The sequence below is a fragment of the Carlito syrichta genome, unplaced genomic scaffold, assembly GCF_000164805.1.
Source record: "Carlito syrichta isolate Samal-C Ts95f unplaced genomic scaffold, Tarsius_syrichta-2.0.1 Scaffold294881, whole genome shotgun sequence".
NCBI lineage: Eukaryota > Metazoa > Chordata > Mammalia > Primates > Tarsiidae > Carlito > Carlito syrichta.
The window spans coordinates 227,088-299,176 of record NW_007238977.1 but is presented as its reverse complement, the minus strand read 5'-3'; the positions used below and the strand labels follow the sequence as shown (position 1 = coordinate 299,176).

General features: G+C 35.9%; 2 protein-coding genes across 2 annotated transcripts in view; both read right to left on the bottom strand.

The window, feature by feature from the left end:
* Nucleotides 1-2,758, bottom strand: part of LOC103256726 (transmembrane protease serine 11A-like) — a 47,715-nt gene extending 44,957 nt beyond the window's left edge. Inside the window, exons 1-2 of the mRNA XM_021710619.1 lie at nt 2,673-2,758; nt 1-34 (exon numbers count right to left, since the gene is read on the bottom strand). The exon at nt 1-34 is cut by the window's left edge and continues 88 nt beyond it. Coding sequence (XP_021566294.1) covers nt 1-34; nt 2,673-2,758 — 120 coding nt within the window. The remainder of the gene's footprint in view (nt 35-2,672) is intronic.
* Nucleotides 2,759-26,100: 23,342 nt separating this feature from the next.
* Nucleotides 26,101-40,089, bottom strand: LOC103256724 (transmembrane protease serine 11G-like; the record flags this gene model as incomplete). The annotated part of the gene is made up of 9 exons (XM_021710620.1): nt 26,101-26,262; nt 28,548-28,690; nt 30,213-30,472; nt 31,367-31,538; nt 32,240-32,278; nt 35,253-35,413; nt 36,009-36,076; nt 39,282-39,400; nt 39,966-40,089. Coding segments are annotated over 9 exons (1,248 nt in total), but the record flags the coding sequence as incomplete, so codon positions are not given.
* Between the last annotated feature and the right edge of the window lie 32,000 nt (nt 40,090-72,089).

Genomic DNA, 72,089 nt, shown 5'->3' with positions numbered 1-72,089 from the left:
CAGATCTCTGCTTTGGGTACCAGATCCCACTGCTCTGCAAAAAGAAAGTCTCTACCAGTTACTCTCACATTGTAACAAGTAATGATAACAGGCTTTCTGGTTCTTCTTGGAAGAGTTCAAGTTGTTCTAGCCTGCCTTGCCCAGCAAGAAGTCATTTGTCTTTAATTTTGGTCAAGGTCATCTTGACCTGAGGGAAAGTTTTAAAAAGGTCCAGATCTGGGAATCATAATATTACTACTGCTTTCTATTTCTAGAGATATTTGGTAGCCTTTCTGTGAGGATCAGGCCTGACTTCTCTCGGCAGTGGGGTCCAAGGTAGCACATGTGCTTGAAAAAGAACAATTCCTCCTTTCTATAACACTTTGTTATCTCTTTAATATGTGTGTCCTCTGAGAGTTCACAAAATGGCTTAATATCTATTATCTCATTTACTTTTTATCTCTTGTTCCTGAATTTTTATTATGAAAATTTTCGGACCCATAGAAAACTAAAAAGGATAATATAATTGAACACCTATATATACAACACATCATTTAAATCAATTGTTAACATTTTTATTCTATTTGGTTCATTCATTTTTTTGTTCCTGTATTTTATGTGAAATAAGACACTGTGACTTTTCACCAAATCAGGATTAAAAACAATTAGGATATTTCCAACATAACTACAATGCATGTTAACAATCTTAAAAAATTCATAATACTTCTCCAATATCTTCTAATACCTAGCCCATTTTCAAATTATCTCTATTGCCTTCACTATATTTGCAGATGGTTTATACAGAACAGAACATAATCAGTAACCATGTAGTACACTTGGTTGCTATGTCCTTTAAGTCTTTTTTGATCTAAAAGAGTCCAGCTTCCTTTTTAGTTTCTAATAACACTGACTGTTGAAGAGACCCAGCCAATTGTCCTTTAAACTGTTCTACCTTCTGGATTTGTCTAAATTCTTTCTTGTGTCATTTAACTTGTTCTTCTTTCTCCCTCTTTTCCTGTAAGCTAGATTTCCTTTAAATCTAAATCCTTAATTAGATATTGGTTAAATTCATTTGGCAAGAGTATGTCAGTGTGGTGCTATGTATTTTATATTGCATCATATCAAGGAAAGAAAAAATTTCCACAGTTTTGGAGAAAAAAATAACCCTGCTTTTCTTCTAGCACCATATGGTTAACAATAGTGCTTGTCACTATTGTCGAATTAAGTATTTGTGTGTATGTATGTTCATCTGCAGGCAACTGAAACTTCTCTATGGGCTGGACTAAGCACCTAACAGATGCCTGGTACAGAGTAAGAATTTTATGAATGTATGAGAGTTGGGCAGACATTATATCAATCTTACATAAGAGAGGCTGACAGAGAGAGGATACCTGATTTGTTAGCATCAAGTGGTTTAGAAGGGCCCAGGTCATCTAAATCTAGTGCTTGTTTTCTACAACTTGCTATTGTAGTGAATTTTATTTATCCATTTTCAGAGTTTACCTTTTTCTGTGTGCATATTATTGATAATCCAAATTCATTCGAAGCAGGGAATAATTCTCATACTTTCTTTTCGGTATATATTGCAATGTTTTATGCTAATTATACTTTTAATAAATATTGGTTGATTTGCAAGAAATTTTTCTCTTGAATATAAAACTATTTTTATATATAAATGCCAGGATAAAAGGTAAAAACTATGTACCTAAGTAGTAAAAAAGATAATAGTTTTCACATAAGTCATACATTTAGCCAACAGAACTATGGAACTTGAGAGACTTGAATTCTGTTGGGTAAATATTGGTGATGTGTGCATTGACTGATTAAAAAGAATCTAGAAATCTAGCTATGAAAGAGCATCATTTTCTCTTATGGACAAGACTAGCACACTCAAATATAACAAAAGAGAAGCCCCATGGAATTACCCAACCTCTTAAATGGTTTAAGACTTAAATTCAGAAGTGAAGTGACCTTAGAGACTGTTTAGTATAATTGAATCACTTTCCATATGAGGAGAATGAGGTTCAGAGATTATTGATTCCTCCAATATAGTAGAACCTAGTAGCTATCTCAAACTCAGATCTTCTAACTTTTAGAAAACAAATTTATTCTCAGTGCCTCTCCATTGATTGCATTTGAATTCTTGATTATAATTTATGTATTCATCTTACTCAGTCACTCATATTTCTCTAGTTGTTCAACCCTTCATTTTCTCAGAGAATCTTAGTATGTCTCCAAGTCATTCTAAAACACAAAAGAATCAAAGGAAAAGGTTAGAACTCGAGGAAACTTACAAGCTTTAAATCTATCTTCCCATCGGAGCAGTTCCTCGGAGTAAGATAAATGGAGAAAGTAGATGACAGAATCACATCCTCCACCACCAAGATATGCATAAACTCACACTTTTAGAAACTGAGCCGTGGGATCATGGCAGAAGAGCTGTTCAACACCCACTGACACAGTGCTCAAGCACTGTGGCAGTAATAGCTTGAAATCCCACAGAGGGAGCTATGAGCATCTGGAGGGAAGTGGTGACCAACAGACTGGGGTGATAGCTGTCAGTTAGACTGTTTCTCCTTTTGAGGAAAGTTTTGGATAATACAGAAGGTGTACAATGCCAAATCACAAAAACTGCCATAGTCACAGGTTAAACCACAGCGACTTAATCCCATATGAATACATTTCCAACTTACTGCCAGCTTTTATGAAGATAAATAGGCAATACATAAAAGCAAAATATATCATCGCCTTTCCATTCTGGAGAGGTTGTGTCAGCCATCTGCAAAATATCACTTCAGATTTGAAAAGACATACACCCAGTAAAGTCTTTTGGAATCTAGCCTTTTTGAAAGTAGAGGTGCACTATTTGCACTGGCATTTTTTTCCTGCTTTACTTGCACACGTAGAACAAACACAGGTGTGTTAATTTTCTATTATTGTGTAAAAAATTACCACACATTTAGCAGTTACAAGCTCACTCAGGTATTAGGCAGAATTAAGTTTCTTGAAGTTGAACAGAAGTCTCTGTTTTCTTGCTGGCTGTGAGTCAGAGGCTTCACTCAGATCCCACATGCCATTGTTCCTTGCCAGGTGGCCGGTCCATCTTCAAAGCCAGAAATGGAGAGCCTCCTGTACATAAAATCTCTCTTACACTTTGAATCACTCTCCTTCATTTCTTTAAAGGTGTCACCTGATTAAGGTAGACCCACCAAGGATAAAGTCAGCTAATTTGGGACCTTTATTATACCTGTAAACTATCATAGCTGCCTTAGATTAGAGTTTGATTAAATTATTGGGTGAAGGCATATGTACACCAGAGGGTGGGAATCTTGGGAGCTATCTTAGAATTCTACCTACCACAACTGAAGATATTATGACTTTCATGAAAATGAACAGAAACCGATAGCCTTCAAAGAGAGCATGAAAGAAAGATTTAAATCTTCTTTAATTTTTGTAGGAACAACGGTGGGGAACTATTTCGTGAAAATGGAATTCTATGTTAAGCATAGAATTAAAAGAAAACCAAGGGATATTTTATTCAAGCAATGATTTTGGAAATACAAAGTGAACTCTTGGAAGTTAAAATGGGAAGAAAGTGAAAAGTAAGCCTGATCATGTCCTAATAGGATCCTGGCATTCTTTTAATGAAAGGCAAGTGTAGATGATACTTATTCAGAGTGACACAATCTATAATCTCCATGAAATCAATTTATCATATCCACTACCCCTTCATTAAGCTTGATTGTTTGGTATTTAGAAGGACATATTCATGGCATGCTTTTCCTAAAGATGACAATAAAAACATGCTGGTAATTCAGATGATTCTGTGACTTTTGTTTCTGTAGTCTTGCAGACTGAAAGACAGGCACATGGAGGAACACAGAGAGCTGTGTGGACTGTTACTGATCAGAGTCAGGATATGCAATTCCTCAGTAACAGAGCTCTAAGCTGGTGACTTCTATATGGGTGTGTTCAAAGTTGGCTTGAATCAAGCTGAAGACATTATGGACGCTCCTACTTCACAAGGATCTTTCTATTTTTAGGTAAGTCTTCCCTGAAGGCAGCTACTTTGGCTGCTCCAAAGTCAACAATATGGCTTTTATTGTTTTATCTAGAGGCTCCAAATCTTTTGTCTTTCAGGGCTGTTTTTCTGTTTTCATGTAGATATGTGTTACCATTATACAGATGTAGATGCATGTGACTATTACACAAATGGCAATTTATAGACCGTTTATGTTCTCATAAGTCTTCATAAAGAAGTTCGGAATACACTATCTGAGTTGAAAAAGGAATTATTGGTCAGCTTTTCAGGCCAAACTACAAGTCTACTTAACTCCTAAAGTAACCCGAACAAAGGTGCTAAGGCATTGAATTCCATCGAGATATTTCACCCAAAAAGTTTTGCTTCCTTTTTCCTAGTCTAGGGCCCATCCCTGAAAGTGAGTTCTTACAGAACCAAATGCTAATTCTCCTTTCACCAAAAAAAAAAAAAAAAAAAAGAGAGAGAGAGATTCCCTTTGAGCTGCTGTACTCAAGTCATTTGCTACAAGGAAAATAACTTTTTGTAGTGACTTACACTCTGATATGTGAACATCTGTTTGAGTACTCTATTAGAATGACCAAAAAGATACTATTCAGGAAATGCTGACTTAGGAGTAGTTGATATTTTATCACATTTCATCCTCCAAACACTCCTGTCAGTAGAATTATTTGCTGTCATTTTATAAGCGAATAACTTGCTTTGAGAGAACAATAACTTGCTTAATTCATGCAGCCACCATGCAGAGTTAGACCTAACTTTGCCTACTACGACTTAGAAGCCTATTTTCTCTGTGATATCAAATTACCTTTTGAGAGATTTTCTTTTCCTTTTTTGGAACAGTCTTTCTACTAACTCAGACGAAAAAAGTGTGGAATTTCAAGCAGCTTAAAAAAGTAAGTGAAAGGTTTTATGAAATGAGGGTAGAGGTGGGTTTTTTTTCCAGGTTTTAAAACTTTATTTGCATATTAAAAAAATTGTGCATTCCAATAATTAAAATCATTTGAACAAAAAAATGGCATCTGATTAAACTGCATTTTACAGCCTGTAGGACACCTTGGGCCACTTGACTGACTCTAGATTTCACTGTCGTCCCACCCCTCTTCTTCCGTCACCAACACGCAAACTCTTTTCCTTCCCTGCCAGCCAGACGGAAAATGGGAGAGGCAGGCGCGGCCTTCGTTGTCAGTAGTTCTTTGATGTGAAAAGGGGTAGCACAGTCATTTAAACTTGATCCAACCTCTTTGCATCTTACAAAGTTAAACAGCTAAAAGAAGTAAAATAAGAAGGCAATGCTTGTGGAATGTACAGTGCACACTGGCGGCGCTGGCCTCATTACGATTCGCCCGCTTGCTTCTCCTGTTCGATCGTTTCTTTGGAAGGCAGTGGGTGTTTCTCTTGCGTTTCTGTCTTCTTCAATTTCGACTTACCGAATTTCTCGATCTCAGCCATATCGGGTCTGTCAGACGGGGTCTCGGAGGGAGCAGAGAGAGGCTTTCCAGCGAGGGAAATCTGGTCTGCACAGTGGCCAACGCCGAGTGCCGGTACAGGTGCTTTTACTGAGCGGCAGCTCCACCAGTCTTTACTGTAGTTACATATCGAATTTGATTTTGCTTTCACATCTTCTACCCTTTCCACTGGCTTCAACTTCTCACATACTTTTAAAAAGTAGTCTTCCTTTACTTCCCATCCCCGGAGAAGCTCCCATAAAAGTGATAGGTATAATGTGGAGAGAAGGAGTCCTATGAGGCAGGTGTGTACAGGGAAAAGTAATGAACATATTTGAAGGTGTCTGTCAACTTTGAAGGCTTTTATTTAATTTCACACTTCTTTTCTGTGCTGCCAAATATTCTCTCTATATTTTAGTTCTTAATATGTTATGCATACCCACGTCTTCTTCCTCTAAAGTATGAGAACTTGAATATAGGTAGTGGGCAAATGATATATATATAGCACTGGGGCATTTCTCAAGCAGAGTTTCCAAGTGGTGGGAAAAAGAGAGGTTTCTATTATTCAAATAGGTTGGGAAAAATTGTTTACATAAAATTACTTCTGGAAGCCTTAGAGCCTTTAATTTTCAAATGAGATTATATATTATGACATCTTTTCTGTCTTAGGTTTTTTTTTTGGCTTTTTGTTTTTTTAAATAAATACTGGTCACTGATATAACCCCCGGTGCCTACTATACCACCAAGCTCTAAGAAACTTGAAAACTGTTGAAATGAAATGAAAGTGTCCCAAATATGCTTTTTACCACCGTCTCTACTGATTTTTTCCTGAAATTTTTCTCTTCCACAAAACAGTTTTAAAAATGTGATCCTAGATGCATTCTCACTGGTGTGGTGCTCCATGGAATACTTCATTGTCTGGTAGGTTAAAAGAAGAACAAGAAATAAAGCGAACTTCTATTTCTTCTCAGATGGGGGTGGAGGTGAGGCGGAACAGAGGAGTTGCAAAACTGAGTGAAATACCACTGAAATTCTAGACCAAAGGTAATTTTTTGTGTAAAATGATGGAGACTCAGGCTGAACTGAGGTCAGAGGACTCAGAGAAGGAAAATCAGAAACCCAGAAAAGACTTCACTTCCTCACTGACGTGAGGGAAATGCCTTCAGCCTGGTCCCAGGAACAGAAATTGGGCAAACTGGTAAAACAAAACAAACAATAAACTAACCAATTAAAAAGCATAACTGGGAAGGCCGAGGCTAGAATAGGAGAACATGAACTGAAAGAGACTGAGATCACCTTTCCTGGATTCTTGATGGAGGTATTTCATTCCCATGGAGGGATACTCCCATCCCCCCACGCTTCCAGACAGACACACAGCTGCTCATTGTTTTATCACATCTGGCCTGCTGAGCTGGAATGACTCCAAGTTCTTGTAACCCTCTATTTCCTATAACATCTACCCAACCCTAATCAGTGAAATTAATTTCAAGTTCTTATCCTGTCTAGATTTCTCTGCCTGCATTCAATAAAAGGGTCTTTAACTGTATCCTGTGCTATGACTGGCATTTACCTCCCTCTCACCTTGAGACATCAGCAAAATACCGAGTTCTATCATGTCAGTTCATAGTTGCAAAACCTTTCTTAAATAGTTTCGAAATTAGACTTTGGATTGGTGATAGAGCATAGTTGCATGTTTGTTTAAACTAATGTGGCACAAGTGAACTAACTTCTAATTGGGAGTGGTAGAGCATTCATAATTAAATCCCAATCTCTGGAGTCAGACTTTTAGGGCACAAGTCCTAGCCCTGCCACTTGCTAGCTCTGTGATGTGAGGCAGGGTATTTGGTCCTTCTGTGTCTTACCTCTTCCTCTTATAAAATGAAAATAAGATTAATACCTACCTCATAGGATTTGTGTGAAGATTTAATGCATTAATACATGTTAAGTACCTGCACGTGGTAAATAAATATAAATGCAGGCCAGGCGCGGTGGCCCAAGTCTGTAATCCCAGCACTTTGGGAGGCTGAGGTGAGAGGATTGCCTGAGCCCGCAGTTTGTGACCAGCCTGGGCAACATGGTAAGACCTTGTCTCTACAGTAAATAAAAAATTAGCCTGGCGTGGTAGCACGCGCCTGTCATTCCAACTACTTGGAAAGCCGAGACGGAAGGATTGCCGGAGCCCAGCAGGTCAATGCTGAGGTGGCCGTGAGCTTGCCACTGCTCTCCAGCCTGGGCGACAAAGTAAGACTCCAACTAAAATAATAATAATAATAAATAAATAAATAAATGCAAGATATTGTCATTCTTTTTGTGATTATATTTGCATTTTTTTAAGAGTCAGAGTCTCACTGTCGCCCAGGCTGGAGTGCAGTGGCATGCTCACAGTCATCTCAGCCTTGACCTGCTGGGCTCCGGCGATCCTTCTGCCTCAGCCTTCCAAGTAGCTGGAACTACAGGCACGTGCCACCAAACCTGGCTAACATACTTGTTACAAATCAGCCATGCTGAGAAAACGAGCATGTTAGTAAGATCCATGTTGTAAGTAATTTTGATACCAGTGGCATTTTGAATTTTAAGCTCATCTTGGAGCTGCCCCACAAGAGAGAGTTTAGACAAGGTATCAGGAAATACACATATTTTTAATGTGACATTAATGAACAAAAGCATATTCCACTGTGGCCCAAAATGACACGGTAAAATGAAGAGGTTGCTTAACAAGTACAATATTAATACAGGATTAAGGGGCTGAGCCATAAAACAAAACTTATTATAGATTGTTGCACTTTACTAGAAAAGATGGGTGGTGCCTAACGTTATACAGTGTGTGTGTGTGTGTGTGTGTGTGTGTGTGTGTGTGTGTGTTTAACATGTTTTGGCACAAAGTGCAGCATTACCTATTAAGTATGTAAGTATGTAGCAGATTGGAGGTTAAGGCCCAGGTTGAAATGATGTGCCCATATGCAGAATAAATTGTATTCAAATGCCTGTGGCAGAGCCTTGTATAACATACATCTGTTCTAACAAACTACGTTGTAAGAATTTGCCAGCTGTTAAAATATTTGTTATTACTTCTTTATTTGTCCATCTGTCAATACAGTCAACTGTCCATCCATCTGTGCATGCACTCACTCACTTTTGTTTTCCCCAGTCTTTAGGTGAGCCTCTATATGTTTTAGTCTTCATGCTGTGCTTACAGAGGCAGGGATGACTAAGATATGGTTTCTACTCTTGTGCAACTTGTGATACAAGCTTTAATGCTTTAATACTTTTGTCTCAATATGGTTGTGAGATGGAAAATAATGAGTTGTTGTAAACATATTTTCTGTGAATATTTAAGATAGCACAAATAACAGCTTCCTGTTAAGTTAACAAAAATGAGAGTTAAAGAGTTTAAAAATACTCGAATTCTTCACATGTCAGGAATAAGCTTCCATGGGCACCTTGATGTTACAAATATTGAACCACCTTTAAGGGTCAGCAGACTTTGGTGTTTGCTGTGACTCTAACATATATTGAGAAGTTTGTCGACTCTCCTTGAATTTCAGTTTTCTCACCTGTGAAGTGTTGATAATAAATAAGAGCTGGATGTAGTGGCTCATGCCTGTAATCCCTGAACTTTGGAAGGCCGAGGCAGGAGGACTGCTTGAGCCCAGGAATTTGAGACTAGTCTGGTCAACACAGTAAACCTCATCTCTTTAAAAAAAAAAATAGCTGGGTGTAGTGGCACATGCCTGTAGTTCCAGCTACTCAAAAGACTGAAGAAGGAGGATCATTTGAGCCCAGGAGTTTGAGGTTGCAGTGAGCCATGATTGTGCCACTGCACTGAAGGCTGGTCAAAAGAGTAAGATATTCAGTCCAAAACAAAACAAATGAAAGCAAAACAAAACAAAAAACAGACATAAAAAAACTCCAGAGATGTGAAGTTATGAAGCGAGTAAATAAAAGGCTCTAGCATGTATCAAGTCCTACTCTGGGACAGGAGTGGTCAGATAGGTGGTCTCATGTGTGATCACATCTTGGTAGGGTAGGCTTTATCATTATCATTTTACTATTGAAGAAACTGGGATCCAGAGAGAAAAATCTAACACCAGTCACAGAGCTAAGAGAAGGGAAGGCCTAAGTCTAACTCAAAACCATCTGTCCTGTTTATAATCAGACCACTCTGATAATGATGTAAAAGCTTTCAGCATCATATATTCAAATGTTGCTTATATTACTTTTGTAGCCTCAGTGAGTCAATTTCCCAAGACATTTCAGAAGGACATCTATGAATGTGTTGGCAATAGGAAAGTGTGGATAGCTTAAGTTTAATATCCAGTAACTCTGTAATCTGGGGCAACTTTCTTTTCCTACAAAATGGAGTAATTATAGGGCCTAACTCATATGAGAATTAAAAAGAATAAATAAATGAGGCAATGCATGCAAAATGATTCATATTGAGAAAATATATAATAAATGGTAACTGTTATTACATTGTGCATACATCAGTACTCACTATGGAATTATATAGTTACCTGATCATAAATTTTTACAATCTTGTTTTCTAAGTACTTTATACATATTTATGTCATTCTCCCTCTTTCATCTACCACATATTATTCCCTATGTACCAGACAGTTGGAAAAGAAGGAAAATGAAACCAAGAAAAGGATGTGATAAGTTAGCCTTCAAATCAAATGACATGAACACATATTCCAATTCATTGACAATATATAGAACCCCACAGAGTGAATAGCACCATGAACGTTTTACTCAAATTTTAACTTAAAAAACAAAAAGTTATTTTTCTCTTATAAATTTTAAAAGAAGAAAAAGAGAGATATTGTATTAGTTAAACTCAGGCTCTGATTCCATTGTTCAGATTCAAATCCCAGCTCTTCCACTCATTAACTTGTGATGCCGGGCTAGTTACTTTCTTCATCTGTAAAGTGAAAAGTCATAGAATTTTGGGGAATTAAATGAGTTAATATAACATAACATATCTACGGCACATAGTAAGCACTATGTAAGTCATATTTAATTGACAATTTATACCAAGTTTAGTCATCAGTAACTAACATGGAGGCTTTCTTTTGTTTTGGGTTTTAACTTTGAAGTTATAGTTGTGGAATATATTAGGGAATGGTACTGCTGAATTTTAAACATTGATTGAAACAATTATCTGAATTAAAATTAAAATACAAAACTTGAATGCTTGCAAAGGATCAGCCCAGGACTGACTACCTTTCTCTCTAAAGGTGATAATAAAAAGGAGGAATCTAATTTTTGCTTTTATTAAACAATACCTAAAATAAAGAGCTGGGGGGAGATAGAGATACCAGACTTCTGGAAACAGGATAACAATGTCAGATGAAGTCATTTTTGGCATTTTATCTTTAAAAAGAAGGTAATTGAGGTTTTCAAGTGAGGAATCACTCAATTAACACATGTATAGAAAAAAGTAGAGATGTGGATATTCATAAAGGCAAGTGCTAACAGATTCACACCAAAACAAAAACGACTCCTGCTGTATAGAGAGATTGTCACAAAATCCATAGAGAAGAGATCTGAGGTTCTTGATGGCAGAGACAATAAAGATATAAATCAGATGTATTTTAACAGGACTTCCACACTGTGTTTCTTGTTAAAGGAGAAGTAAGAATGGTGAGCATGACTGTAGAACATATTGTAGAGTAAGTACTGGTGAGACAGAGAGTGTTGTAGTAATTATGAAGCAGTTGCTTTGCCTCAGTTCTTAAGCCTATCTGTTGGTGTGACCTGACATCTTCTGCAAACCCTCCAATCCTGGATTAGAATTTCATGAAGTTGGCTTACAGAAACTGTAACTATTCAGTGTTTCTCGCTGTCTCCTTTCTTTATCAACATTTGTTACTGATGTCCAGAACAATGGCATTGACCACCATTATTACTCCTGCATTTTACTTCCCTTAAACATCACGGCATACCTATAAACATAAAGATGCTTATTGGAAAAAGGCACTTTTTTGTGTGCTTATTGAGAGACTGATATAAACATGTATTTTATGAGCAGGGATAGAAACTCAGCGAAGTTCACTAATATAGTGACTGATCTAGTATCCAATTCTAAGCTCTGAAATTCCCGGGGTGGTATCTTTGCCTTTTTGACAGACTGCAGTAGCTTATAAGGAAGACTGGGCTCTAAGAAGTTCAGGACTCTAAGGAATTACTGCTCTCTGCTCTGATTCTGGCATCTCACAGCTCTGTGGACCGGGAGTAGTCCCTTATCTTCTGTTTTCCTTAGATTCCTTACTTTAAAATGGACGTAAACAATATTTGTTATACTGAGTCACAAGGCTGTCCTGGCTATTAAGTTAAATAACATACATAGATATGTTTTGAAGATGGCATAAATCTAAACAACAGTGAAATATTATTATCATCATGGCAGTTTAAAATCACTGTTTTAGCTGTATATTAAGTTTGACAAGGAATCTAATTTTTCCTCTTCTAGGAAGTACTGGGTCTTCCATGATTTCCTCATTTTCCCCCTAGGAAGTACTGGGTCTTCCATGATGAATGTGTCCCTGCACTATAGACCTCTCAATTTGCACTGATCTCACAAGGACCCACCATAAGGTACAAGGAGAAACAGAGAAAGGAAAAGTGTTATGGAAGTTAAGTTTTGTCGATTGCCGAAAGGAGGCTTGTTTTAAAACAAATGAAAACTCTCTTCCCATAGAAAAATATCAGAATCAATATTTGTTATTAATTTTTCTAAAATTTTAACCATTGAACTTGGCAACATGAAATAATGCTAACAATTTTTTTTACAAAAACATTGCTTTCAAACACAGACGTGAATTAATCCAGGATCCTTTAATAATTCCAGAAATCTCATAAGATCCAATACAGAATGAATCCATTAAGAACACCTCACCAGCAGTCCTCTGACACATTGAGAACTTGGCCACTAACAGACAGTATAGTAAACAAGCCATTCACAAAACAACACTGAACTTACCGATACATCCTGGATCAGAGGAGGAATATAATCCTGTAGGTCTGTACCCACCGAACTTGACTTTCTAATCAGCTACACAACATCTCTAGATATATTAGAAGTCTACGGCTTGAAGACATAAGGAAACAAATTGCAAGTAGTTGAAATGAAACTAGTTTGACAAGTTTAAACAGAGAAGCCTCAACCCATAGAATAGCTTGAAGAAAACAGCCAGAGACAGCATAGTCCCAACAAGAAAGTCATATATATATTTTTTTGGTATTGACAAATTTTGTTACAGGAGAAGAAGCTGGTTGCAGGGATTTGAATGAGAAATATTTTAGAAATGCTCTAGGATGAAGAGTTTAAAGAAGATTATTGGTAGGTATACAAATATCTTAAAGAAACTTTCACATAAAAGCTCTCAATAAAAACAATCAGATCTACTTAAAACCTGAGCATATAATATGACTTAAGAAATATTCCTTAAATTCTTGTTGAACAACAGGTATCTCCAAGTTTTACAAGGGTATAGTGAATTTATCAGCACATAACAGCTTGTTTTTTAAAAATATCTACTTCCGAGAATATAGACTAATTAATTAATTCCAAACCAGATTTTTGCAAAATGACTTAATGTAATAAACATATATAGAAAGATATTTATCAGAATGAAGAAAACCAAAAGAATAGAAACAAATATTTCCAATTAGAAAGACAATGTGTGAATGAATACATGCTTTTTGTAATTACTGAAATCTTAGAAATAAGACTGAAGCCTTCTTTGATCGAGTCTTAATCTTGGTCCCTTTTTTTCTCCTCAGAAACAACTAGTGTTATTGGGGTCTCTCTTTCCTTAGAACATTCTCTCTCTCTCTCTCTCTCTCTCTCTCTCTCTCTCTCTCTCTCTCACACACACACACACATTTCCACAGAAAAGTAAATATGCATCTTAATTAAAAAGTATTGATATTGCATATGCTCGTATGTGATTTCTTCTTTTTTCACTTAATATTTTCAAGATCTTTCCATTTTGTAAGGCAGATTTTCTTTTTTAAAATTTTTATTTTAAAGACGTGAGGGATTTTCTTTATTTTTTTTAACAGTTGAGGAATAAAAATATTTGTTGTACCTTTGGTTATGCTCTTGGTTACACAACCAAATGATACCTCTTTACAGGGAAGCATTACTTTAAATAAAAGTTTTCTGCAGTCATTGAACTTAGGGAAAGTACATTTACATGGTCTTCTTAGACAGTACAGCAGAGAGTTTTAAGTATATAAACTCTCTAGAGTCAGAGTGCCAGGACTCAAATATCAGCAGTTTTCCATGTCTGTAAAATGGGTATAATACTAGTAATTACCTTGTAGGGTTTTTGTGAAATGTAAATTAGTTAATACTGCATATCTAAATGTTTAGAATAGTGCCTTGTGCAATGGAAGCACTTCAGAAACATTTGGTATTAGTACATTGACATAGGTTTTCATACCTAATATTTAACACAGAAAAGTTTTGTAGAGGTAATTCTGTTGACCTACATAAGAAACACACATAGTTACATTTTTTTCTTTCCCTTTCATTTTTTCCTCTCCTTTTTTCTTGGCACAGAGTTTCATGAAATAGTGAAAAGGGAATGGATTTGTAATAGAATTCTGACTCTCTGCTAGGTATGTGAATTTGAGCAGATTCATTAAGCCCTTTGAGCATAATTTTTCCCCTATGTAGAACGAGTTAATACTTTCTATGTGCAGAACTTTTGTGATAATTAAATGTGAAACTCTCTAGCACATTGCCTGGTGAAAACAACAGCTTCCGTGTGGGTGGACAGAGGCCTGGTCCACAGAGCTCCAACTTTGAAGGGAGACACATCTATCTACAAATCCTGGCTTTACCATGCAGCTGCTGCTTGGCCCTTCTGTGCCACAGCTTCCTCATCTGCAAATAGAATTAATAATAGCTTTTCAGACTATTGTGGGAATTCAATAAAACAACACATGTAAAATGCCCTCTCACAGTCTCTGTTTCAAACAACATTTGAATTGTGGACCATTTTAAGATAAAATGGTGGCTTCTCTGACCGTCATGGCAGAACATCATAAGAACTTTGCTTAGAACTTCTCTATTGGCCTGATGTCATTCGGCTCCTTAGCTTTCTGGGACTTTGGTTACAGGAGGGTAGAAGACTAAATATCTGAATATTGGCGTAAATTCCAGAATTGGAAGTGGGAGCTTGATAAACTACAGACCAACTGAAGGCAAGATGACATGGCGAACAAGAAACACACAGCGAACAAAGAAACACTTTGAAAGGGAACTAGAATCAAATTTCTGCCTTCCACTAATTACAGCTTTAATTTACTAAACTTTCTGAACTTAATGTTCTTTCTCTAAGAATAGTAATATATGTACAAATTAAATAAGAGTACCTGAAAGGCATTATGCTGAAAGAAGCCAGACTCAAATGTTTACATATTGCATAATTCCACTTATGTGACATTCTAAAAAGGCAAAGCTGCAGGAAAAAAACAAGATTAGAGGCTGCTGGAGTTTGGTGATGGCAAAGAGGGGTTTTCTTCAACAAAATTTTTAGGGTGATGAAAATGTTCTATATTTTGTGGTATTGGTTATAAGGCTGAACGTACATCAAAACTCACAGCACAACTCGCTAAAAGGGGTGTTACTTTATAAATTATACCTCAATATAAGTATATACTATATATATTAAATATAGAAAAACAATTAAATGAAATCATAATTGCTGCAAATAAACAGTATGTATCAAAGGCCAGCCAGCTCCATCCAGGCTTTACATGCATTGTCTTATTTAATACTTCATAACAACCCTTTGGAAGAGGAATTAACCTAATTTTACAAAAATGGAAACAGGCTCACAGATATAATACCATTTCTCTAATCTCATATCTGTACATGATAGAGGTGGTTGTTTCTCTCCAGGTCTCACTGAATCCAAAGGTACTTCTCTTTATCAATTATAATTACTATATGAATGATGCTTGATACAAAGCTAGCTCTCAAAAAATAATCATTCTCCCCCCCATCACTAGCTGACTACTAGTCAAAGGTGGGCAATATCAGCTCTTGGATACTATTTTAGTTATCTTTCATGTTGTGCCACCTTAAACAACTACAATGTCCCAATCTAATTTCTCAGATGTGATGGAAACAAAGATATAAACTATTATAACTGTCAACAATCACATTTTTAGAATGAATGTAATTATTTTTTATTTCACTGAAGACATCTGTTTGGATAGATCTTAACAATTCATGATATCTATAAATTACATGAAGTTGTTTATGCCCAAATCTGTTCATATAGTAGAAATTTACTGCTGAAAATTATCCTTAAAATGTTTAAATTGTCAATGTAATTTAAATAGACATGATTTTTCTTTGCTATTGTCTCATAACAGATATCCTCCTAGAACAACAAATTATATTTGTTAATTTTTTGAGGGAAGAGATGCCACAATGGAACCATGTTTTCCAGCTGGGTTTTATTCTGAAGCTAAATACATACAACAAATCACATCAAAGCAGTTCTGGTCGCAGCAGGCAGGGTGTCCCTGGAATCTCATTAACTCAGTATCTCTGTGTCTCCTGAGATATGGTCCCAGTGAAAGCTACTATCCTAGAAGTTTCAGGAAGAGCCAGTATTCCCTGTTCATACAAAAGAAAGGCTATATCTTAGATAATGATCTAAGAGTATCATAGGCATAGCTGTCATAGTGTCTACACTTTTAATGAAGTGGAACAAAAATTAGTAATGTGTTAATGTGCTTATTACAGTAAAATTGCCTGTTAGTGCAGTTAGTTTCAAGCACTTGTTATAAATATGAGAATTTATTTAAATAGAAAGATTAATTTTAAAACCTCTCTCTACTGTCTGCAGCTCTGAGAGATAAAATCATGTTGGTTATTTTGCATAGAATACTAGAGTAATTCTTTACAGCTTACTCTAATAACCTTGAGAAATTTATTCAAACTGAGAAAACTTCTTTGCTTCTTTCAACAATTAAATATAGAGATGGATCATTGATTCTGGTCTAATCTGAAGAAAATGCCCTGGGATATAATTTGAAAGTGACTTGGAACATGGTATGTGTTGTTACAGAATTTCTGGGTCATGGGGCATACATGTACAGAATTTGACTAAAATGGGCTGCTACCACCAGCATTCTGTGAAAGTTCTACATCTTTGCCTACACTTGATGTTATTCCACTTGTTTATTAGGTGTAAAGTCATGCTTTACTTTTGTTTTAATTGTGTTTCTTAATATTAATCATTTACACATTTCTTTATATGCTTGCTAGCGTTTAGTTTTTTTCTCTTTGTATATTGCCTTTTTCTATCTTTTGCCTGTATTTCTACAGAGATAACTACATTCCTTATTGATTTTATATATTCTAGATATCACTACCTTGCCCATTTTAAATATCTTCTTTGGTCCTATTTATAGTGTTAGTAACATAGTAGAATCAGTCAATAGTCAAATATACCTTTTTTTCCTTACCCTTAATACTTTTTATGCTCTGCTTTAACAATCTGTTTCTTATCTTACGTTGTAAATCATTTTCCCTTTTTTTGTATTAACATGGTCATTTTTCTCCCTTCCCACTTAGGGGTCTATCCATTTTTGGAGTCTATGTTTGTGTATAGTTTTAGTCAAGGAACAGTGGTTGTGGTGCATGGAAATATGCCTCTCAGATCTCATGCTTCAGGGAATGTGTTTGGCAGGTGGCCCCACTTTTGTGCTATAGCCCATGGCTGCATTCACACTAAGGCCACATCTCCCATGCACTTGTTAAGGTAGGCACTTCTTGGGAAACATGGAGTTCCCCTGATGGGTAACTTTGACTTGAGGACCCTCCTCAAGTTTGGCAGAATTTTCTTGGCACTGCCATGGTGGAAATCTTCCTAGCCAACTCTTACTTCTTTCTCTACCACACAAGGGTCAGATCCACATTGCACTCTGAACTGTCTCTCTAACTCCAACAAGCACTTCCCTAATAAGTTTCTTACACTTCAGATTCCATCTCAGAGTCTGAAAGAATGTTCTCAGAAAATTTAAGGCTGACTACCTCAGTTTACCGCCTGTTGGACAAATAAGACACCATCCCGAGAGGCTGTGGGACAGAGATAATCACAAGTGACAGCTGCATTGTTACAGATTTCACTAGCAGTGACCTGAGAAAACTTCCTAGTGCTTCCTAGTGGAGGAGATACCATAGTGGGGGGTGAGGTTCAGTCAGTGGACCGAGGTGGTGGGGGAAAGAATGCTTTTTACAAAGACAGTGGAGTTGGGTAGTTATTGTTAAATTGCATTGTTGTCCTGCATAAGGAGAGGGAGAAACTGAGATCCATTTAGAATCAGTTAAAGGCTAAGCATGAAAATCAGTTACAAAAAAGCATGTGTCTCCCATCAAAAAGAGTAGACACAACTAAGCAACAGTGTAAAGATCTAATAGTTAAGATTCCCAGTGTTCAAATGCTTAGTCAAAGACCTGTTGTGCTTGGGTTAAGGCCCTGGTTGGGAAAATCAAAGACCTTGAAACATAAGATGGGACAACTGGATGAATGTCCTTGAAGAGATTGGTTCTCCCTGAACTGTCAGAGAGATATATAGACAATAGAAATACAGATATAGTCTTTTTCTTCCTGGTAAGAGGGAGCCCCTCTCTGATGCTGAAAGATGCTACAGAGTCTTTTCTCCCACAAGGCAACAGGTACCTTCTCAAGTGATATCCTCACCTCCTCACCAGACAATCAAGCCTGTAGCTCAGCTAGTAACAGACTGGGTTGGATAAGAGAGGAGCAGAGACTACGCACTGAAGGAATTATAATAATTAGTGTACTGGTTCCTGACTTTGAGTTTTGAGTGTTTGATCAAGGAGGGCTGAATGGCAGAGTCAATAAATAAGAATTCCTTATCTTAAGGCACTTTCTCAAGATATAGTATTTAACATCCTAGCAAGGACCCAAGAAGATCAGGCAAGTATGTGGTTAGAGTGCTTAGCAGCCTGAAGGAAGTGATATCTAAGGCAGAATAAAGGTGAAATGTCTCAGTTGCCCTGGAAGACAGTGAAGAAAGAAAAGAAGAGGTTGGAGGAAGTGAACACATTGGAATGGGATATATTATAAGGCCAGAGACCCATCAGGGGATATATTTCATGGAAAATATAGGCTAAGCATGAAAATCAGAGCCATATACCATATACCAAAACCATTAGGATTGAGCTGGTGAGTGGGGCTTGAGAATAAATAAAATGTTAAATGATTGCTGTCTGCTGCAGGTGAGGGCTGACACCAGGAGAAGCAGCACAGAGCTGGGATCACCACGGAGATGATGGAGTCCTGAAGTAATAGAGGCCAAGTTGCAGTGATTAGCTACCCAAGCCGGGAACCCACAATGAGCTTTAACAATGACAATGTTGGAGGGACAGACAAGGACACCTGAACCACAGAGAATTGTGGGAATGGTTCAAAGAGCAGAATGTCTTTAAGGGAAAATATAAAGACATCCAACCAGAGTGCTGATCAACATCAACAACCAAAAATAAATAAAAAGTAAAAGAAAGGAAGGGAAAAGGCACAAATGGAAGAACAAGGGCTCTGGGTGATCACCCCAACAGAAAGTTATGATCCCTTGCTATTCCCAGACATGAGGCAGTTGTCAGATCCAGAACCCTTTGGCTAAAGAAGTAGCTTGGAGAAAGGATCTTGCTCATCATATTGATGATTTCCTCGGTGCTTCCCCAAAGGGACTTCTAGCCATTTATTTCCTGGGTGACTATGAAAAGGCAAGGATATTTCAAGAACTCTTAGAAATAGGATCTGAGTCGATACATGTAGTGGCTCCTCTGATAGTGTGGGGATTTCTAGGGATCCGGTGTGCACTGGATATGAGATTCCAGGTCTGTAGTTCCTTTCTTTTGATACTTTAAACATACTATCATGGCCATCTTATTTCCAGTATTGCTGCTGAGAAGACTAATGCCATCTGATTATTGTTCCCTGGTAGGTGTGCTGCTCTTTCTCTCTGGTAGTTTTTATGTTTTTACTTTGATATTTTAAGATCCACTTTAATGTATCTTGGTATAGATTTTTCCTTATTTCTCCTGATTGGAATGCTATAATCCTTTTTATATAAAATTTTTTCTTGTTTATTTAGTTATAAAAATCTTACCTTCATTATTTTTTCAAACGTTTCCCCATCTTCATTTTTTAATTGTTTCTCTATGTGTGAATCTTGTAATTGAGACATTGGCGTTTCTATTTCTAATATCTCCACAATTTTTAAAACTTTTTACAAAAATTCTTTTCTTCTGCCTTTATGAAAGCATTTCTCAATTTTAAAAAAAATTTTAATTTTGAGGATGTGGGATACAGTTCAGGGTTAGGTATACAAATGTTCACTATGCAGGTACCCTTGTTGATGAGGTGTGTCTCCCCACCCCTGGCAGTTTTCCACTACTGCCAATCCCTTTCTTATAGTATTACGATAATTATTCAAGGTCCACTTATGAGAACATATGGTACTTAGTTCTTTGTTTCTGTAATAGATAACTCAGTATTAAGTCCAGATTCTAAGTCCAACCAAGTTGCTGTGAAGTTCTTAATTTTGTCCTTCATTATGGCTGCATAGTATTCCATCATGTATATGTACCACATTTTTTTATCCAGTCCTCTTTCTATGAGCAGCACAGTTGGTTCCATGTTCTTGCTACTGTGAATAATGCTGCAACAAACATGCATGTGCAGATAACTTTTCTGTAGAGTGATTTGAGTTCCACCAGGCATATTCCCAGTAGGGGATTGTGGGGTAATATGGAAGGTCGATTTTTAGATATTTTAGGAATTGCCAAACTGTTTTCCGCAGAGGTTGCATTCTTCAACTTGAACTTTCAACTCATTAATTTACTTTTCAGGTGCCACTATCATACTATTTATTAATAATCACTATCATGATTATTTATTATCATTAACTGTGCCTTTGTACTTTAACTCATATTTTTCAGTTCTACTATTTTCATTTTGCTCTCTTTTCTTGTTTCAGATAATTAATGTGAGCAATGACAAATAGTTTGTATTTTCCCTTATTTCTTTATATCATGTTTGTTTTACAGTCTTTGTCTATTCTGCTGCTGCTTCAGAGGTTATATGTTATTTCAACTTCTGAGGAAGTTGTACAATTCAATATCTACTAATTTTGGACTATGATTTTATGTTTCCCCAGGGACATGAGCTGCTTTATCTAGCAGAATGGAGTGCAGAAGGGCCAAAGCACAGGTCTTTGCCTGTGTCAGTCCAGGTTAGTTTAAGGGACAGGTTGGCCATGAATCCTAGGGGCCACAATAACAATTACTCTTCAGTGGAAATTTCACTGGTATATTTAAGAGTTGAACAGCACTAGGAGAAAGTAGTTTCCCATAGTTTTAAAGCACCAGCCCTTATGGTCTGGCTGGGTAAAGGTGAGAAGAGGATACGTGAAGGCAGCTGATTAGTGCTACCCTTTCCAGTTCAGCAGGCTCCCTCCCACCCCCTTACTTCCAAAATTGGTGGATGCTGAGACTAGTTTGTGGTGTGAAAAGAAAGTAAACATTGTCTCAAGGTGATGTAGGATGTTGGAGGGTGCAAGAGAAAAGATTAAAAAGCTTTTGTTTTAGTTGTTCTCTCATTCTACTCTAGGCTTCAGCCACCTATGCTTCCCACGCTTCAGTTCAAGACAGCCTCAGTTTCTCAGTTCTCACCTGAAACCATATTTACTTCTTCTATAGTTTGGGGTTGATTTGAAGGAGGGAGCCAGTGTCCTGTGCTAGTTCACCATTTTGGCAGAAACAAAAGTCCATTAATATATATGTATACATACACACACATATACACAAAACATGCATATACACACATACACACACAGCTGTGCACTTACCAAATGGTCCCATTTTGAAACAAAAGTGGGCAAATTGCTTATACATGAATAGATCTATTTATTTCTGTTTGTATAAACAGGAGGAACCATGTAAAAGAATTTGCAAAAGTTTGTATAAACTTTGATTTGCTTAGGAGAAAATCAGGAAGTGATTGCTAGATTTTTCTTTGAATTACTTTATATTGGGGGACAGATCATGTAACTTTATAGCTTGAAGTGAAATTGCAATTCACCCTGAAGCAATATGGGAGTGGTATCTACATATACCACTTTTGACTCCTCCAAAACTTAACTACTAATAACCTACTGTTGACTGTATAACTTATAGATAGCATAGTCTATTGACATGTTTTTTGTCTGTCACATATATCACATAATGTACTATAATAAAGTAAGCTAAAGAAAAGAAAATGTTACTAAGAGAATCACAAGGAAGAGAAAATATATTTATATTCATAAGTGGAAAGTGGAAGTGGTTCATCATAAAGGTCTTCCTCATCATTTTCACATTGAGTAGCCTGTAGCCTGAGGAGGAGGAAGAGGAGGAGTTGGTCTTGATGTCTCAGGGATGGCAGGAGTGGAGAAAATCTGCATATAAGTGAACCCATGCACTTGAACAACTTGTGTTGTTCAAGGGTTAATGGTACAAAAACTATACTCATTGAAAATAACATGGAACAGCAGATGGCAGCATAATAACACACTTGGTCTAAGTTTTTTGACCTTCCTGCACACAGTGCAGGTCATGGTGACCTGCTGTGTTCACATTTCCTGGATTTAACTGCAATAGAATGACATTAATAGATTGTACAATACAATTCTTGTTTTGTTTGGGTTGGCTGCTTACTTAAATGATCATTTGTTGTTTTTACCCTGTGTGACTAAATCACTCTGATGCGCATTTTAGTTATTTTTTTTGCTTGGTTGCCATTCATGTATCTTTCTGGGTTATAAGAAATACACCATTGGTGTAAAAAAAATAAAAAACTTTTTTTGATCCTTTAAAGTGGAGAGGTTCTGGCATTTTTTTTTTCTGAAGCAAATTGAAAGACCAATTCTGATCACTTCGATCTTACTTGTAGTTCTCTGATGGGCCCCTTTGCACAAGTGGCCACTGTCACTACAGAGCCTAAAAACAATTGTGCTACACCTGGCCAACCACATGCTCCAAATAGTCTGCTACATTCAGTAGCAGTTATCAAAAACATTTTTATCTCTTTATGTGGTCTTGAGAGTGGGAACTTAATTTCATATACAATTGTATATTCAGCATCTAGAATACTCAATACTTGACACATAGGGGTTCAAAAAACACTTGTTAGATGAAAGAATTGTTCATTATGTAAATAAGTTCCTAGAATGCTCTAGGTCAGTGACATGCAGTAGAACTTTCTGATATGATAAAAATGTTCAATCTTCATGCTGCCCAAGATGGTAGCCACATGTGACTAATTTGTGCTTGAAATGTGATTATTATGACACTAATGACTAAATGTGATTAACATAAGGAAATGAATTTTTAATTTGCTTAATTTTCATTTATTTAAGTTTAGATAGGCTCATCTGGTTAGTGGCTACCGTATTGGATAGTGTAGCTTTTAGTGCATGGTGATATTATGCAATTTTCTATTCTCTTCTCTTCTGTGTTAATGGGTGATGATGTGCTAAGCCCTTCTGCCTCAGCTGAATACATAAACCCTTTTCAAGAATGCATCCTGAAGGTATTACATAGAATATACTAGGTACAATTATTCAGGAGTCAGGCATTTGATGGACTCCTTGCCGTATATCTTTTCATGTATATATATGTATTTATTTATGAATTATTTTCCTGTAGCAGCTTATCTTTCAAACAGCCTTGTTTCTTCAACTTCTTCCAACCAGTTTCGGTTTCCAAATGAAATTAATTTGACTAGGATTGTATGGATGTAAATGTATTCATAAACTTTTTTTTTTTTAACATTTTCAATGCACCACCATTATGAAAAGATAGAGAAGAAAAATATTTCCAAACTCAAGTAAGGAAACTGTGAGTGCATGATGTTTAACAGTGACTTTTCCCCTTGGATTTATGACCCTGTTGTGGTTTTTAACTGGGGGTGATTTTGCTCGCCAGGGGACAATTGGCAATGTCTAGAATAATTTTTGGTTGTTACAACTTAGTGGGAGGGTACTACTGGCATGTGGCATGTAGAGTTAAGGAATGTTGCCAAGCATTCTGCAATGCACAGAACAGTCTCTCCCTGCCCCTCATCAAATAATTATCTGTGTCAAAATGCCAAGCACCAAGGTTGAGAAATCTTACATTATAGTGATGATTCAAAGAGGATAAATTTCAGTTTATTACTATAAATATATGTTAACAGGTACAATATGTGGGTCAGAGAGGCTCTAACTTGACATAAAACCCCAAAGAAAATCTTGGCACAGAACTGATCTCATTAATTGAAATAATTGTAAAACGGAGATCAATAAAGGTTTAGACATACAGAACAAGTTTGAGTTTTGTTAAATACTAGTCTACAGTGGGGTACAGTACTTCAAAATGTACAATTAAATACATATAAAAATGACAATGTTGTAATAAATTAAACTATTCAAAGATGTTTTCTTCATTGTCTAAGTATTTTCTATAAATACGATTCTAAAAAAATGATGCAACTCATTTTTTAAAAACAAATTTAAATATTATACAATGAGGTTTTTGCCAAAATCTCATAGCAAATTGTTTATGAATGTCTAATTTTATATTGGTTTCTCATGGAAGATGTTTATTAATATCTAGTACAAATTGACTTCCCATTCTGCAGGTCTTTTAATTGTTGGTTGAAAATAAAACTTTAAATACATTAAAGGATAATAAAACAAAAATGAAAAATAGATTTACACAAAGATAGAAACTTCTCTCATTTTTAGAAATGGAGTTAAAAATAGCCTCTTCTCCCTGAGTCCTTGCTTCTTTTCATTTTATCTTAACAAAAATGCCAAGCAACTCTGCCTTTAGTTTCTGAGTCTCTAACGGGATTTTTTTTTTCTTTTTTCTTTTTTGAGTTGGAGTCTCACTCCATCACCCTGACTGGAGTGCAATGGAACCGTCCTGGCCACTGGAGCCTCGACCTGCTGGGCTCCGGCGATCCTTCCGCCTCAGCCTTCCAAGTAGCTGGAACTACAGGCACGCGCTACCACGCCTGGATAATTTTTGATTTGTAGAGATGAGGTCTCGCCAAGTTTCCCAGGCGGGTCTTGGACCCGCGGGCTCAGGCAATCCACTCGGTTAGGCCTCCCAAAGAGCTGGGATTACAGACTGAACCACCGAGCCCTGCCTCTAAGGGATCTTTAAAGCAGAAAACTGTGCTAAGCAATACAAGGAATGGGGACCCCCAAACTGGAATTTATTTTTTTTAAATTGTGTTTTTATTCTTGCATGTTTAAACTTAGTCACCTTCAAAGTACTCTCTGTTTGATGCAATATACGGATGGAGATGTTTTTCCACTACTCAAAACAGTTTTTGAACCCATCAATTTTGACACTTTTAATGCTTCTGCCGTTTTATGTTTCACCTCTTTCACATTGGCAAAATGTTTCTCTTTGAGGATTTTTTTTAAAAAGTATTTATTTATTATAGAGTTGTGGGGTGTAAGTGAGGATTTACTATGCAAGTAGGCTGCATGCATGTAAAGTTTCGGCTTCCATTTTTATCCACGGAAACAAACAAAAAAATGTTGTTCGAGGAGAGACTGGGTGAAAAGGGAGGGTGAGGCACAGGCTCATCATGATGCTTTTGGTTAAAAACTGTTGAACGCTCAGCCTGATGTGGGTAGGTATGTTCATAAATCACCTATCATGAAATGAACAAACTTGCTGAAAAAAATCTCCAAAAAAAATTCACTGAAGCTGAACTCAGTCTCTCACAACAATGTTAGTAGATAAACTGATGCTGATGGGTTCCTAAAACACTTGCCTAGTGGGGGAAGTCTGTACTACAAGAGACCTGCCCTCTAAAGAATAATTTCATTTTGGGGGGATGTCCCCCCTCTATTTCCAATTCTCCTGTTGTCTGACCCAAAGATTTATTTATTGTTCCCAAATAAACATCAGTATAATTTGTTTAAAGATATTAAAATCTGCACCACTGAGTGTAAATATATATGTCAACTTTTTTCAAGGTTGAAGAAGTTAAACTCACATCTCAGGGCAAAAGGAAATGGATTCACTGCAGTGGTATCTCTTAACTCTTAGTTTAAAGTCTAGTGACTCCTGCATTATTCGTGCTAGCACTGGCCAAAACTAAAAATCTTGACTAGACTAGTCTAGTGAACCTGATAATTCTTAATGAGGATTATTTGAAGAGAAAGGAGAAAGGAGGCATGCTCTGTCAGGGGAAAAGTGAAGACTTCTTAGCCAGTTGGTATTTATGATCAAACTGCTGGATAACTCTGAAAGGAATAATTATGCAGTAGAGACAGAAAGATGAGCAAATCAGAGACACTTAGCAGCAGCAGTAGATCTTTGTGGAGTTGACAGTATCTTTTATGCTCATAGTCAGTAAAACACTTCAGATGGTGTGAGAGAAAGCCTACCTTTCTCAAATTTAAGGAGAAAGTCATCAGATCACACTTATTTGCATCTTGCGCTCAACATTACACATGGCAGTACACATTAAACACAATTTTCTGGAGACCACACATGACATTTATAGTTTTGACATCGAGATGGTTGTTGCATTAGATGTTAGTTTTAGATTTAATCCAGTCCCGATAATGAGTCACTTTGGTATAAAGTCCAGGCTTGTTTTCTTTTCCACAGTCTATTCCCCAGCTTACTATTCCAATAAGATACCAGATGTTTCTATCACGGGCAATTACCAGCGGTCCTCCAGAATCACCCTGGAGAAGAAGAAGGAAAAAAACATGGTCAATTTGATAAATAAAACAGTATCAGAAATTAGTTAATCAACATCTGAATGCCCAATAAATTAATACTTTGAATTGAAGTACGTAAATGAATTCCATTTTACATATGCAAAATGAATTCCATTTTATATAACATTAGTATTAATATGATAATTGAGCTTATTACTTACTCCTTGCTAATGCCTTCAGTTGTGAGGTAATGTGAGTCAAACTTAGGTTTTATTCTCATAGAACCTTAAATTGTGCTCCGTCTAAACAGGAATCACAGACTGAAGCTAAGTTGAGGCAGTCATTCTTACATGAAAGATGACCTCAAGATTCAATTAACAGGTCACTTCCTCCATGCAGCCTCTCCTAATTCTGTTAGCTAGAAGCAATCTCTTGCTGAGAATTTGAATCTTGTCTTGCTCCACTCACTTTAATTGATAGAAAAGTGTCCTGGATGTCGTATCACTATGCAGCAATAGGTTTCAAAGAGGATATGGAAAGGGTTCTACAAGAAATTGTGCACTATTTATTGCTGAAAGGAATTTGCTCCCCCACTAAGGTGGATATTCTAGCCCTTGTGAACTGGTTTAAAGTATAGAAAACACGAGAACTTCCCTGGTGTCTTTCATCCAAGATTTAGACAAATGATTTTAGATTTATCTTTTAGCAATAGAACTATTCATTCAAAAGAAGTATGATGTAGAAACCCATTATGGAGTTTTTAAAAATAAGATAAATAATCCTGTTTGAAGCAGGCAGGGTGTTCTAGAGTCTTATATCTTAGCTCCCTTTTCTTTCATTTCCTTCCTGTAATTCTTAAGTCTCTTTCAGTGTTCAATGGACAGAGGATAAAAGCCCTGGTCTACTAAAAGAAATAGCTCTAAGTTTCTTTCCCTTAGGCTCACATCCTAATGTAAGTCCTCACTATTTTACTACACTAGTAGTGAAAGTAAGAAAATATGAATCAATGGAAAGAGAACATCTGTTTTTATATGAATTAATTTATGTTTTTCCTCTAAGTTATGGGATCCAGTTGCATCTTGGACCACGCATGTTGTTTCTTCTTCTCTTCAGGAAGTAAGTGAATGGAAGGGGACCTTGTGTTCTAGATTATGTAGCCAAATCGTGGTCTTTGTTTTGTTTTAGTTATTTGTATGCTATATTATATATGCTATATTATTAGATTGTAAATTCATTGTGATTTTATAAAATGTTTATGCTTTCCTCCAGTAACTGCTGAAGTACCTTGCAGTTCACAAAAAACTTGAACAAATACATGAATGAATACTATTCCCATCACATGACAGACAACTCAAGGCAGATCAGTAGCGATGTTTGCATATAAAAAAATACACATATGTGTCATTGTGTCAAAGCCATTCTTTTTTTTTTTCAACCTACCTCTTACTAAAAAGAATCCTCAAGCATGGTGAATGCAATCTATCCCTTTTATAAACAATATACCATTTTTCTATCATTATTCCTTCTGTGACTTTATTTCTTTTGCCAGGAATGCCATCCCTTATCTATTCTTCTTGCTTGTCGATCTTACATCAACTCAATTTTCACCACTTCCACTGAGACCTTCCCTGAAAACATCAATTACTCATCTCTTCTCCCTCAAAGGCATTCTTAATTCTTCAAAGAATCACTAAACGGTCAAACCCAGTTTCAAATGCTGTAGGTAAAATTTTTATTATTTTAGTTATTTATTCTGATTTCTTTACATAGTCAGACGTTAACCCTGGTAGTCTCCTCAGATATTCAATATTTAAAATTAAAGTTTTGTAGGGTTGAGAAAAAGGCCATTTATCCAATTAGTTCCTACATATGATCTGTGAGCTTATACTTTAGAGTAAGTTTAGGCGCCAGTGGGGCGACACTTTATTGGCTATCGAGGTAGCTGCAGATTCTGTCTCCCAGTGCCTGCCTTTCAACTAGCAGGGGTTATATATCTAACTGTTGGTTATGACTATGGCTTGAAACAATGATTATATGACTTCCTGACTTGGTTTCTACCATTTGCTTCAAGTCCTTTTCTCTAATCAGTGTCATAATTTGCAGCTGGTGAGGATTTTTTACAGACGATTCTGCTCAATGGAGTGTTACTGAGGAATATATCTTACGATGCTTCCAGTCCCTCTCTTTACATTCTCCTCTTTCCTTCATGAAGTTAATTTCATGAAGTCATGTGAAGTGACACCAATCTATGGTCAGTAAGGTCATCTTACTGAGGAGAGTCTTTTTTGTGGATTTGAGTTTATTCTTACCTCACAAGCATCTAGTTTTCCAGTCAAGAATCCAGCACATATCATTCCTGATGAGACAGCACCACCATATACATTAACTTGATTACATATATCATTACTTATGATCTCGACTTCAACTTCTCGAAGAACATTGGGAAAGTGACCTAATAAGGAAAAAATAAATAGATGAAACACTTCCACATTGCTGCTGTGATGGTTAATTGTTGTGTCTTGCAAAGGATAGCCCAGCTAAACTCTAAATCTTGTAGTTATAGGATTCTGGACTGGATAACAGTGCTCAGACTGAAGTTATGCTTCTTAGGTGCTTTTATATGCTAGGCACCATGTTTGACTTGCTTACTCCTATGATCTTACTTAATCCTTGTAACAACCACCACCAAAGATAGATGTGAGGATCTTCTTCTTTAGTTTAGGAAACCAAAGTTTACCTGGTTAGAAGTCTTGCCATGATCACATAGTTAAATAAGAAGCAATGTTAGATTTAAAACCAAGTATTTCTTATCATCTGGGGAAATCTCTGAGAGCTTACTTTACCTTACTTGGAAATCGTCTTCATTACTTTACAAAGGACACACCTATTTTGAGAATTGAGAATCCTTTAGCAAGAACACCATAGAACAATGCTGTACTACTAGGAAGTAAATGTAATATTAATGGAATCCTATTGCTTTATAAGGAAGACCATATTATCTTTGGTGATAGCTTAACTTACTATTCAAAACAAATAGGAGGGTGAGCATCAAATATCAAGATAAGAAATAGATAATTAACCGTGCATTTATTAATTCAGCATTATATGAAAAGTTTTTATTTAGTTGTACATAGTATTGTTTTCACCATTATATTCTCATTGCCCCTTAACAACTTCTGGGTTAAGACTGTATTATTCCTTCATATAAGGGTGAAGGTTTTTTTGACTTTTTGTTTTTGTTTTTACAATGACAATTGTTCAAAGACAATTGAGAGGATGATGGAGGGCAAGGAGTGTTTCAGACTCAAGCAATGAGTCAGAGTAATTCAGTGCTTAATGGTCCTGGTCCTGGGGGTAGCAGATATGAGTTTAAACACTATTTATAAGCTATGTGACCTTAGGAAAGTCATTACCCATCATCCTACTCAAAAAAGGAGAAAATGATGCCTATTGCACATGTTTATTATGAGAGTTAAAAATAATAAATATAATCTGAAGGACCCTGTTTAATATTTAACATCAGGAAAAGAACAGACATTCAGATTGCTTGCTTAAGCCTATTTCTGTTTAGTTACATGACACATTGCAGAAGGTTATCATTACTAGTATTTGCAAATCATATACTTTATGAATGATGCAGCCATGGTAGAATCTCTACATATAAAGACAGCATTCAAAAGAAAAAAAAGATGTGGAAAAAATATGCTTTAATAAATTTTCACAAGTTCTAACCAGTTTCTAGAATAGTCCACGAAGAAGACAATAAATATAAGTACTGTGTAATCGTAATGGAAATAGTCAAAGTTGTTGAAATCCATCACATCTGATTTTTTGTTTGTTTGTTTGGTTAGTTTTGCCATATTTACTATGGAGTATCTGATTTCTTATTGTATTTATTTATTTTGGTTTTGCATTTTATTTCACATCTCCATTGAAATACAGGATTTGTTTTGTTGTTGTATAGAGATACTCACCGTTTGCTTTCAATGCCCCCCATCCAGTGACAAACACTTTACTCTTAGGCAAGACTTCAAAAGTAGCATCTGGGAGACAGACTCTGTGCACCACATTGGAAAACATGACGGGGGTGGAGAGCTTCACCACAGCGATGTCATCCTCGTGTTTATGGGCAGCATAGTTTTCATGAACAATAATTGACTGCACCTTTCTCCTTATCAGTGGAGGGCTCAGGGTTCTTCCAAAACTAGCCATCCACAGTTTTGGGTTTTTGTAACTGATCACAGATGAAAAGAAGTACAGTTGGTTCATTTCTGATCTAAAGTTTCCCAGCAATCAGGATGGGCAGGGGACATAAGTATGGGAAAAGGGGAAATTTCTTAAGGTGATAGTTGATCGGGACTGCTTCTCTCTTAAGACTATTTTGCTTTCATCTAACTGATAACAAATCCCCATTCCAAGGTAGCTTAAATTACTTTCCTTGAGGGGAGTTTGTAATTTTGAAAAGAAATGATATATTATTGGCATTTATTATAAAACTAATACAAATCAATTGAAGAAAATACAAAGACACACACATACACTCATATAAATGTATATATAGATATGGAGAGAAAAAGAGTGACAGAGTGTGAGAGAGAAAGAAAGGTAAAATTGGAGTCCTATGTTATATATTGTTTTCTTATGCTTCTTTTCTATGTAGCATTTATTCAGAATATTTTCTGATTTAATATAAATTTCACTAGGGTTGCTGCATGTCTTTATTATTTCCAAGTGTCCCATATGTCAAATATTTTAAAAATACAAAGAATAAAAGTATAGCACCAGAGATATTCATGTGGGATAATCAGATATAACTTGTAGTTTGGGAAACAATGAAAAGAATTTTGAAAAATCTGCAATATAACTCAGGAGAAGTGGGGTGTGTGTAACTTTTGGTGGTGTTGACTTGTTTCTAGTTTGCTGGAGAGTATATTTCCAGGTGGAACTGAGACACTTTCTCTAATTTTTTCTTCTATTTTTCAATAATTATCATTTCTCTTAAGCCATGAATAGCATTGGGAGTCCTGAGATGTTTGTTAAGAAAGTATAAGAGTAAAGAACTACAGGATGAGAAGGGGAGAAAAAGAGATGGAGCTGGTGATCTTATGGGTACAAACTGAGGACTCACATATCAAAACAGTGGGCGGCAGTCAAAAGCCACTCCTCACTGATCAGTGATGCTCCACACATATGGATGCCGTCTACTTGTAAGCTGGCTTGCCATGGCCAGTCGCCTTTCCTTGAAATTTGACCATCAGCAATTCTTTCCATGGATGGCAACTCCTTCCCTAAACCACAGCCTGTTGAATGGAATAAGATGGCTGTTTCCAGAGACTTATAAACATATGTAGGTATGCTTGGCACATAGTTAAGGATAGAAACGTTTATAGGTGTGTCTTGCCTTAAGAAAAGTCATTGAAGTTAACATTACATTAAATAGAATGATTATTCACATGGATAAAATGTGATTATTCCCATTCTAAGTAAGCACTGGCATTTAAAAATCATTTAATACTCTTTCTGATGTGTTTAAGGCAATTTCACTTTAAAATTAGTTTTTCATATTTTTCTGGGTCGTGTTCTTTATGGGTAGCAGCCATTTGCCCTAGTGATATTTGACATTTTTGAGTGACAAATATATGCTATTGATTGCAGAAAAATTAAATTTATACTCTTTAAAAATACTTGTTTAATATTACAACCATCATACTATTGTAGAATAAATGTCAAAGTTTCCATGTCAAAGTTTATGGGGAATGAATACAATAAAATAAAAGGAAATCATTAAAGAAATCATCAGTGAAACTTCCTATGAAAAAGAGCAAGTTACAAAGAGTCCATTTAGACATTCCCAATTATTATTAGTAATTTTTTCCCTTGAGGAGAATTAAATCATATATTCATTTAGATGTGTTTTAGAATAGCAAACATGAAATAGAAAAAAGTGCTTTGATTTTTATTTTTTGATCTATAAACATCCCAGTGATATTCTTGAACTTACAGCTGTTCAGAATGTGCTCTGCTTGTGCTTCATTCAAATCTGGAAAAAAAAAAAACCCAAGGTGATGGTGGTTTAACATGAAACGATTATAATTTAAAATTCTGTTCCAACAGGATATGACTTTATCTGGTTGAGAGGAATTGCATTAGTCAGAAAAATGTTAATTTAAAGGTAGTAGAATAAGACCCTACAAAAAGAAGAGACCTAGAAGTAAATTAAACCTTGTGACTATATGTGGATTCTAGGAAAACCACGGTTCATGATTATAAGACCATTGGCATACAGAAGGATATTGTATGCCATGAAGTAAGACTGCATCTAGTTTATTAATGCCATACCAATCTATTAAAATACAAGTTAAACAGAAGAGGTCTAGGAGCAATTTTACAGGTGCACTAGTATATGTCAGGGGACTCTTTCCTTCTGTCCCCATTAAGAATTACGGTAAAGGCATTCAAAGCATCTTGGAAGTCTGGCATCTAAGATTGGTCTACAGATGCTCCCTTTGGAGCCAAAATCCACCATTGTGCTAACAAATCTCAAGATATGCTAGCCTCTTAGTCATTTTTTTTTCCATAAAGTTAAATAGAGAAAACATGATCAGGGTCTGTCCTCCCAAATTATTTGAATTGTTCCCATGTCAGTTAGTATAATGAATAATTATACTAATTGTTCAGAAGCAAGCTGATGTGGAGTTTTGGAGAGCCTACAAACTGATAGGTCTTCAATTTAGGTTGGTCTCTAAAGAGGCCCTCTGAGTTCATATGCAGGGAACTACAGTTAGGGAGTTTATTTGAGTAAATGAGGTTTTACGACTAATGCTTGCCTGTCTCTTAGAATAAACTCAAGTTTCCTACCTGGACTTACATGACATGGTTTTTATTTACATCTTTGATGTCATGTTGAACTGCTTTTGCTGTTAGTTGTTACTTAATGGTTACTTTCCTGTTTCTGGACTTTCCTGTTTCTTGACTGTGTCTAGGTGTTCCTGCATACAATCTTTGTTTTAGCTTCCCCTTGACCTTTTTATGGTTGGTTCTGCATTGTAATTCAGATCTCAGCTTAAAAATCTTCTTTGAGAGGACTTCCATGACAACAAATCTAAAGTAGCCTTCTACTTTCTGTAACCTACATGGAGTGTCACATTATTTGATATTGTGTTGTTTGTTTACTTACTTATCCTGTCATTATTTTCTTACCCCAATTAAAATGTTAGTTCTATGAAGACAGAAACTTTAGTTCCGGGCACAAATAGATTCTCAAGAAATACTTGCTGAGTGAATAAACAAACAGCAATGATAACTAATAATTTACTGAGTCTTATGTACTCAGTATTGTGTCAAATATCTGTTTTCTTATTATATCCTTACAATCTCATTATGAGACAAATCTATTAAGGACATGACTTAATAGTTTTGAGGCAAAACTTGTCCTGCAACCACTTCATTGTAAGGTGTATCACAGTTTAGTGCTACTCTCCATAGGTCATGAACCAGTGAAAGATGGGTGAATCTAGGGTTAGTTCACAGTTAATTTTAGTTTTACCCTAAACTCATCTTTGTCTACAGAAACTACTGATCAACTTCTGTGATCGTGCCATATCTCATACTTGAACATTATGCAATAGTTGTCTTCCTCCCACAGGATAAAAGAGGTAGCATAGCTACAGTATTAAGCGTTCAGAATAAGTCAACCCAAAGAGACAGAAAGTTGGTTGGTGGTTGCCAAGTGTGGGAGGAACAGGCAATGAGGAGGGACTGATTAATATGCATAGGGTTTCTTTAGACATGATAAAAATGTTTTGAAACTAGGTAGAAGTAATGGTCCCACAACATTGCACACTAAATGCCACTGAATTGTATACTTTTAAATGGCTAATTATTCATTTCACACCATAGAATGGGTGTGAGGGTGACAGTGGGGATAGATTCAGAAATGATGAGTTTAAATTTCTAACATATGACTTAATAGGAGCTCAAAATCAAATGGAAAAAATTTTAAATTAAAGCTACATTTCACACATACCTGTATCCCTTCAACAAAATGGAGTTTACACTGTCCTACTGCATGATTAATAGAACTGAGTGTTGGGCAATACTTAGATTTCATGTTCTTATCTTCAAGCTATTTTTTCTTCTTTCTGACTTTGGCCAAATCTATAGTATAATTTTCTCCTCTATTAACATATTATAACAAACTCATTCTAGCCCTCTGGCACAGTTGTGGGGGGAAAGTACTGAGGAAAGAGTTGTTGGTAACTTGTAATTTTCTGTTAGCCATATCATCTCATTTTGCAGTTTAAACAAGTTCTGGCAAAATATGACAACTTCAAAGTAAATTCATAGGGGGCTAACAACAATTTTTGAATTATAATAAACTTTGCTTAATCCCATACTCTAAACATTTATCAACCAAGTCTTTATGTCTGTGTTGCAAATAAGATGTTGTCTTTATGCCTGAGACAAACTATTAGAGTCTGGTGTCTTCCTTTTCCTTTTGCCTACTCCATGTATCCTGTGTGCTGCAGAAGTGGTGTGGTAGTGCAACTTATGACTCCGGGTCTCCTTCCAATTGGGTCCAAATTGTGCTTGTGTACCACATATTGTGGTGTATGTGTCCACACCACTTTCATATTCTTGATTCAGACTGGAAGAGAGTATTTCAAGAGAAAAGCCAGACACTATAGATTTTTACTACATATCAGTAGCACAGTGTGGGTTTTTATCACATGCATGCTTAATTAATTCAACCAATTTCACTAGGATCTTTTTAAAAAAGAAAATAATACTATTATAGTTGAGTTATCATGAAATTCCTTTTATAATTGTTTTCATACCAGCCAAAGAAAGATAATCTTTGGTGTCGAATGTGTGGTGATTTGTTCATTATCAAGTAAATGAGAGACTTAAAATGAAAAATGGTTTCATTTTAGAGTGCGATAAAGATACTTTCTCTGTCGATAAGATTGTTAAAATGAGAAACTGTAATAAGGAAGAAAAATAGTATTTCTTGCCTCTAAGATAAGGTAATGAAGTGTCTATCTTCAAGAAGCTTTCATTTGATTTCAACTTCTGGTGCAAAATGTTATAAGCTTGCCTTTTTATTGTGTCCGCCTTGTTAGAAGTAAACTGAAATTTAAGCAATACATCTGTTTTTAAACCATCATTACTTGGCCTGGAAAACAAAAACACCAGAATGAGTGAGGTCATATTCACAATTATTATTATAATTTTTACTTAAATATTAGTTATATCTTCAAGAAAATACAACACAAATATTTTATACATTTTATTTTCATGGATTTTTCTCCTTATATCATACAGGTGTTAATACCTGAATTAGTCCCTGCTTGTAAAACTTGATCATATTCAGGGAGGGGAGAGTATCTGAGTCCTAAAATCTATTTTTTTCTGAAAAAATAAAAGTACTTGTTAAATCCACCAGCTTGTGTGTGTGTGTGTGTGTGTGTGTGTGTGTGTGTGTGTGTATAAAATCAAGAGCAGTAGTTAACAATTGTACGACTTTTCATCTGAAATGCAAAAATCTTTAAAAGGACAACCAGCAGAATATATTCCATCAAGGAACTTTCTCACTATAGGGACTCTGCATAGAAAGAATAGCAATTAAATGTAACAAGCAATATTAAACTCTTTTTTGCCCTTGGTATGTCTAAGAGCTTTAGATCCTGTCCACAAAGCAAATGATTGAAGCATAACTAAATAATACAAGGCTATTTTTTCATAATACAAGATTACTTAGTTGTGATTACCTAAGGTTGATGACTTGAGACTTGATGTAATGATGGTTTAAACCGGATCTTTGAAATATCATATCTATCTGAGAAAAGAGAATAAACAACAGAACAAATCTTTGTTAAATATTAATTTAACACATTTCAATAAAATACTTACATAAAGCCTGCTGTAATGCAAATACCTTAATGTTTGTTTACAGTTATCTACAAAAATCTCTTTGGGTATAATCCTGCTGTCACAAATTCCTATAATTGGATGTTACTATTTGAACAGTTTGTCCAATAGTTGAAGATGACTAATACGGAGAGTTGAATTAAGCTAAGTATTTTAATAACCATTATAAAACATAGATGAAATTAGAGGCACAGAGATTTGAAAGATTGGTATGGATGAACTCATCACCCACTCATTTTTCAGTATCTTTCAAGGTCAGTTATCATCTTCATGGATGTGACTGAAAGATTAGGTTTTCAGGTCTTGATGGAACATTTTAGATAAAGTAGGCGAGTGGAGGAGAATACATATTTACTGGGCCCTTTTCTAAAATCAATATACTTACCAAGAAAAATTCATGAAAATATTACTTAGAATAAGACTGTAAATGCTACTTGTGTTTCATTTTAGACTTCTGACATGAAATAATTGCTCTGTGGTATAAATTCTTAGATCAAATTATTTCTTAATACAGCCTCAGCTTGTTACAGAATCTGTGGTCTTATAAGCCTGTTTATTACCATTGACTCATCAAGCTGACCTGTCAGAAAAAGACTGATGATATGCTAAACCTTAAGGAACCTGAGTCTGTGTAGTTAGTTCTACAAATCAGAACAGAGAACTGCTAAATTGTGAAACTGGGTGTAGGGTGAACAAGGACTTTTTACTCATCTGACTTGATTTGTGACATTTTCTTTGGTGAAGTGCCATGTAATATCATACTGGTTAGGCTGGTGACCACAAGTTTATTGAGAAGTCAATAGTTATACAAAAATAAATGACTATGTGTTTTCTTTTTAACTGGCTATGAAGGAAAAATTGTTTTTGAAGGAAATAGTTTACTATACTCACGTGTACATTTATATGAGAAAACTAATACATATTTATTGTGAAAAAAATTTAAAAGCAAATAACACAAAACAGTAAAACAAAAAATGTTGAAATCATTTTAAAATCTCTGTCTGGAGAGCCTGTTATTTACATTTTAGTACATGGACTTCCAGATTTACATTTACATTTTCTTGTATACACATAAAATATATTTTCTCTCTATATATGCATATATGGCTGTATATGTAATATCTATAGGTTTTCTGCTTGCCTTCTTCCATTATTTTTCCAATTTCATCACTTTTTGTTTTTAAGTTACAGCTTCAAGAGCCATGTATTACTCACAACAATTGAGCACATTAAGTATTGAACTCTACAAGAAAGTATACAACTCATTTTACTTTTTTCCTTTTAGTAAGTGTTTTATATAACTATAACCCTTACTTTAAATCAGGGATTAGTAAACTATAGATTTTAGTCTAAATCTGGCCTGCCACCTGTTTTTATATTGCCCATGATCTAAGAATGGTCTGCATGTCTTGCAAATAGTTGAAATAACTCAACAGAAGAATATTTTTGACATCTAAAATTTTTACAGAATTCAACTTTCAGTAATTCATACTGCATTTTTTTCTTAACATAGTCACACTTGTTTGTTTATGTATTGTCCGTGACTCTTTTCACATGACAATGACTGCTGTGAGTAGTTGCACAGACACTGTGTGGCCTGCAAATTCAAAAATATTTACCATGTTGCATTTTATGGAAAACGTTTTACTACCCCTGATATAAATTACTATGTTGCCTTTCTTCATGCTGTTTCCACTTATATTCTAGGAGATAAGACCAATACTAGTAAATTGGCCATGTATGTACTAGTTGTCTTCTTGATTAGTATTTTTGTGGCCTATAAAATTTGGACATGTACAGACACTGTGAGAGGAACCAGAAATAAAAGAAGTAATAGACTTAGCCCCTGCCCAAATGAATTCACAAGTCTAGAGAGGGCATAGACATATAAAATAATGTTGTCATAAGGTGAAAATACTCTAGAAGAGGTGTTTGAAAAGTTCTATGAGAACACTGGAATGAGTGCTACCATTTTTTCAGATTCTAGCTTTCATACTTTTCACATACTTTAGTAATTCTCAAAATAACATTGGGAGGTAAGTGAAATTATCCCCATTTTGTAGTTGAAATATTGAGGAGTCAAATAAATTTTTTAATGTTGTTAGGCACTGTAATCCCAGCAATTTGGGAGGCTGAGGCGAGTGGATTGTCTGAGCCTGTGGGTTCAAGACCAGACCCGGCAACTTGGCAAGACCTTGTCTCTGCAATAAATCAAAGTAGCTGGGCATGGTAGCGCGCACCTGTAGTACCAGCTACTTTGGAAGGCTGAGACGGAAGGATCGCTGGAGCCCAGCCGGTTGTCGCTGGAGTGGCTATGAGGGTGCCACTGTCCTCGAGCCTGGGCATCGAAATGAGACTCCAACAACAACAACAACAACAACAACAACAAAAAGCTGTTAGGCAAAATTAGTAAAATGGCTAAATAAATATTTCTGAACCTGCCAAGAATGATCTGCTATCTTTGGTCAATTCTGGGATCCGTGGAAGTTGTGTATATAACTGAAGTCTTCATGGAAGAGCTAGACTGTGTGTTTTTGTGCTGTAATTTTAGGAGCAGGTGTTTGTTATAAATTGCCTAATGGGACATGTATCAGGGTCATCCCTAGAGCAGGTGCTTAACAAATGGTATGTTGTGATATTAGTTGTGCCTGAATGATTATGTTTCCCGGTAACTCTAATAATTTGGTTTATATTTGAGCTATTAATTTTTCTGTTCGGCTTATGTTTCTGATGTAATTATCCTTTGTCCAATGTACTTTTTTTCATTAGTAAAATTCACTGAATTTCAATGAAAAGGCAATATAATATAGAATTTGTCCAATGTACTTTTCTAGGCTTCCTGAGATAATGTTAGTTAGAGTTGCAAGAATTAGCAAATAAAAATACAGCTAAATTTGAGTTTTAGATAAACAAATGAATTTGTGGTGTAAACATGTTTTAAAGACTACACAAAGATGTTTTTGAGAAGATTTGAAATTCAGTTGTAATCGGGCATTCTGTATTTTATCTGGCAACCGTAACATAGGTACAATTAGAAGTGATCTCAACTCTTTTACTTTGCATCACACTGATATCGCCAGAGTAAGACAGATGCCAGCAAAGTTTAGACTTACCTCACTATTGATTTTTTCGTTCAAGTCAGTCTTAAGTATTGAGTGTTCTACCGAAAAATCAGGATTATATTCAATACTGGGAATCTGGAAAGAGGCCTGGTAATAGTGAAGCTTCTGGTCTGGAAAGGAGAACAAATTTGAATAGTTTCTGTTTAGCTCATTTGAGTTGTATAAATATGAGAAACAGAGAGGATGACAGCAAAAAAGTAATATAATAATAAACTCCTGAGAATTAAAAATTCAATAGCTGTGATAAATACCTCCCTCTAACCTTTTTTTAAATCACATCACACATACTTATAGTCACCATGATTGCCAGTTGTTTCTAGACACAATTATCATCTGTTAGTGATAATTCAAAAATGTAATCTGTAAATTAAGCAATATTAGAATGCAATGTATTCTTGTAAATTGACCTTAAAGTTAGAATTGCTACTAAAATATTTTTTTATTCTCAATGTATTAAATATTATTAAACTACAATATAACATAGGTTGTGAATCTATTGCATGGTTCAAGATAAATTTTAAATACTAGAAGCAATTTTTATACATAAAGAATTATTTTTTCTAAATGAATGTAAATTTATTTGAATGAAAATTATATTCTAAAATATTAGAAAATATTAAGACTTTTGAATACCTTGAGTGGTCTTCAAAATAATACAATGAGGCAGATACTTACCATATGCCAAAAAATAAACAAGGAGACCAATAATTATTGCCAGAACCAATACAACAGCTGTGACAATAACAGCAATCACCCATGGTTTCAATGAACTTGTTCTTCTACCCAGTATTGATGGCCTTTTGAGAAAGAGAGAGAGAGTTGAATATTAAAAATAAATAAGACTTTAAGACTAAATATTCCTTCTGATGTAGAATATTTTTTTCCGAAATTTATAGTTAACTCATATTGCATTTGGTAACATTTAAATATCTTTTTCTATGCAAAATAGAAAAAATACTATTAAAAATATAGTTGACATTTAACTTTATATTTTGTTGTTAAAACTCAGCAGTGCATTACAGTTGGCTACTGTTTCATATATTCCTGGTTCATTATACTAGATGTTCTAATTTTTTTTCTTTGTAAATGAATTCAAATTATACATTTATTTTGTATTTCAGATCATAAAAACCTTAGAAAACTAGAGTATCTGGGTCACTTCTCTCATCCTAACAAGAAGAGAGAGAGGTTCAGAGATTACCAAAACCTTAAAGTTGGATATTAGGAAAGCCAGAAATAGAACTTGGGTCGTTGGGGCTCTTTTCTCATCTCTGTTTTTAAAGACATTACCCTATTTATAGTCTATGAGATCTGCAATGCATATGAAAAAGTCTATAAAATCACAGGTTGAAGAAAATAAAGTACAAGAGAACCATAAGGGAAAAAATATATAGCAAAACCAAGACGAGATCATTATTATAATGAAGAAACATAAATAGTGGTAGCTTAGGACTTTGGAACCAGGAATGCTGTAGTATGGAAAGTATCTATTTCATAGGGTTATAAGATTTTAAACATGTGATTTTTATAGATGATATTTCATAGAATAAGATCACATTTATTTGAATAGGTAAAAAGTCAATTTAAAAAATAACAAGGATAACATTACCAGTGGCATGCAACTCTGGCAAAAAATGTGAAAGTGGTGTGCAAATGACTGACATTTAGAAAACACTTGTGGAAGCAGGAAAATGTGACAAAATTTTGTCGCCATCCCAGTGTCAGGGCCCACAGTCTAAAGATAAATCTTAACAGTTACAGAATGGAGGCAGGCTAGGATAACACCCACATGAGTTGCCCAGAGAGATCTAATCCATAGAGGAACTGGACAGGAATATGGATTCTGAGAGTTAAAAGGTGCTGATTCTTGTCTGTAAAAATTACACATGGAAAAAAAGATGAAGGAATTGCCTTCCCTGAGATTGGAACCTAGTAGTGGTAAAGTGGAAAGTCAGACCCTGCCAAATAATTGAAGATATCAGTTGACTCGCCTCTTTGGACATCAATGATCTGGAAGAAGTGAAGATTTTCCTTGGGTCTGGGTAAAGCAAAGAGCAATTTCCTCAACCCAGAACCATCAATCCAAGCTTTGCTAAGTATTAAAGTAGCACTGATTCTGAGTTCAACTGGGTTTCTGGAAGGATCTAAAGTTACCCTGATTTTGTATTCTTTGGTTGGTGGCAATATTACATAGCCATAAAGAAGGACAAATCTGTGGACTTCGCAGCAACTTGGATGGATTTAGAGTCTATCATACTCAGTGATCTATCACAGAAACAAAGAACTACTCAGTGTTCTCACTCATAAGTGAACCTTGAACACTTATCATAATACTACAAGAAAGGGACTGGCAGTAGTGGGATACTGCCAGGGGAGGAAGGGTCGTGGGGCGCATAACATCAATAAAGGTGCCTGATCCTAAGCCAGGCAAAGTAAGGACCAATGGGAGGCCCAAACTCCACCACTTTGGTACCTAATCCTAAATTGTATCTTAAATCTTTTTTTAAAAAAAAACAACTCTAAGTAAAATGCTATTTCTTGATTTATGAATTTTAAATAAAATCTGAATTTTAATCTAAAAAAAAGAGAAAAGGATTACAATCTGCAAACATCTGAAATGTCTTTAGAAGAGCTGAGACGGAGCTATACAGGCAAGCGCTGATTACCATAGCCATCACCTCTACTAGTAGAAGACCATGGACAATTTTGGACTCGTTCAGTTGATTTCTTCTGCGTGCCAACCAAACACCTTTTCCAGGGATTCAAAATGATTCAGGCATAGTCTCCTATCTTAAGGGATATGTAATCTAGAGAAATATGAAGTAACTACTATAATGCAAGTGCTACATGTCATCACGGAATTATGCCTAAAATGCTATTAGATGTGAGTGGAAACAAATGCTTTTTTTCTTACAAGTGTTGTCCTTTGAACTGGGCCTTGAATTCAGAGAAGGATTGACAAGGGTGACATATGCCTTAGGCAGAGAACAGCATAAGCAGAGACAAGAAGATGTGAGAACCTAGGACATTATTTAAGAAAACAGAGTATATGAATGACGGTACAGGTAAGCCGAATACATTTATTCATTAGTTGACTCAGAAGGTATTTATTGAGTGTTACTATGTATAAAACACAGGGAACAATAAAGAAGACTCTTCAAAATATCTTTCTTTTGAGGAATTTATAGTTTTATAAAGCATAGTGTACACAAATTGCTACTAGAATTGCAGAAAATATGGAAGAAAATCTCAGAGAAAAACTAAAGATTCCTTTTTGAAGAAAATAATAGTTGAAAAATAATGATTTTTTTTTAAAAGTTAAAAAAGCTGGGCCCATCTTCTCAATATCTTCCTCTCCGAATCAGACATAGAAAACAATTTGTAAAGAAGAAGCTTATTTGGCATCAAAAATTGTCATCTTTAAAAAACTTGGTTAGCTGTTGAAATATTCCACTTTCAACACCAGAAACAACATTGTGACTGAATTTCAGTATTATGTATATGCTAAAAGTGAGAAATTGTTTCAGTTTATTTTCTTGCAGCATACCATAAAATACTTACTCTTAGATTTTTAAAAATATTTTTTTCTTTGTGTTTCTTTTAGTACTAACCTAATTTTAACTTAAACATTAACTAATTACAGTGTCTATTCTAGACAGGTGAGGAGTTTGCTCCTTATAAGTACTTGATAAATATTTGTCTACTAAATGAAAGAATGTGTCATAAAGTAGTAGATAGTCCTAAACCACTTGCAAAACAAAAACAGAAAGTATTTTTAGTAGACAGTTTTGTTAGAGATGCATTTTTTTCATCCATAGCAGGGGACAAATGAGATTAAGCATTTACTTGGAATCAAATTACATTTACAAATTTTGTACTTCAAAATTGCTAAAGGACAATTCTCTCCTTATTTTTCGTCCTTGGGTTTTTTTCTACCCGAGTCCTTCCACTTCAAAGAATTTAACTTTGGTCAGGCTATCCCAGAGAGACTACTAAACAGGTTCACTGCAGTGCAGGAAAATCCAGCCATCGAGAAACCTCTGATATGCAAAGTAAAGAAAACCCTAAGTGACCTCACCCTGGAAGTATTCATGCCAATGCAAAGGTGAGCAATGACAGAAAGCTACCCATTCAGCAGGTCAGTCTAGAAAATCTTCCACAGAGTCAAAGCATTTTTGAAAAGCATCATCCTTTTTATCACTCCCCTACCTTCATTTACATTTTGGGTGGCTCATTGTTCTGCCTGTCTCTTGGGTAGGAGACAGTGTGTTTCCTCAACGGAATGGAAGGAACTCTTCTTGCTCTTTTTGACATCAGCCACTGTCTTTCAAGGTTATAGTCTTTTACCAAAATATATCTTCAGGTTCTTCTCCTTTAGCTCTATCTCCAGGCATCTGTTCTTTTTCCCAGATATTTTTAATTGTTTAACTCAACCCAAATATTGCCATTCAATGATTCAGAGATGAGGAGAAAATGGACATCTTTCAGCCACAGCAATAGCCACGTGATGTGAAAACCTCTTAAAAACCTTGTTCAGCATAGTGGTTTTGAGTGTGGGTTCTGTAGCCATCCCACCTGAGTTCTTATCCTGGCTCCCCCATTATGAACCTTGGGCAATCATAAACCTCCTTGTGCCTCAGCTTTCTCATTCATAAAATGGGGTAGTAACAACCGCTGTCTTGTGTCTCTTTTGTGTTGTGCCAGATAATTTTTAGAGAAAAAAGATGTATTTAGTACACCGTTCTGCATGCTATACAGAAGCATGGCGCTGACATCTGTCTGGCTTCCGGTGAGGGCCTCAGGCTGCTGCCATTCATAGAGGAAGGCAAAGGGGAGCTGGAGTGTGAGAGGATGGGTGGGGGTGGGGGGAAATGCCAGGCTCTTTTAACAACCAGCTCCTGTGGGAATTAATAAAGTAAAAACTTACCCACTCTGGGAGGGAGAGCAGTAATCTATATTATTCGTGATAAATTCACCCCCAGTGACCCAAAAACCTTTCACCTGCAACATGGGAGATCAAATTTCCACGTGAGGTTTGGAGGGGTCAAATATCCCAGCGAAAGCACCCACCTTGTGGGATTCTCACAAAGGCTAAATGAGTTAGCATAGGCAAGAACACTTAGAGCAGTCGATGAAACATGGTAAGGACTTAGGAGTTTTGGTTATGTTATTACCATTATTATCCAAAATGACACCTAATCTTTTAAAAGCAGCTGAAAAAGGATACCAAGGAGTTTGTGCATAGATGGAGTGGAGTGAGCTAGCGGGTGGTAGATGTGCTGCTTGTGAAAGAAATAGAAGTGGGAACTGGTGCCCAGGACTTCAGAATCTGAGTGGCAATACTGGACACAAACTGTTCACAGCTGGATGGCTAGCAAGGAATGCTTTGTGTATTTCTACTGAATGTTCCTGCAGATAAAAGAGAATCCAAGGTTATGGAGGGTGGGATGAAACCAGAGTCTGCAAGAGAAACCACAGGTTCAGAGTTAGGCAATGTGTGGTGAGCACTTCTTGTAGCAGCTATAGGGAAAGAATTACTGGCAGAGTTCATGTATACAGAAAATTTAGTACAAGATGGGTGAATCGTCAGCTAGCATTTTACTTCATTTCCTAGGGAGGACAGAAAACTCTGGAAGAAAGTCATCAAGCAAATACTAGGGGGAAGTGGTGTCATTATTCATAATAACAAAAGCTTAATAACGATGATGATGATCATTCTAGTAGTACCACCAGACACAGTGAGACTTTTATAAAATCAGTGATGTGGACAGAAATAGTAAAGGTTGAATAAAAGATTCAATGTCTGTGCTTCCTTTTGTGTTTCGTGTTCTGACAAGCTGTGTGTCTTGTTTTCCTAACCCCATACTATACAAACAACAGACGTTATGTTTCACAATCGAAAAGTTGATAGATGTCATAATTAAGTTATGATTAAAATAACATGTTTTAATAAATTAGAGTTCAAAGGGGAATGATCAAGGTCAGAGAGTGCTACCCTTCAAAGTTCTGTTCATGAATGCATATGTACATGGTGAAGTTCCATGAGAAACCATTTCTTTGAAGGAAACTTTAGAATATTGAGATAATTAAAACCTGATAAGAACAAAAATAATGCATATGGCCATTGACGAGGATTATTAGAGGTGATGTGACTGGCCAGAACAGTTCTTCCCGCTTGCCTTTGCCAAGATCAATTTTTTTTTTCTTTTTGTGTTTTGGTACATTTTCTTTATTAAACATTGTTCATCCTTAATCATCTTTCTTCCCACTTTTACTTGACAGCATATTTTGGCCTCCATAAGAAGATAAGTTGTTTTGAAAGTTGAAATGTGTACAAATACATTATTTGCAAATCTTTTATAATGAACAAGTCCTACTGTCACTGAATCTAAAAATTGGAAAATAATTTTTATGTAAAAGATCAAATTTGAATTTTGAAAAAATCAATTAACATCTTCCTTGAGTCAGAAAAAACCACAGGAAGAAACTGCTGGAGAAGTCACATAGGTGCCAAAAAAAGAGGATAATGGTAGACTGTGACTTTGACAGATTTAGTGAATGGTAGCTGTGGGGAGCTTCTGCATGGAATGAAGACACACTCTTGAGCCTCCAGGGCTTTTTGTTCTCTTCCTTCCTGTCTTTCTTCTTTCCTTTTCTCCCTTTCCTTCTTTTAGTTCTTTAACAGCTTTATGGATGTATAATTCACATATCATACACTTCACAAATTTGAAGTGTACAATTTAATGGTTTTCAGTAGATTAAAAAAGTCATGCAACCGTCACCACAATCTATTTTAACATTTCAGCATCCCAGATAGAAATGTCATATTCATTATATAATAGCCACCTGTCATTTCCCCTAATCCCAGGCAACCAGTAATCTACTTTCTGTCTCTAAGAATTTGCTTATTCTGAACATTTTGTTTAAATAGAATCATATAATCTGTGGTCTTTTATGTTGGCTTCTTTCACTTAGCATTATGTTTTAAAAATTTATTCATGTTGTAATAGTATCAAAACTTCATTTCTTTCTATTGTTAAATAATATTCCATTTTATAGATATACTACATTTGTTTATTGTTTCATCAACTGATGGACATTTGTGTTGTTTCCACTTTTTTACTATTATGGATAATGCTGCTGTAAATATTTATGGTTAAATTTGTGTGTTGATATGTTTTCATTTCCTTTACATATTTAAGAATCGAATTTCTGGGTCATAGGATAGCTTTATGTTTAACCTATAGAGAAACTGCGAGTATTTTCCAAAGTGGTAACCGATTTTACATTCCCATCAACAATATATAAATGTTATAATTTCTCCCCATCCTTGTCAATCTTTTTTTTTTTTTTGCTGTCCCATAGTGATTTTTGCTATTCTTTTCTTTCTTTTGTATATTTTCTGCCATATTCTCATTATAGTACTCTTTCTACCTTAGTCTTTCTTCCTCCCCTCTCCCTTTGCTTTCCTTTATCATGTTTTAAAACACAAATAAACATTCATAAGATTATTCACAATCTTCCAGATTACCCACTTTCTGAATCTTGTAGTCATATATCATTTCTTTCTCTCTCTCTATAGTGCCTTCACCTAATAAGTCACCTCTAAATCGTCTTTCCTATTTGTTCCCTTTGCACTTCTGTAATACCATCCCACCTCAGGAATTCAATATGTTTCATCTGGACAATCACAGTAGCTGTTAAAATTTATTTCCAGATAACTTTCTCTTCAATACTCCCTACGATGCTGTTGCCAGGATTATCTTCAAATATATAGTTCTCTGATAATATGATTTTCTAGTTCAACAGTTCTCAGATATTTTTTATTACACAGATTGCAAACTCTTTTAGTTAAGTATTCATTTATTTACTTGAGAAATATTTATAGAGATTCCATTACGTACTAAAAAAAAAACTCATTGTGAAGTCTAGAAATCTGTGAACAAGACAGATAAGATCCTTTCTATCATGGGGTTCATAGACTAATGAAGGGAGATCAAAATGAGCAACTCAAAGGATAAGTTTTGACTTGTGAAAGTAAAACCCATCAATGAGTGACTGGAGGTCTAGAGATGTTTAGGGGTAGGAAAGAATGTAGTGGAGTTTGCTTAACTGGGTAGCAGGGAGTCATCCCTAAATAAATACTATTTGAGCTGAGGGATGAATTGTGAAGAAACACCTTCAAGAAGACCTAAGTAAAGAGCAATCAAATGGCAGCACGTTCTAAGAGCTGGAACAGGAATGAACTTCTGATTTCCTGGCATAAATTAGGTCAATGTGGCTGGATTGCAGTGAGTTCCAGGAAGGGTGGAGTAGGTTAACCAAAGAGACAAGGATCAAATAAATCATGGGATCTCTCAAGGACATGAGGAGGTGTTACTAATTTGAAGGGTTATAGGAATCCACTAGACAATTTCACATGTGTGAGGGACATGACACGATTTCCCTTTTTAAAATAAAGATCCTTTGTTTGCTGAGTCAGACTTAACTTTTGTACTCTTAAATGTTCTATTCTTTTCCTTACATTCATCCACTCCTGTGTTTTGTTCATAACACCTCCTCTACCTAAAATGCCCTCTTTATCTTCTTTTATTCACAGCAGTCAGCATTTTCATTTCTTGAAGTCTTTCAGTGTGGTTCTCCATACCTTCTTGCTCCTTTAAGAGCCTGTTTCTTTTACAGCTATCCCAGCTGGTTGCAGTTATCTTGAAGTTGCCTGTGCTATTTTATTGCTACCTTTTTTATTGCACTGGTCATGTTCTAGCTTCTGTTCTGTCTATTTGTGCCAATGATCTTACCTATCTCCCTACTTTCACTGCTCACTACTATAGTCATGCTGTATATATATCTGGTTATTATCAACAGCTACAGTTTTTCCATAATCTAAATTTTAATTACCCAACTCTTTAACTATCACCATCCATATTTCCAAGTTACTAACTTGGTTCCCAGACTTTAGTCCTACTGAGACCAATAATCCAATTTTTCTCATTTTTTTCACTGTCTCCATCACCCTCATGTTGCATTGCTCTCCTTATCTAACATAAATCCATGGTCCCTCATTATGCTCATTCCCTGGCATACACCCTCAGACCTGTAATTCTTTCCCACTTTGTCGTTATCATCTAGCAAAACCCAAGCCCTGATTAAATACAACTTTCTATCTATTTTGTGTTTACACAAATGTGGGTGTGAAAAAATAAAATATTTTGAATTCAGGACTACTTCCCTCAGTGCTTTCTGACCAGCATCTTATTTTAGTTCCTCTCTCTTTCTCCTAATGTGAGAAATAGTCAATTGTTTCACACTTTCTCTTCTCAAATCTTCAATACCTCCTCTTTCATCCTCAACCCTCAACTGAAGACCTTGATTCACTGCACTGAGAAAGTAGAAATACACACAACGGAGCATCCACAAGCTCCCTAATATGTCTGCCACCATGTTGTGCTTTCCTTATATCTCATTTCTGCACTTGTGTTTTCTGCCTTTTCTCTTATTACCACAATAATGTTTTGCTTAGTGCTTGGTTAAAAAGGGATAATTAATGCTGATTAATTCATCGAATTAATAATGCTCTGTTTGCTGAAAAGACAATTCAGTGTAGGTGAAGGAAGTATGGAACAGAAAGTAAAAAGACTGGGTTTTAGTCTTCTTCTCTGACAATTGGTCACAAGTACTTTGAAAAAGGCTAGTCAAGAACTAAGGTAATTATATAGATAACCAAGAGGAAAAACTTCCACGTTCTCTTTAATTGCCCAGAAAATTTGCATCTGTTTTACCCTCAGCCTTATTAAAGTATAATTGAAAAATAAAAATTGTATACACTTAAGGTGTTTAGCATGATGGTTGATATACGTATATGTTTTGAAACAATTTACCATAACCAAGTTAATTAATGTATGTATTGCATAGTTACCATTTTTGTGTGTCAGGTGAGAACACTTAGTATCTACACTCAGCATATTCCAAGTACATAGCAAAGTATTATTAACTATTGCTAACATGCTGTGCTTTAGATTTACTGGGTTACTTCTTACTGTATACATTGAACACTATCATGTGTTAGTCACTTAAGATGTTTGATGATAATGCAGTGATATATCATTTTATGCATCAATGAAATTTAGGGAAAAGAAGTGCATTTTTACATGCTATTTCACCTGTTCCAGTCCATTCTGCATATCTCACATTGTTGAATAGAAAATAAGCAGTATTTCTCCCATTTTGCCTTTTTCTTAAGAGTTTGGTGACAGCAGCCTCATCATATCTCTGAAGAGAAGCTGCGTTTGTGGTGGAAAGAGCCTGGCCTGTTTCAGACAGAGTTCCTTGTCAGTCACAAATCATGCAACCAAGGCTTACTTACTGGAGCCTGAGTTTATGAATCTGTAAAGCCAAGGTGGTTTCTATGTTGGTATTATGAGAAAGAAAAGCGGAAGTGCTCGCTCAATGTTAGCTCTTATCAGACTTGATTAGAGTTGTGGCTGGGACTGCTTGATCCTGATGAACAAAATTAGTTGGTTTGGAGAGTGTTAACAGTTGCTAACTGTTCTGACCAAGGCAGTCAACTCATTATATAGAAGTGGTGAACATTTCTGGAAGTTCCTGTCAATATTGCAAGCAAGAGATTTCTGTCCCTATAAAATTTTGCTCCTACTTCCTTTTACTTGCCCTTACATTTTAGTGGCAAAACACCTGCTAGAGGGCAACTATATTACTTTGGCTAAATACAAATGGCATTTGCATATATTTGAGAAACTATCTTAGTTGTTGAGTGTTCTCTGCCTGTGTTTGATACATGTACACAGTGGAGGCAGAGCCTTATGAGGGTGGTTTTAGAGAGTCTCAGGGCCCTTAAAACAAGGGGTATGGTCCTTCCCTCACAGTTGCCCCACTTTCTTCCAACAGGTTTGAGAGAACAAGGGGTGAGGGGTAAAGTGAAGCACAGATCATCCTAATAATAAGAGTGATGATGATAATTAACAACTTTCATTTACATAGTAATTTACAGTTATAAAGAACTGTAGCATATCCTGTAATACTGGGTTCACCAACACCTAAATAAGGTTCTTTTGGTAAATATTACGATGCTCATTTTTCAGTTGAGACTACTGAAGCTAAAGAGATGTTCCCAAAAACGTAAAAGGAGTAATTAGTTGAGCCCACCTAAATTCTCTTTTGTTTATAGGCGTTTTATTTTGTACAATATAGGTTCTAACCCAGAATTCACATAACAATAATCAAGGGTGCACAACTAGAAAAATAGATGCTTGTTGGAAGTCTGAGGCGGAAGGATCGCCAGAGCCCAGCAAGTTGAGGCTGTGGTGGCCAGGAGCGGCCACTGCACTCCAGTCTGGGTGACAGAGTGAGACTCCAACTCAAAAAAAAAAGAAAAGAAAAGAAAAAGAAATGCTTGGGAATGGGGAATAAATTTTGCCAAGCAGAAGTTGTTTATTAAGAAATAATTTTATTATTTCCATCTAAAATCCAGAAGGTCTGGAAGAGCCCCAAGACTCATAAAAGTAGGCATGGCTGCAATTAAGACCTTCTAGTATTATATGGAGTAGCCATGGTAAGCAAGGCCTTAAAGTGGAACCACCCAGCAGACCATGAGAGAGAGGCATACCTGGATCACATAGTGTATGTCTTAAGATAGTGAAGCCACCAACTCTTCAGGCTGTTATCTTAGAGAAACTGAAAAGAGGTGGAGATCAGGAAATAATTATTACTCTTGGAGAGATCTAAAACTATTGGATGAGCAGAGTTATTTGCTTGCAAATAGGACACAATAAGCCATTCTGTTTGATCTGTTCTCAGATACCTGGATAGAAATTTAAATTAAAAAAGAATAATAGACCTCCAAAATGTCAGTTGGTCATTTGTTTCACTGGTGTCTCAGGCACAAAGGTTATAATTAAACCCTGTATTAATATGTTAAACTATCTTCTCACTGGTACCTTCACTGGGTCAACTGACAACGAAAACATTTTACTTCATTGTAGTTTTCATGGTGTTTTTCTAGAAACAGGTTCACAGAGGACTTGGGGCTGATCTAATCACACACTATTAACTAGAGGAGTCTTGATTCAAAGTCAGGTGTTCTGACTCCACACCCTGTGTTTCTTTCATGCTGTTTGCTCAAAACTCTTATTTATTTCCTAATGGGAGCATTTCAGTAATCTACATCGCAATTTATGAGTTTATCATCAAACAGAGAACCTGAATTGCAAGAATTATAGAGGATTTTATTTATATAAGCTGGAAAGAATTGGTAAATTCAGGTAGCCACTGTCAAAGTAACATTTAATTGTAGTAATTATAAAAATAATAACAATGATATTTAAAAATCAAATCATTTGTAGAATTTTTTCTGCCTTATCAGAGATATATTTTTATGCCTGTGGAAGCATATAGATATCTCCTATAGCAAACTTATAAAATGAGCATTTGTTTTAATAATGAGGCCTTATAATTTGTATCTTTTTCTTGAGAATGTCAACCTCGTCAAAAACAAAATAAGCAAAACACCTGTTACAATAACCAAGAGGGTTTCTTGCATTGTTAGTCTCATAAATCACTCTAGAATTGCCCTCCTCTACTTCTCTTCTTATAAAAATACCCTCACCATAATGTCTGTAACAATTTATATTCCCATGAAACATACCGAGATTTTCTTTTTGCCAGCTTAGTTTTTTTTCTCTTTTTAACTTAATGGTTGTTTAGGGCTATGTAGTATAATTTTAATATATCTGTAAAGTTTCCGAGGTTTCTCCTGTTATTGATTTCTAGTTTTGTCCAATTTGGTAATAAAATATACTTGATATAATTTCAGTCTTTTAAAATTTGTTATGACTTGTTTTGTACCCTGACATATGATCTGTCCTGGAGAATGTTCTCTGTGCATTTGTGAAGAATGTGTATTTTGTAGCTGTTGGAGTAAATATTCTTTAAATGTCTGTTAGTTTCATTTGGTCTAGAGTACAGATTAAATCTGATGTTACTTTGCTGATTTTCTGTCTGAATGATTTGCCCATTGCTGAAAATGGGCATGGCAGTTTATCTCTTCTTTTAGACCTAATAATATTTGCTTTATATATTTAGATGCTCCAATATTGGGTGCAAATATATTTGCATTTGTTATATCTTCTTGTTGGATTGACCTCTTTATCATTATATAATGACCTGCTTTGTCTCTTTTCTAAAATTTTTGACTTAAGATCTGTTTTATCTGATTTAAGTATAGATATTCCTGTTCTTTTTGGTTACTGTTTGCATAAAGTATCTTTTTCAAAACCTTTACTCTTAGTCTATGTTTCAGTTGAAGTGAATCTCCTGTAGGCAGCTTACAGTTGGGTTTTGTGGGTTTTTTCTATCCATTCAACCACTCTATGTCTTTATTGGAGCATTTAATCCATTTACACTCGAAGTAATCATTGATAAGGAAGAACTTACAACTGTCATTTTGTTAATTGCTTTCTAGTTGTTTTAAAGATCATTTCTTTTTCTCTTTCTGTCTATCTTTGTGGTTAAGTGTTTTTCTCTGGTAGTGTGTTTTTATTACCAACTGTTTTTATTTTTAGTGTATCTATTATAGGTTTTTACTTTGTGGTTACCATGAGCCACAAAAAATACCTCAGAGGTGAAAAACTTATTTTAAACTAATAATAACTTTTATCCGAATAAAAGAAAGAAAAAAGAAAAAGCATCACTCTTTTATTCCACCCTTCACAGTTTGAATTTATATTTTTTATATTACATGTACCTTTACAAATTATTGTTCAGTTGATCCTTGAACAATGCAAGGATTAGGAGTACTGACCCCTCATGCCGTTGAAAATCCACCTATAACTTTTGAGTCCCTCAAAACCTACCTAGTCTGGATAGGATGGAGGATAGGAGGTGAGGGTAAGCGGTGGTGGTGATGCTCTCGTCTGAAGGAAGTACCTTGTGTAGCTGGCTGAGTGTTGAGTAAACTTCCCTGAGCACCCACCACCACATCTTTTCTGTGTACCTACCCCATACTTGGCATTCCACTGAGTATGAGGTATGACAGGTAATGCAACACTCAGGGGCCTTCCCCTCAGAGAACTGGAGGGATCAACCCAGTCAGCAGTTGGGGAACATTCCAAGCCAGAGAGTAAAAATTATAGCATTTGACAGATCTGGTCCCAGCCTCACTTGCTAAATTAGTGGTTCACACAGTAAGGATCATTCTAGTTCCATATTAGTCAGGTTCTCCAGAGGGACAGAATCACTAAGATATGTGTATATATAAAAGGATATTTATTAGGGAAAATTGACCCAATTACAAGGCAAAGTCCCATGATAGGCCATCTGCAAGCTGGGTCATTAGAAATGTTGGCAACTTGGCTCAATTCATGTCTGAAAGTCTCAAAACCAGGAAAACGGAAAACAACAACAAAAACCTATCTGCTGATAATCTACTGTTGACGGAATGCTTGATTGATAATAAAAACAATCTATTAAGACATATTTTGTATGTTATATATATTGTATTCTTACAATAAAGTAGGCTAGAAAAAGTATTATTAAGAAAATCATAAGAAAGAGAAAATATATTTACTCTTCATTAAGTGAAAGTGGATCATTATAAAGGTCTTCTTTCTCATTATCTTCATGTTGAATAGGTTGGAGAGGAAGAAGAAAGGTTGATCTTGCTGTCTAAAGGGCGTTAGAGGCAAAAAGGTAGAAAGGGGTAATAAGAGAGGTGGGTACACTTGGTGTAACTTTACAGAAATGCATCATAATTTGTATGAGTTTGTATTTTGTATGATTTTTCATTTCTCTGGAGGTACAATAGCAATCCTTCCATCATTTGCTTTAGTTTCAGTGTTCATATCATAGAAAGGCCAGTCCATGACATAAAAGAAGTCAAAAATAGTCCAAAATAATTAGAACATTTCTGCCAGATTGTCTAAAGTCCATTTGGTTTCTGGCGCTGGTTCCTCTACATCTTCCTTCTCATAGTCTGGCACTGGTTTGGAAGAGCTCCTCTTCAGTCATCTTTTGTTAATTCTTGTGATGTGTTGTGTATTCATTTTTAATTTCTCCAAAATGCATGTCCTGAAACACTTCAACCCCCTCCGACCTTTCTGTCATGTCCGCAATATCTTTCATGATTTCCTTAGTTAACTATATTGTAAACCTGTGAAGTCATGCACAATATCTGGAGTTTTCTCCGTGATGACTAAACTGAATTTTTCTTGTTTCATTACCAAATTTCTAACTTTAACATGATCTACTATCCAACTTGATTCTGGTAGATATAGAAGGAAAAATCAAAGAATTATGTGATTCCATCAAGCTGTCTTTTGGGGACTCTAGCATATATTAAAACAATTATCTGGTGGTGGTGAAGTCGGCTACCACCATCCAAAAAAATTCATCTATATGTTAAAAGAAACAAAAAAAGTCTGCTCCCTTATTTTCCTCAAGCTGTTCATTTCCTTTATTGCTTTCACTATTCCTTAGATAACCATGTCAGCTAGTTCTCAGTCAAAAAATCTTTGAATCTTCCTATAGCTTGAGGACCACCCCAGCTTGAAAATGTTCCACCACCCAGGACTGAACCTGTGTAAATTTCACATGGTATGGTTTTTGGTAACTCTTAAGGCTTCTTGTAACTTCTGTCCTCCTAAATTATATATAACCAAACAACCATTCAACCACAATGGATACACATTCTCAGGACCCTCAAGGGATGTATGTCACAAGTCTAGATCCTCAAGTTGACCAGAATAAACCATTCTGACATATTTTACAAAGTTTGTAATCAATTTGTCAACATCCAGACAGAATTTATTTTTTAGGCTTGATGGCTTTCACAGCTTTTTCTGTAACAATGGTGGCATCTTCAACAATGTAATGCTTCCAGATTTTTGGAATGTCATCTCTACTGAGGTCATCTTCCACAGCGTTGATAGTACTTTCCTTAGAGTAATATGTTAATGAGCCTTAAGTTCTTATGAATGCCTGATCTAGAGACTGAATTAGAGACATTGCGTTTGGGGACAAGTATACCACTCTGACACATTTAGTATTGAATTTGAGGAGTTCTAGTTTGCCTGGGGCATTGTCCAATTATCCAAAGAGCTTTAAAAGGCAATGCTTAACTGTCAAGGTATTTCTGGACTTCAGGGACACAGCAGCAACGAAGCCAATCCAGAAAAAGGCTTCTTTTCGTTCGGGTCTTCTTGTTGTTCAACCAAAAGACTGGCAGCTAGTGTTTACCCTTTTCCTTCAAGACTCTAGTGTTAGCAGTTATATATACCTAAGGGCAGTTCTGGTGATAAACCTGACTGCAATTGCTCACACAGTAGAGAGTTAACCTATCGCTTTCACCTTAAATCCTGGTGCTCGCTTCTCTCCTAACTAATAGATGTCGTTTGTGGCATTTTTGTTTTTCCAGACTAAGGTACTCTCATATGCATTAACAATCTGTTCGGGCAGATACTTTTCTCCTTAATGATTTTCTTAAGGACATCTGGGAACTTGTCTTCTTCTCTTGGTTGGCAGAAATGGTTTCTTCTGTTATCTTGTCATTTTTAAAAACCAAACCTCCTTCCAAAATCATTCTTTACTGGCATTACATTCTCCAACTTTAGATTATTCACCTTCCTTTTGCTTAAAGTTGTCATATGATAACTTTGCTTTTTCTCAAATCATATTAGAGTCTATAGGTATGCCTTTTTTATAGCATTCTTGCACCCACATAAAAGCTGTATTCACTATGAGATTAAAATGTATTTTGCAAAAACTGTAAGGTTTTTGCAACTACGGTATAGTGCAGAAATGACCTCACAAATGTCCTTTTCTTATGCTTACCTCAGATTTATTTATCTTGAAATGATGGGTAACTGCAACTTCAACCTCAATCTATAGTACATATCTAGAAATTCAACTTTTTCTTGTAATGTTATGGCTTTCTTCTGCTTCTTGGGAGCACTTCCAGCATCATTAGTGGCAGATCATATAGGTTTCTTCATGTTATTCAAGGATTATAGTGTTGTATTAAACACAGCAAAAAAATGTGAGAAATCATCTCAGATATTACCAGCAATTTGAGTACTAGTCTTCTAGGTAATGCTGCCAAAATACATTGATTATATCTGTGCTTGACATTTATTCAGTTTTAAATTGTATTATATTTGTTGCTCACTTACTATTCTCTCTTTCTCCCCTTTAGGAGAGACCATGTTTCTTTTGTTCGTCTACCATGTACTTAGTTACAAGTCTTGTTCTGGTAGTAACTGAGTACATCTTAGTCATAGAAATGTCATAGCATTGAGTTTATTTTGTTGTAATGTAGATTCTTGGTTAGTATAACTCAATATTTACTCATTATGACCCCAGTGTATGAGCCTGAAGTTTTCTGCCTGATTCATTGTGAAGATTAAGACTGTATTTTAACCCACTAAAACATCAATGCCTAGAATTCAAATGGCTAATAAATTAGAAAAAGAACACAGCCTGCACTGCAAATTTTTGAAGCAAGATTAACTGTGGATAGATTGGATTATATTAATTTCAGGCTACAAACTACATTTTTAATAAACTTATACAATAAGATAATTATTACACATTGTTCATTCCTACAGAAACATTTTAAATGTCACGATCTTGTCTTATTTTCATTCTTTGACATTGTATTTATAAATGAAATATCCATTTCCTAAAAATAATGCATGGAGGCAAAAACTCATTTGCAGAAATGCTAGATAATGGGAAAAAAACCTAACCATAATATTGTATATGTTGCTTATAAAATTTTCATAAATAAAATGAAGGTCAAATTATGAATTAGAAGTTAAACATTACAAATATGAAAAGAGACTGATGGGTTTGCCAACATGAATGAAACTACATTAAATATGCCCTTCTTTTAATCTAGCAATTTAACTGTACCATTTAAAATGATTGCTGAGTTTATACTAATGCTAGACACTTCCAGAGACTGGCATTATAGCAGTAAACAAGCAAATACACTAAATACATCATTGTATTTTTACCATCTGGAATATGGTAGGTGCTCAAGATTTTTCTTTTTTTTATAACAAAGATGTGGGGTACAATTCAGGGTTAGGTATACAAATGCTGATTATGCAGTACCCTTGTTGATGAGGTATGCCCCTCCCTCCCCTAGCAGTTTCCCTCAACTGCCAATCCCACCCCACCTCCCCTGACAGTTTCCCACTACTGCCAGTCGCTTTCTTATAGTATTATAAGTGTTCAAGTTCCGTTTATGAGTGAGAACATATGGTACTCTGTTCTTCGTTTCTATGATAGATCACTGAGTATGGTTGACTTTAAATCCATCCAAATTGCTGCGAAGTCCATATGTTTGTCCTTCTTTATGGCTGCATAATATTCCATTGTGTATATGTACCACATTTTTTTTATCCAGTGCAGCTTCAATGGGCAACATGGTCGGTTCCATGTTTTTGCTATTGTGAATAGAGCTGCAACAAACATACGTGTGTAGGTATCTTTTTTGTAGGAAGATTTGAGTTCCTCTGGGTGTATTCCCAATAGGGGATTACTGGGTCATATGGAAGGTCAATTTCTAGTTCTTTCAATAACTGCCACACTGTCTTCCAAAGAGTTTGCACTAGTTTGCATTCCCACCAGCAGTATAGAAACATTCCTTTTTTCTCCACGTCCTTGCCAGCATCTATTGTTGTTTGTTTTATTAATGATGGCCATTGTTAATAAATGGTGCTTGTAGTGTTTCTGCCAATAGGTCTGCTGCTATTCTAATTGATTTTCCTCAGTAGGTAGTCTTACCTTTCTTGCTGCCTTTAGAATTTTTTCTTTTATGCCTACTTTGTGTAGGCGAATTTCTGTGTGTCTACAGGTTGATCTCATTTGATGTCTTGTGGGGGTTCTCTGTAACTCTTGTGCTTGGCTGATCACATCTCTGGTGAAATGGGGAAAGTTTTCTTGGATTACCTCCAATACTTGCTCCAAGTTGTTCTCCATTTCCCTTTCTTCTTCTGGTATACCAATCAGGCATAGGTTTGGCCTCTTGATATAATCACAAATCTCTTGTAGGTTTTGTTCTTTCATTCTGAGTCTTCTTTCTATGTTTTTTACAGGTTGGGTTAATTCCATGTTCTGGTCTTCAGGTTCTGAGATTCTTTCTTCACCTAGATTAATTTAGCTCTCCATGCTTGTCATCTTGTTATTTATTTCATGAATGAAATTTTTTATTTCCAAAATCTCTGCTACAAGTTATTTCAGTGTTGCATCTTGTCTTTCTTGAGTTTTATTCACTCTTTTCATCCATTCCTTAATCCCTGTTGTATTCTGGGGCCAGTTGTTGGAGATTTCCATTGTTTGGGTCGCAAGGTCTGATTTTTCAGGAGGTTTGTCTTTGGTACACTTCATAGTGTCTGTGTTCTTCCTTTGGTTTTCCCTCATTTGTGACAGATCTTTTATTTTTCTCTTTAGTTCTGTTATTCAATGTCAGTGGGAGAGACTTTCCCTTCTGATGTTTGCTCAGTTCTCTATTTTTCCCTGAATTTGGCTCTGGATTTGTTTTATTTTGAAATATTACAGTGGATGGGAAGCTTTGTTGGCTCTTGTGGTTTTTGAAATTTGAATAATGTAGGGGATGGGGCACTAGGATTCAGAAACTATTTGCAAATTGCAATGTTCATTTACTGTGGTGTGTGTTCCCTGAGACCCACTCCCCATCACCACTTTATATGACAATGCAAAGCAGAAAACAATGCAAAAAACAATTGAACACACACACACACAGACATACACACACACACTCCAAAACAAACTGAAATAACAACAAAGTGTAACAAAACAAACAACAGCAGCAAAATACCAAGAAAACTAAACATACATGTACACACATTCCTAGCAAAAAGTGACTGGAGAAGTTAAACAGAAAGACTGGAAAGAAAATTTTAAAAAAAGGAATTCAGTTCAAACCCTCACACATATATTGACACACACCTTAAATTATAAAAAAATGATAATAAGAAAACCCAGAAGAACAAAAGGGCAAAACAAATCAGCAACAACAACAAAATTTAAAGATAAACACTCGATTATTCACATATACACATAAACAGAAAACAACAAATAAAAGAAGAAAGAAACAGAAAAAGAAAACAAAAATTTGGGGGGGGATGCAGATTAAACCCTCACATACACATTCATACACAAAGAAAAATACTTAAAAAATAGATGAACTAACAAACTAACAATCAAATATTTTTTTTAAAAAAAATTTTTAAATTAAAAATTGAAAAAAATAAAAAGAAAGAAAGAAAAACCTGCTTTCTTGTGGCAGACTCTGCAATTGTTCCTCTAATCTGGTCTCTCCTGCAGAGACACCTCTTTCAGTCTCTCCTCAGTGTCTGGAGCAGGGAAGGAGGAGGGGCAGTGGAGGTGAATGGGGCTGCAATCCTCCCCTCCCATTCTCATATGGTCAGGGAGACGTCTTCCGGTGGGAAGGTGTGGGATTGTCCTTCCCAGGTATGTACTTGCAGGGGAGTGCCCCAGCCAGGCCTATCCTGAAATGGAGTTCTCCTATTGCAACTGATGTCCAGGCTCCACCTGGGTTTGTCCCTCTCAGTCATGTCCCAGCTGTGTGGGTCTGATGTTCAGAGGATTACTGGGGAGGAGGGGGTTTGGGTCAGTCCTGGACTCACTACTGATCTCTTTGGAGTCCTTTCTTGTCCTTTTCTGGCCACACCCTTTGTCCCATGGCTGGATTAAGGTAGGGGGTGGGGGCCTGGAACTCAGCACTTATTAGGTCCCTCTGAAGTTTGTGCTTTCAGGATATTCCCTCTGGGTCATGATCAGTCCCTAAGTAGTTGATCCACCAGCCACAGAGATCGAGTCTGTTGCTCCTTGGTGAGTGAGTTGGAGCATTTTCCTGCCCTGCCTTCAAAATGGTGGTGGGGTGCCTCTCTTGTCCTCCTCCATGAGACTTTGCCTCTGGACTCCTTCTGCAACCCCTGCTGCCAGTGCCCTGTCAGGCACTGAAGTAGTGAGCCAAAGGCTGGAGTTGGTAGTCTCTCCTGTCAATGGTGAGGGAGAGCCTGGGGCAATAGTCTCTCCCCACCGCTATTCACAGGAAAACTTTTGTCCACTTTAAAAAAAAAATGTTGCTTGGCTTCTACGACCTGGGAAGAGCCAGGAACCAATCAGAGAAGCTGCAGCACCAGCTATTGCACCAGGGGCCTGGCCACTTGCTCTCAAGCTCCCACTTAGCCAGTCTCTCCCAGCATTTTCTTCTCAGGAAGGGTTTTGCTGATTTTTTTTTTAAATGGTGCTTGGCTTCTGCATCCCGGGAAATGCTAGGGTCCAAGACCAGCAGCTGTGGCACCAGCCACGGTACCAGGAGAGCCCTGATCACTAGCTTCCTAGCCCTCACTCAGTCAGTCAATCACATGCTCACTAGCTCACCAGCATGTACACAAAAATTTTCCACATGCTCACTCACTCACTCACTCACTCGGGGACTCGCATAGTCTGACTGACTCAGCTGCCATCTTCCCGAGCACTCTCCAAGATTTTTCTTAATTGAAAGAATAGGAAGAGAAGAGGACTCAGAAAAAAAGTTCTAAAAAGACTCACATTTAAGATATGAGCAGAAAAAATTAGAAGTGATAAGAAAAATAAGTGTGATAACAAAGTATAAAGAGTATTCAAGGAGGATTGAGTCATAGAGTCAAATGCTTCTGACAAATTAAATATGATAGAAATGTAGAATCTCTACTGAGTTAAGAAATGGGGAATTATTGGTGATCATGACAGGGAAAGGAGCAGAGTAGTGGGGTAATAAATCAAATTTTCATTGATTGGAAGAAAAATCGAAAGTGAGTAAATAGGACAGTGAGTATCAATAATATTTTTTTAATGAGTTTGACTGTGAATGGAAAGAGAGAGACAAGTCATCAAAATATATGGAATTGATGGAGGTTTTTTGTTTTCTGGTGAATGGGACAGTTTTGCATGTATTCACACTGGTATAAACTCACAAGGAGATATTCTGAGTTGGGAGGGGGATTCAGAGCATATTTTAATAACATGGACTCTAAACTATTAAGTTCACCCAAATGAAATTACTTTTCTTGAAAGCCAAAAGTTGTCATATATTGACATTTTTATATGGTTCAACCTAATAACCTGAGAACTTGGACCCACTGTAGGCATCCTCTTGAGAATATGAATGGTAGGTTTATTGTTTCAATATCAGAAAGTTGAAGAAATTTTCATATATTTCATCAATCACATTAATTCTTTGAAGTAGTAAAAAGATGAGAGAGAAGATAACGAGAACTGAGAATTTGAGGAAGCTGGAGAAGTTGTGGAAAATAGGCTAAAGTGGTTTTATAGAAATGGTGAGTAGAATTCAGGACTTGGATGAAGAGATACCTCTTGCACATCTATGAAGTTTTCTGCAGCATTCCTCAGTGGGAAGAGGTAAGCCATTTTTCAGACAGTTATATTTTTCCCAGGTTTTAGCAAATATAAATGATTACAATGGCATGGGGCAAAATGATTTAGTGGAGTCCAAGATACTGTTTAAAAAATGTGTTTAAGCTGGGCTCAGTGGCTCAGCCTGTAATCCCGCGCCTTGGGAGGCTGAGGTGAGTGGATTGCCTGAGCCCGCGGGTTTGAGACCCGCCTGGGCAACTTGGCGAGACCTCGTCTCTACAATAAATCAAAAAATTAGCCGGGCGTGGTAGCGCACGCCTGTAGTTCCAGCTACTTGGGAGGCTGCGGCGGAAGGATCGCCGGAGGCCAGCAGGTCAAGGCTGCGGTGGCCGGGAGCAGTCACTGTACTCCAGTCTGGGCGACAGAGTGACTCCAACTCAAAAAAAAAAATTTGTTTAAATCATTAACCTAAAGATCACAATAGAAGTAAAGATGGATATGAATAGTTCAAAGATAGAATAGTGAATGAACAAGAATACCTTTGAGGCATTAGAAGTAGCTAAGACTTAAGAAGGAAGTTTAGAATAGTGATAAAAGTTCAAAGTTATGATTCAGATAGAGTAATTCTAAGTCACCACAAAGTCCAGGGTGTGGACATGAGTATGGTATCTGAAGAGAAAATATAGAGATAAAAAGATCAAAGAAATAAATGACTAGGTTGTTGAACATCAACCACAAAAGCACTGATGCTACCCTAGGGTAAATGTAGGTCTTGAAGCAGAAAAGGAAATGGAAGAAAAACGCCAGAATTTATAACAAATGAAGGGGGGCATACTCATGGGATCTGTAAGGACAACAATGAGGAAGAAGGAGGATGGATAGGAGAATTGTCTGAACCTCAGTGGAACAAGGCAATTGTACCAGGTTGTGGAGAGTAATGGTCCAACATGGCATGGAGGAGAAAGACTCAATATTCAATCAATAGGTATCCTGGAGTATGAAAGAATGAGAAACCTCATGAAAAATACTATGTTCTGAGAAAATAACTCTATTTCAAATAACCAGAGCTATATAGAATAGCCAGTGAAAAAAATTTAGAATATAGAGTAGTTTGTTAACCATGGAATGGCATTGAGAGAACTGTGAAAGTGTGCAGAAGATAGTTTATCTTAAGGAAACAATTTAAAGTGTATACAAAAATTGACCAGATGATTGTTCAGTATTACAAAAAAATAATGTTTTCAGTACATTAATTAATAAGTGCAATTCCGAATTCTATGTGTATCCATTTTATCAAGATGAAAAAATTCAAAAAGATATGTCTAAATTAAAGATCATCATGACATTTTTTCTGTAAAAATACTTAATAAGAGATTAACACAGATATGTTTGTGTCTTGTTAAGTCTTATTAAAAATACATAACTGAAAAAGAAAATTTAAATGTGGTCTGATAAAGCTTTAATTGCATTTAAAACTTGGAATTATCCTACTTCAGAGATATTAATTACTCTTATTCAATTAGGGGACATCTGTCTTCTCTCTCTCTCTCTCTCTTGCATCTAGTCCTAGTCCTATACTGGTAATACTGAACTTCTAGAGCACAAAACACTATCACAGAAGATGAAGTCACTCATTTAAATGACAAATTTGGTTACTAAATTATAATAATAAGATTCTTTTTTCTATGCTTATATGTTTTCACTTGACAAAGTTATTTTATGCTCACAATTATAAAATCAAAACTTGACTTTAATAGTCAATGTGGAAAATTATCTAAAATTCATGTTATTACACAAAAAGAGACTAACATTTTCCCATGTAAAGTAAAGAGAAGTGTAAAATTACTCAAATTCTCATTGTAGGAATGAGCTAATCTGAGGAGCTTATTTTACAGTTATTCATTTGTAGAAAAAAATAAGGACTAAAAACTATAAATGTGCTTACACTTTACACTATAAATAATACTATATTTAAATACAGATTGACTTACTAGAAAAGAAAACAAAGTATTTCTGTGTATAAAGGAGTCTTTAAAGATGTTATAAAATCCATCTGAGTTAAGTGGGGAAGAACCAAACAACCAGAAGGTAACAAGTTGTTGGATAGAAATTAGCTGCTTCCAAATAAAATTTAAGAACAATTAAATGGTTTAACTGACATATATATGCCAAACATTCTACTGGGTACTGGCAGGTACAACAAAGAATAAAATATACTATCTTCCCATTACTAACAGGTGACACTTGTGTATTTCAAGTGGAGAGCACCGTCTAAAAGTTAATTACACTGAGGCATTGATTATCCATGGAAACAGTAGAAACAGCTTTTCAAAAACTCTTCCCCTACCTATCCTGCCACTCTCACCCCTCAATTTCCTGTCAGCCACAACGTCAAGGAAAATCAAACTCAGTACTGCAAGAATATATGAAGTAGGCATAGTGATTTATATGAATAGAGAATGGGACTGTGGAATTTTCAAAGATTTTGAACCTAGGAAGGGAAAATTTTAAAAATCTTGAAAATGAAAAGTGATGTAAAATGTGGAAGCTTAAATGGGTTCTTGGACTATTAACCAGATGTAGATCTTTTGCTTTTCCAGATTTTTATTTCACTCTATTTTCTTTGTCTCTCTTTTTATGTCACTTTCATTTGTCTTTTTATCTTTCTAGTGTGTTTCTTTTGCATTTAACCGTTATAACACAGAATTGGAATTAACATAGCCTTACAAGAAACTTCATTCAAACTGTATATTTTTCACTCCTGTTTCCCCAATGCATAGAATGGTGCCTAGCACAAAATGCTAATTACATAAATGCATGACTATTAAATATATAAAAGATAAAAAATTGACTAATTGAATTATTTGTATTGACGTGGCATCACCAATTTTTTTCTTAAAGATTGAAGATCATTTCAAGTAAAGATAAAATAATATATTAATAAAAGAATGTTGTTTCTATATGGTCCATTTTTAAAGGTAAATCCTAATGTGTACCAGTTCTAGAAATAAGATAAATTAAGTGTGCAAAGTTTGTTTTTGTTTGTTTGGTATTTTATTTTTCTTTTATCAAACCCAACCTTAGTTTGTGGCTACAAGGTAAATAGGTAGAAAAAGGAACATTTAAAATTATTATAAAGAATTAAATCTGTTAGGGGCATTGTGGTTTAGAGAACCATTTGTTTAACTGAATTTTATACGTACAAGTATCCAGTTATTGCCAATAAAGAAAACAGTGTGACTCTGATTAAACACTACAAGAAGAGACATTTTTACTTCCCTCATTATCCTGAATAATTTGTACTAGTTGACGTCATATTTGTAGATGAAGAAGCAATGTTCAGTAATGTAGAAAAATGCAGAATAGATCAGACAGGGGAGTGGGGGCTAAAAAATGTTTAAGATTTATTTTCTATAAACTTCCTTACAAATCTATTAAAATGCAAAAATCTTAGGATCATTTGTTTCCTCACTCTTTATATTCTTATGTACATGTTGTTCTAATATTGTTATTTAATTTTAAAAGGAAAAGAATTTCTCAAAGAGCATTAAAATTTATATTCTTTTTTTTAGGTTACATTTATGAATTGCAGAATGGGGGTTAAAATACAATACTTCCTATACAATTTGTGTATTTCCTCTCTTTTCCATGTATCAAATAAATGAATAATTTAGAAATATAACAAATAGCATTATATGTCTTAAACTCTAGATTGAGGATAAGAAAAAATTCCTTCCTTGTCCTATTCTACTACTAAACTACACAACTAACCTCAGACTGTTTTTCCTCCCTCTCTTTGGCTTGCCTCATTCTCATATTAACCTTTCAAGTTAGAACCCAGTGTGCTAAACTTTTCAAATTCTAAACATAAAATCATTAGCCTGGTTTTCTTCAATAAAGAATATTAACATTACTTGCTACTGTTTTCTCCAAAAAAGTTAGAGAAAAAAGATGATTAGATTCCCAATTCAGAATAATTTTCAATTTGCTTTGGAAACCACAAATATGAAACAAATCTTTCAAACAGGAAATAAAATTCAACTTACTGATACATCATACACTGTTCAGAATGCAAACTTCTCCACCTCCGTGCTGCTTTGTGGTGTCTGGTCAACTGAGTAGTATCCTGAGCATTCTTTCAGTCTTGTAAGCTGACTACAGTAAGACTACTTAAGGATTTAAAAGAAACTAGTTTAACAAGTTGGGATGGATAAACTTTAACCAATAGTATGGTTTGAGGTGAAGAATCACTTGATAAGTCTTTGTTGTAGGAAGTAAGAATTTCCTGGTTCTGACTAATTAAAATTGAGTGAGAAACAATATTGTGTCCAAAATCTAAGCAACACCCTGTGATATTCTGGGAAGTTATGTATTTGTCTTTCAAGAGGTGGCACTCTTCGTTCTGAGTTAGTATCAGTCAGGTCTCAGGCCCTACTATTCATTTGTTTCAGAAGCAAGCCTGAAAAAAGATCAGAGGTTTTTCTAAAAAGGCCTTGACTTGTTTTTCGTAGGGCAAAAGTATTTATATGCTCATTATGTCTGGATCAGTTATACTCTAAAGGAGGATCTGGTTTTTTTTTTGTTTTTTTTTTTCAGTAGGAGTCTCACTTTGTTACCCAGCCTGGAGTGTATGGCATGCTCATGGCCAACACAGCCTCGACTCGCTGGGTTCAGGTGATCCTTCCTCCTCTGTCTTCCAAGTAACTGGAGCTACAGGCGTGCACCACCATGCCCAGCTAATTTTTTGATTTATTGTAGAGATGCGGTCTCGCCAAGTTGCCTAGGCTAGTCTTGAACCCATGGGCTTTGGCAATCCTCTCACCTCTGCCTCCCAAATTACTGGGATTATAGGCGTGAGCCACTACGCCTGGCGGACCTGGCTTTAAGGTAGGAAAATTACAATATATTTGGAGTCAACTACCATTTTAAAGGTAGTTCATCATTCATCCGTAGATCACCTCCTCTCTGTGTGCTTACTTTTTAGCTACACCATCATCACCTTTGGCCTAGCTGAGTTTTTTGAATTCTCAATCCAGTCCTTTTCATTCCACAGCAAGTCTTTGTCACACATTCCTAAAATATTTTTCCCTACTCTGCATTACAGATCTCAATTCAAAATCCACCTCACTGCAAAATTCAAGTTGTTCAGTTAGAACCTGCCCACACAGAATCCACGGACTCTGAAAGCCTATATATTTAAGGTATAGATAGAAGGCAAAAGCATTTCTAGTATGCTTGTCTCTGATTTCTCCAGTTCACATACTATCCAAGCAACCTTTGACCCACACTTTCTCTTCAAGCAGGCTTCTAGTTTTAGTTTTGCTTATTTTCAGGTTTATAGACCTATTTCTCCTGTTAGATAGAGAATGATTTGAGGCCCCAAACTCTGATGACTTCACATGCACTTATCAGCACCTCAGCAAACACTATAGTATTCAATATTTATTGAGTCTCTCTTTTCATCAATGTGACAATCAACATAGTCATTTCTTTTTCAACTCCTCTTTTATCTGGAAAAAAGGTTTTTGTTAAAATGGAAACACGTCTTAGCTGCAATTAGTAAATGAAGCTATAGGAAAATGTCCAAACTGGTGAATAAACAATTATATACCTTTATCAATATTCTATTACTATGTAACAAATTACCACCAACTTAGCCACTTAAAACAACAACCATTTACTATTTATCTTTATTCTGTAGGTCACAAGTCCAGGCAAACTCAAATTTGTTCTCTGCTTAGAGTTTCAAAGGCTGAAAGCAAGATGTGTGTTCAGTTAAGTTTTTATCTGGAAGCTCTGATGAGGAGTCACTTCCAAGCTCATTCAGGCTGTTGGAAGAATTCAATTCCTTACAGAGGGACTAAGGTTCCTGTTTCCTGGCTCACCAAGCTGGCCTCACCTTCTAGTGGCTGCCCACATCCCTTGGCAAATGGCTTTTTCCATTTTCAGGCCAAAAATAGTGCATATTCTTACACTTAAAATCTCCCTGACTCCTGCTACTAAAAAGAGAAACGTATGGCTTTAACTTCCTACGTTTTAGATTAGGCCTACCTGAATAATGTTCCTTTTGATTAACTCTCTGTCCACTGATTAGTAGCTGCTATGGTCTATTTGGGCCTCCCTCTTCCCTCAAATTCCATGTTGAAAATCAAATCACTAAAGTGAGGTCATTAGAAAGTGGGCTTTGGGAGGTAATTAGATCATGAGGGTAGAGCCTTTATAAAAGTCCTAAAGAGCTGTCTTACCCCTTCCACCACAAGTATACAGTAAGATGGCACTGCCTATATCTATTTAACAAACATTGAATCTGTCTGGCATCTTGATCTTGGAATTCCCAGCCTCTAAAACTGTGAGATATAAATGCTTGTGTATGAGCCACCTAGTTCATGGTATTTTTTGCTATAACAACCAGAACAGACAGTAACTTGAATCCCATCTACAAAATCTCTTCTGCAATGGAATGTAGCAAATAGTGGGTAAGATAGCTCATCATATTTGGGTAGAAGATCTTGGAAGACCATTTCAGAATTCTGTCTTTCATAATACCAAAACAAAACTTTATCTATGCTTCAAACTGTGTGTTTAACAATGTCAGACAACTTTAGCAAAAATTTGTACTCACATATTACAGAGGTATGATACATCGGTAAAATAATTTCAGGAAGAAAACATGCATAAAGTGAAAAGAGGAAAGAGTGGCTGTGCAAAGGGATTTGTTTTTGCATGAGACATTATGGTGTGTTGAGACCACGGTAAATACTTTAAAAAAACTGAAATGAAGAAAAGGGGTGTATATGGCAAAAGAGAAGAAGCCAAGATGAGAACTTAAAATAAAATTTTCTTATACATGAAATTTTTGTAAATCAAGAAAATGAAGCTGGGTCCAGTGGTTCACGCCTATCATCCCAATACTTTGGGAGGTGGAGGCGGGAGGATTGCCTGAGTCCAGGGGTTTGAGAACAGCCTGGGAAATTCGGCAAGAACTTGTCTCTAAAATTAAAAAAGCAACAACAACAACAAAAACTAGCTGAGTGTGGTGGCACAGACTGTGGTTCTGGCTACTTGAAAGACTGAGGCAGAAGGATAATGTGAGCCCAGCAGGTGGAGGCTGTGGTGGCTCTGAGCATGCCACTGCACTCCAGCCCGGGTGATAGAGTTGTGACTCTGACTTTGTTACTCTGTGTGTATGTGTGTACATGTGCATATTTTATAATTAGAAAAATCACAAATTTCTGTTAAATGTTAGTGGAAATAAAGATTTTTTTCTATCTAATTTGTTGGGCTCTAGATGAAGTAATCTTCCTTTAGGAGGTAAGAAAATGAAAGGTATTTGAAACAGAAGTGTAAGAGAATGAATTAAAAGGGATCAATAATAAAGAAGGAAGACCAATTTGAGGCTTTTCCAAAACAAGATGATGGGAGTCTAAACAGTAATAGCAATAGGAATGGAGAAAAGATATTCAAAGGGGTGATAATGGCAGAAATTACTGACAGGTGCAAAAGAGGGCAGACTATAGACTAATTTCTTGCTTAATTTCTAGGTTCATAGTGTGATGGTAAGAGGCATAGGCTCTAAAGATAGTCCCTTCCTTCCCCCCCTCCTTCCTTCCCCCTTCTTGCTTTCTTTTTTGATAAAAAAATATTGAAAGTATTTATAAATAGACTTGAAGGAACCAGCAGAGAAAGGAGGGAGGAGGGAGAGGGAGAGGGAGAGAATGAAAAAATAAAAATACCGGTGGAAAAAAGGGTAAATGATGAACCAAAATCAAGATCTGGGGCAAAACATGAGACAATAATAACAAATGGGGATTCTGGTATTTAATTTAGAGTGATAATTTTTGGTGAGACAAAAAGGAAGAAGGCAAACTATAATGTAAACATTTATTCAAATGAAAGTGAGGTTTTGGAAATTTTAGACAATCTCTTCTGTTCTTAGAGTGGTTAGAAACCAAGATGAGTGCTTGAGCACTGGTGCTGGGGTGAATGTTGCCTTGTGGGACCGATAAGGCAGAACACATTTTTAAAAGATAGTAAAATAATTGTATGGTGCCATCTATGGTACAACTGGCATGATATAGCCTGAATTTTTTTAAGGCATTAATATGTATGGTTGAATAAATTTTCTGTCTGCTCACTTCTTTCAGGCATAGAAGAGCCACTTAGTTCTGGGGTTGATTTAGCACTAGGAATTTGTTGGATTGGTATGTTGGAAGCTAAGGACTAAGGAATTGACCGTGATAATGATGGCAAATCAGTTTATTCTCTCTACAGTGAAGTCCAACAGCTTTGTATAAAAGGAAGTGTTGTTTTTACTATGGTGATATGGAGATCTCTGAGAGATTTTCATACATTAGAACATCATGTTTCTAGAGTGGAATAGAAACGAAGGTCGTTTGGATTTATGAGCTCAAAGAATTAAGGGTAGATGTGGGTCATCCACTTGGATGTTGAAATTGACCACAATGAAGACAGTGGTTGGGTGGAGAGGTCTATGTTGAGTCAAGTCCTCGTCCCTCAACAAATGTGGGGAATGAACAAGAGGTTGGCAGTAATTAGGAGGGGCCATGTGTGGTTTTGCTAAAGGCAGGAACCTCAAGGAAAGTATGTTTTAATATTATTGTGTGGCATAGATTTTTGGAAGACTATACAGTGCTTGAAAGCTTGTTGTTGGGAGTTGGAAGATTCTGACTTAGTGTTTAAAATAGGGAGAAAGAACAATCACTTGAGAGGGCTAAAACAGTGAAAACTTAGATAGTGACACTCAGGCTTTAGTAAGATGATGAAGGAGCATTCTGTGAAGAGGTTGAGGGTATAAGGACATTTTAGCAGAAGAGAGAAAGGAAGACTCCCCCTAGGAGCCAGCTGGGAAAGAGGGTGGTAAAGGAATCTTAAAGTAGTGAAGAAGAAATAAAGAGTAGTAGGAGATAAGGAAGAAGAAATCACACACATCATGGAAAAGAAGAACAGAAGAGGAAAGAAAATGTAATCACAAGATCTTCATTTGGTGCATGCAGTGAGGAAGGGTAGGAGATATTTTACGGTTCCTGGTCCTAGTATAAAATTTGACAGCAGACTACTAGCTTAATGTTCTGGGCAAGGTTTTTGTGGCATAACGATTTGATGTTTCAACTCAAAGGTAGTCATAAGACTGATAATTATACTATTAAAAAGTGTGTGTGTGTGTGTGTGTGTGTGTATGTATGTGTGTGTGTATATATATATATGGAACCCCTAGAAAACTGGAATTTATTAAAAATTGTGAATTTATTCTTACATGTTTAAACTTCAGTCACCTTCACAGTACTCTCTGTTGGCTGCAACACACCTATGGAGATGCTTTTTCCACTGTTCAGAATAGTTTTTGAATCCATCAATTTTGATGCCTTTTAGTGCTTCTGCTGTTTTTCATTTCACCTCTTTCACATTGGCAAAATGTTTCCCTTTGAGGTCTTTTTTCATCTGAGGAAACAAACAAACAAAAAAGCCAGCGGGGCAAAATCTGGTGAGTAGGGAGAGTGAGGCATGGGGGTCATGCCGATTTTGGTCAAAAACTTCTGAACACTCAGTGCAGTGTGGGCAGGTGCATTATCATGGTGAAAGAACAAGTTACCTGTTTGCCACAACTCGGGATGTTTCTTCTGCAAATCGTGACACAACCTTCTCATAACTTCCAGATAAAAGCTTTGGTTGACTATCTAATCTGGAGGAACAAATTCTGAATGTATTACAAGGGGCTCACCCTCCAAACAACAAACCTGTGTTTTTGGGGTCCCCCCCCCTTGTATATGTATATACGTTATCTATAATCTCAGGTGGAGAACAATGTCATTTTATACATGCTATTATGTCAAGTTGTAAAATATATCTATTCATATGTGAAAGACTTATAAGATAAATAAAAACAGTTGTGTTGAGTTGGTTCAATTGTGTACTCTCTCCCCCTCAATAGGCATTTGTTATAATGTTCCTTTAATTTTTTTCAAAGGTGGTACATCAACTATCCATTTTCTTTACTTCTAGAAGAATAACCTTTATGCTGAATTCCAACTGTTTTTTTTCTTTTATGAAACTTTTTATCATGTAGCTGTGGCTTAGTAATTGTCTTACTAATGACTTCTTTTTCATTTTCAGATTCTGTTCATTATTCCTCTCCACTTTTAAATTCTTTTCCTGGTAGTGCATCTCAGTCTGCTTATTCAACCTTGTCATTTTTTTTTTTTTTTTTTTTTTTTGCTGCAGATTATCACTTGTAGGACAAGTATCAGTGGCTTAAAAAATTATCCCAACAATTCAAGAATCTCCACATAGACTTGAACAGAAAGATACAGTGACATTTAGCAAAAGGTACTTGCTTTGGATACAGATAAAGGAAAGTTA